We start from the raw sequence: 71,887 nt of genomic DNA, 5'->3' as shown, positions 1-71,887 counted from the left end.
CCCTTCCTATTCATATATCCATCATATATGCCTTTTAAATGTTGCAATTGTACTAGCCTCCACCACTTCCTCTGGCAGCTCATTCCATACACGTACCACCCTCTACATGAAAAAGTTGCCCCTTAGGTCTCTTTTATATCTTGTCCATCTCACCCGAAACCTATGCCCTCTAGGATATTTATCCTATCCATGACCCTGTGATTTTATAAGCCTCTATAAAGGTCACGCCTCAGTCTCTGACGCTCCAGGGAAAACAGCCCCAGCCTATTCAACCTCTCCCTGTAGCTCAAATCCTCCAACCCTGGCAACATCTTTATAAATCTTTTCTGAACCCTTTCAGGTTTCACAACATCCTTCCAATAGGAAGGAGACCAGAATTGCATGCAATATTCCAAAACTGGCCTAATCAAAGTCCTGTACAGCTACAATATTACCTTCCAACTTCTGTACTCAATACTCTGTCCAATAAAGGAAAGCATACCAAACGCCTTCTTCACTATCCTATCGACCTATGACGAGGTAGAACCTGCACGCCAAGGTCTCTTTGTTCAGCAACACTCCCTAGGGCCTTACCATTAAGTGTATAAGTCCTGCTAAGATTTGCTTTCCCAAAATGCAGCACCTCGCATTTATCTGAATTAAACTCCATCCACTCCTCAGCCATTGGCCCATCTGATCAAGATCCCATCGTAATCTGAGGTAACTTTCTTCGCTGTCCACTACACCTCCAATTTTGGTGCCATCTGCAAACTTACTAACTGTACCTCTTATGCTCACATCCAAATCATTTATATAAATGATGAAAAGTAGTGGACCCAGCTCTGATCCTTGTGGCACTCCACTGGTCACAGCCTCCAGTCTGAAAATTAACCCTCCACCACCTCCCTCTGTCTTCTACTTTTGAGCCAGTTCTGTATCCAAATGGCTAGTTCTCCCTGTATTCCATGACATCTAACCCTGCTAACCAGTCTCCCACTGTTGAATGCCTTACTGAAGTCCATATAAATCACGTCTACTGCTCTGTCCTCCTCAATCCTCTTTGTCAATTTTTTGAGTTATGATTTCCCACGCACAAAGCCATGTTGACTATCCCTAATCAGTCCTTGCCTTTCCAAATACCTGTATATCCTGTCCCTCAGGATTCCCTCCAGCAACTTGCCCACCACGACGTCAGGCTCACCGGTCTATAGTTCCACGGCTTGTCCTTACCACCTTTCTTAAATAATGGCACCAAATTAGCCAACCTCCAGTCTTCCGGCACCTCACCTATGACTATCGATACAATTATCTCAGCAAGAGGCCCAGCAATCATTTCCCTAGCTTCCCACAGAGTTCTAGAGTACACCTGATCAGATCCTGGGGATTTATCAACTTTTATGCGTTTCAAGATATCCAGCACTTCCTCCCCTATAATATGCACATTTTTCAAGATGTCACCACCTATTTCCCTGCATTCTGTATCTTCCATTTACTTTTCCCACAGTAAACGCTGATGCAAAATACTCATTTAGTAACTCCCCCCACCTCCTACGGCTCCACACAAAGGCTGCCTTGTTGATCTTTGAGGGGCCCTATTCTCTCCCTAGTTGCTTTTTGTCCTTAATGGATTTGTAAAAACCCTTTGGATTCTTCTTAATTCTATTTGCCAAAGCTATTTTCCCCTCTTGATATCCATCTTGTGTATATTCCTACTGTCTTTATATTCTCAGGATTCATTTGATCTATCCTGTCTATACCTGACATATGCTTCCTTCTTTTTCTTAACCAAATGCTCAATTTCTTTAGTCATCCAACGTTCCCTACACCTACCAGCCCTTCCTTTTACCTTAACAGGAATAAACGGTCTCTGGATTCTCATTATCTCATTTTTGAAGGCTTCCCATTTTCCAGCCGTCCCTTTACCTGCAAACATCTGCCCCCAAACAGCTTTTGAAAGTTCTTGCCTCTTACCATCAAAATTAGCCTTCCTCCAATTTCGAACTTCAACTTTTAGATCATTTCTATCCTTTTCCATCAGTATTTTAAAACTAATAGAATTATGGTCTCTGGCCCCCCTGACACCTCAGTCACCTGCCCTGCCTTATTTCCCAAGAGTAGGACAAGTTTTGCACCTTCTCTAGTAGGTATACTGAGTCAGAAAATTTTCTTGTATACACTTAAATTCCTCTCCAACTAAACCCTTAACATTATGGTATTCCCAGTCTATGTTTGGAAAGTTAAAGTTAAAATTCCTACCATAACCACCCTATTATTCTTACAGATAACCGAGATCTCCTTACAAATTTGTTTCTCAATTTTCCTCTGACTAAAGTGATCAACCCTTTCTTATTTCTCAGTTTCACCCAAATAACTTCCATGGATGTATTTCTGGGAATATCCTCCCTCAGTACAGCTGTAATGCTGTCCCTATCAAAAACACCACTCCCTCTCCTCTCTTGCTCCCTCCTGTCCTTCCTGTAGCATTTGTATCCTGAAACATTAAGCTGCCAGTCCTGTCCATCCCTGAGCCACATTTCTGTAATTGCTGTGATATCCCAGTCCCATGTGCCTACCCATGCGCTGAGTTCATTTGCCTTCCCTATTCGTCCTCTTCCATTGAAATAAATGCAGTTTAATTTATCAGTCCTACTTTGGTCTCCGCTTTGTCCCTGCCTGTCCTGACTGTTTGACTCACTACTGTACCCAACTGTACCAGTCTCAGATTGATCTCTTTCCTCACAATCTCCCTGGGTCCCATCCCTCCATCTTATTAGTTTAAATTCTCTAGAGCAGCTCTAGGAAATCTTCCTGCCAGTATATTAGTCCCCTTCCAATGTAGATTCAATTCATCCTTCTTGTACAGGTCACTTCTACCCCAGAAGAGTTTCCAATGATCCAAAAATATGAAACCTTCTCCCATATACCAGCATCTCAGCCATGGCTTCATCAGTCTATCCTCTAATTCTTACCCTCACTAGCTTATAGCACCAGGAGTAATCCAGATATTACTACTCTCGAGGACCCCCTTTTTAAATTCCTGCCTAACTCTCTATATTCTCCCTTCAGAATCTCATCCTTTTCCTTTCCTATGTCATTGGAACCAATGTGTACAATGACCTCCTGCTGGGCCCTATCCCTCTTGAGAACATTCTGCACCCTCTCGGAGACATCCTTGATCCTGGCACCAGGGAAGCAACACACCATTCTGATTTTTCACTGCTGGCCATGGAAAAGTCTGTCTGTGCCTCGAGCTAGAGAGTCCCCTAACACAATCAATCAATCTCTTGGAACCCGATGTACCCCTCATTGCAATAGATCCAGTCTCAATACCAGAAACTTGGCTGTTTGTGCTACATTCCCCTGAGAATCCATCACTCCCTAAATTTTCCAAAACGGCATACAATACTCTTAAATTGTTTAAATTATGATAAATTACCTATAATACTTACTACTCTGTAAATTTAAAATTATGGTGAAATAAAACCACTAACATTTTAAATTATCAAGTCATGTAAATTTGATGTGGCTTTATAGAGCTTGAAGATTTGAGGTTCAACTGCAAACTATGTAAGCATCTAGCTCATATTTGATAGTCTTGTTATAAACTTCAGACCATTGCTATCTAGGTGTATGTCATAACAATAAGGTGCTTAGACCACCTAAGGGAATGAATGACTCCAATATACCTAGAAAGGTATCTTCTAGGCCTGATCTATAACAAACACTACACAAACTAGGTGGCACAATCATTTGCTCATCTACTGTCATGACTAGTTTTGTCAGATCATTGGCATTGTTTATTTTGTCTTGGGCTTTCTACATTCCAACATCTACTAGAAAATTTTATTCTAAAGTTTCCTTACCAGTCTTTCCTGACGACTTTAATGTGGCTCTTTCCATAAATTGGCTGCAATCTGAGGGTGCTTCCAGAAGATTCAGTACTGTGAACATCATCAGAGCCATCCCAAATCTCTTTCCCAACCAAGAGCTGGTTTCTTTTCCAAAATCCTATTTTAGGATTTGCTGTGGCATTACTCTTGATGGGAATATTCCGGCAGGATTTCTGAGCTTCGTAGGTGAATTTCTCAGAACTGATGACTGAGGTTGAGGAGCTCCTTGAGTCACACATGGAGGTCTGGGGGAGGTTAACACTGGTATCTTTGAATGTTATAGACAGCCCAGCATAAATGATGTGAATTAGTTCTTCCCAGAGCTTGAAGACATGGTTGGAGTGCTTGTCTTGGAGTTGGAGGTAAAAAGTGCTTCGATTAGCCAGGACCAGCTTCAAACATCTATTGACCTTTTCGTGGACACTCAATCGCACCAGTTTCATGGGAAGCATCCTTTCAAAGAAAACAAATAACAAGGAGCTCTTTCCAAAATCATCCTTCTGAAACCTTTTCACTTCAATTTACTTTATTTTTGTTTTGTCAATTCAAACAGAAGGGCAGATTCCATATTGTAGTTGGACACTGTAGTTGGAAATCTTAGGAGAGATGATGAGGTAAATCAACAGTTCAGATATATTATTGGGCTGTACCATGTGGATGTATGGAGTTTTTGGGCTACCCAAGACATTTTGCTGAACGGCACGTTAACCAGCCCAGACTATGTCTGCTGAGAACAAAAAATGTTCCTGTGCTGAACAGTCTGTCTGTATGGGATTACCTGTACATGTACATGCCTTTCTGTTCTTTATTCAGTTGTGGAAGTAAAATACTCTGCAGAATTGAGCTATATAAATGATCAAGCTTCCATATTTAGAGAAAAATGAAAAACAAATTGGAAACTTTGTTTTCTGTGTCTAGATGCTACGCCAAGATTTCAGTGACTATGCATACTTCTTATGTCAAACTAATGTGGCTGCTATCTATTATTTAAAATATTTTTGTCCCAAGGTTGCAGAGCAGAGTCAATAGTATGTTCAAGGGGCACACTGAAGTTTGAAAGATTGTTTTCCCGTATTTGTTAGACTCTGATATATTTGCCAAGGATGTACATCAGTTTGGTGTCATTCATTCCCTCAATTTTAATGGAAGAGTAACCCATTGGAAACTGAGATGAAAATCTGGAAACCTGTCTCCAAAAGGTCAAGTCAGAAATCAATTCAAACGTGTCAAAAACTGCGGTTTGTAGATTCTTGTTAGGTCGTGGTATTAAAAGTTACAGACCAAGGTGAGTGAATGGATTTGAGATACAGATCAGCCATGATCTAATTAAACAGCATTACATTCAGAAACTGAATGCCTATTCCTGTTCTTATATTTCTTTCCATTGATAAATTAATTTCCATGTTCGTATAAACAAACAAGAGCATCCAGTGCCCATGTTGGCAATGGTAATTTCTATGTTCCAGTCATAGTAAAACACATATCAACAGTGTCGCACTTAAACTTTTCAGGAAAAATTAGTGATTAGCAGAAAGAATCTGACTGCTTTGTCCCACTTTGTAGCCTTATTCTTTGTTGAGAATTAGATCCACAACCTTGATAATCCATATAGCTCAGTTCTACTCTCAGTAATCCAGTCACTAATTAGAATCATAGAGCATGGAAACAGAGCTTTTGGCCCAATTCACATTTGAGAGCTGGCTATTAGTTTGGGAATAATATACATATCACTGTCACCTCGTTATCTTCATGCATCCTTCTTCTCCCTCTTTTCCTTTGGATTCACTATCTCTGCTGGCAATGATCAAGATATTTGGGAGGGGTAAGAATGGGACGGAGGCTGTTATTCCCAGAGTCAAGAGAGTTGGGATATTGTGGATGTCCACCAGATTTCCTCGTCTGGTCACCTGGATTTGAACCAAATTTTAAATTGTCAAAGTGCCATCATTCTATCAGATCTTTACCTTCTACCTTCCTTTCCTAGGGCTTTACTTCCAGTATCAAGTGGTAAATATTTAATGGGGCCATTTACACAATCCATTCCATATTTGCCCTGGGACAGAGTTTTAATCTTTACTTAACGAATGCTGTACCTTGATTGATAGAATAGCATTGATGTAGCTTTACTTCATTTCAACCCAGTGCTGTATTTGTTTAGGAAGTGTTTGACTAGAAAGTTTTACTCCATGTAAAACAGTTAGTCTGGACCTTGATTTTGGGAGTATGGAGGGACAGATTTGTTAAATTGGCTGATTGTTTGATACTGGCCGAAGGTGGAATGAAAGACATTCAATTTTCTTTAAGAAGAAAGAACTTGTATTTATATCAGACACAATAAATCCAATAAAGTACTTTAAAGCTATGGCAAATGTAGAAAATATTATACCAAAATTAGCAGAATGATAAAAACTATTCTTTTTAGTTGTGTAGCTTTTAGTAAGGAGATAAATATCAACAATACAACCCCTTCCCCATTCGCATTCAGAATAGTGTGATGTTTTATGTTCTCCAAAGAGAACAGATAGGATCTCAGCTTGATTCTCACCTCAAAGAATAGGACCTCTAACTCCCTTTACATTGCACTGAGAATCTGTCTAAACTTTGCACTCAAGATGGATTTGAAGACAATCTTTTGATTGAGAGATGAAAGTCCTACCTGCTGATCCTGTGCTGAACCTATTTAGTGTCCAAGAACAAAATACAATGAATGCTGAAATCTGAAATGAAAACATAACGTTTTGAAATACTCAGCAGATTTTACAGTATCAGGCCTGTAAGAAAGGAAGTGGAGGGAGAAACAGAGTTAACCTTCTAGTTTGATGGCTTTTCATCAATGACCTTTCACATGTTTCATGTAAACAGTTTCACTTTACAAATTCTTGTCTGAATGTTTGTACCTGAATAAAATCACTTTCAAAGACGGCAGACTGAGCAAAAAGATTGTATTCCCGGGATCGCAGGAGCCTGTGTAAAGATCCACCTTCCACCCCAAGCTGTGCAGGGCTGGGTCTTGTAGATCCAGGGCCAGAATCAATGGCTTGTGTTATACCCATGAAGAAATCGTCTCTGTGTTGTGTCGATTGATTCATCATGACTACTTTCCTCTCCCTGTGATTCTCAGGCCAATTGTCTTTCCAAGTTACTACACTTCTGTCGTGCACCTGTTGAACTGTTTCTGCACAAAGGATTCCATTTTAACTCTGCTGTCACTTCTGTAATTGACAGCTGAGGCTTGCAATTGCAAGGATTGCAGACACTAGGAATCAAAGCCCTTGTGATTAGATCAAGCTAAATCCAACTGGGACCAATTGTATATCAGTTAAAGCCATGTGACATCCAGAATGACTTAATTAATGAGACAACAGCAGATGGAGATGTCATAATAGTTGTCAGGGGGTGCATCACTTTTACAGTGAGATCACAGACCTGATGCAGAGTGAAAAGGCAGTGTTTGGTAACGCTAGAACTTTGAGGTGACTGAACATATGCACTCACGTTGTAATATGCAGAAGAACCTTTCCAAGCCCTGTACTTTGTTGCGTCATGTGCCGAAGTCTACACTGCACATGTGCACAGACAGGGATGTACTTGAAATAGGAATTGAATGGGACTGCAGGGGAGAGAATGGATAAGGCTGGAGGCGGGGAGAGAATGGACAAGGCTGTGGGGAGGGGAGAGAATGGACAAAGCTGGGTGGGGGCGAAGTGAATGAACAAGGCTGGGGTGGGTGAGGGGAAAGAATGGACAAGGCTGGGGGGGCAGGAGAGAATGGACAAGGCTGGGGTGGGGGGGCACAGCGAATGGACAAGGTGAGGGAAGACAATGGACAAGACTGGGAGGGGAGGGGAGGGGAGGGGAGAGATGTACACGGCTGGGGTAGAGGAGGGGAGCGAATAGATAATGTTGGGTGGGGGAGGGGAGAGAAAGGACAAGGCTGGGGAGGGAGGAAGGAGAATGGACAAAGCTGGGGAGGCCGTGAGAATGGACAAGGCTGGGGATTGGTGGGGTGGAGGGAGAGAATGGACAAGGTTTGGGGGGGGAAGAATGGCTCCCACTCGTTCTGTCTCTCTCTTCACCCCCCAGCCCAATGTCTGCACAGGAAAGGCACAGGCTTGAAACTGGAATCAAATGGGGCCAAAAGGAAAAAGCAATGTTGGGGGCACTGGGAGATAAAGAGAACATGCTGGAGGAATGGCTGGAGAGAGAGAGAGAATAGATGGGACTGGGGGGATGATTGGGTCCACAAGGTGGGAAGAAAGTGCCCCATCTGATCTACTCCTAATGTATTTTCCCCATCAGATCTCTTCCATCCTGCCCAGTCTTTAAGAATAAAAATAGTTAAAACTATATATTCAAAAGTACAATTAGAGTCTGAAAGTGTATTCAAACTAAAAAAGCTGCAGACATGTTTCCAAAGCTTAAGACCTGCATGTTGACACTTTTCAATAAATCTCATTCACTGGCGCATGTGTAAGCATCACCCTGTAGCAAGCTGCGTATATACTGAAAAATAGAGCTTACTTTATTGTTGTGACGATGTGGCAGTGACAGCACCAAGTGTTCTCAATAAGACACAATGTAACATGTGCTCCAGCTACTGAGGTAGTTAGTTGCCTGGAAACAACAAAACAGATTCCAATTCAGCCAATCAGTTTAAATTATATACCGAAAATGTATCAAATTCCAATCAGCCTTGTCCATTCTCTTCCCTCACCCCCTGCTTTGTCTATTTGTTCCCCTCCCCCACCCCTGCCTTGTCCATTTTAACCTCTTCCCCCATCCCAGCCTTGTCCATTCTCGCCCTCACCCCCTGCCTTGTCCATTTTCTCTCCTCCCCACCCCAGCCCTGTCCATTCTCTCCCTCACCCCCTGCCTTGTCCATTTTCTCTCCTCCCCACCCCAGCCCTGTCCATTCTCTCCCTCACCCTGCCTTGTCCATTTTCTCCCCTCCCTCTCCCCAGCCTTCTCCATTCTCTCTCAGCTTAATCCATTCACTCCCCTCCCCCACCCCAGCCTTGTCAAGTTTGAATTGAGTATATTGACAATCTTAAAAACCAATGACACAATCCGATGCTTTGGGGTATAAGACCAGGGAAAATTGAACATTTGGGAGGACAACTGCCACTAGACCAACAGCTATAGACTGTTAGTCAGAACTCTCTGAGAGGTACCTGTCTAGAGAAGGAGTTTGCACAGAAAAAAACACAACACTGACCTGGAGAGCCAATTTACTGACAAAGGAAAAGAAAAGATTCAGCTGCTGGCTGGTTTCAAAATTTGAATCTTTCTGTAAATCTTAATTGGGAGTATTTTCGGACTAGTATTACAGAAGGGAAGGTAAAGATAGGTTAGGTAAAAGAGGTGTAATTAGTTGTGAGTTAATTCTTCTCTAATATACTTCAAGAAATAAAGTTGTTAATTTTTACTTTAAATAGTTCTTGGCCTCTCGAACTTTCACAGATTACTGCACGGGATAAATCTTTTCTGTTTTGCTGGTTTAAATTAAGCAGGAAGATTTACCCGGTGTCGTAACAGATTTGGGGGTTTGGGTTCTGTAATTTGAACTGGTTGAGACAGATTTGAATAGATTTGGGGTACAAAAATTCCCAGCAGATTTAAACACTTGCAGGTTAATGTCCTAGATCTTTAAATAAAACGTAGGTGAGACAATTTGTTTAATTTCGGTGACTTGTGGTTGATTAAATTAAAAGTGAGAGAAATAGCTCTAAAAATTGCTGAAAAGGTTGTGGGATTTGAAGATTATTCTCAAATTTGCCAAGAAAGTTTAGAAGGAAAGAAAAAGGCCATGCTTTTAAAATTAGCGAATAAGTTAGATTTGGGCTTAACCAAGGACAAAAGTAAAGCTGAAAAGGACTTACTCAGACACTTAGGTGTATCCGAGAAACAGGCAAGTGCAGTAGAGGTAGAAAAACTTAAATTACAATTGAGAAAAATGGAGTCAGAAAATAAACAAAGAGAGAGAGAGAGGAAAAAGAGAGAGAGAGAAAGTTCTTGGCTGAGCAAAGAGAAAGAGAAAAGAAAGGGAGAAACAAAGGGAGAGAGAAACGAGAGGAAGAGAGAGGGAATTTGAATTTGAGAAGTTGCGACTTAGTCAGCAAAGTCAAGTTAACAAGATGGAAATTAAAACAGAAGGTCGTGAGATCCAAGATGGTGGCGTTCTGAGTGGTCTGCTGTGCTGGGCTCCGTGTCATATCCCCAGGCAAAGTGGACCTTTACCACCACCACCCCCCACCTCACCAACCATCCCCAGGAGAAAAAAAGTGCTTACTTAAACTTGTTGATCATCTGGAGCTGCTGAAATTGTCTGTGACAGCTTTAAGGCCAGAATGAAATCGAATAAAGGAGTACTGCAGATAGGGCACTCCCCTACTACATCGGGGATGCCTGCAGCCAGTGCTTAAATTCTGGGGCGGCCCCTTTGGATCTAATAGTTCAGCAGCATATACTCTCTGAGTTTGCCAAACTCCGAGAGTGGATTCAAGTGGCAGTAGAAGCATGAGCATGAAATCCAGCTACTGGACTGAAGAATGGAGGCAGTGGAGGAGGGGACCGCAGCATCGGAGATCGTGATGGAGGTCTCGGGAGGAAGGATCTGAACGCTGGAAGACCAAGTTCGGGTCCTTTAGGAAGAAGTCCTGGAAAACAAAAATAGAAGAAAAAAACGTACGGCTCAAGGGTCTTCCAGAACATAAGGAAGGTGACGACCTTGTTGGCTTCCTGGAGGTGTGGCTCCCGTAGTTCCTGGGGCTGGATTTGGAGTCGGAAGTGTGGAGTGAGCCCACCAGATCGCAAAGCGCAGGTCCAGGTCAGACCCGTGCCCTCACACGGTCCTACTGCAGCTCTTGATTTGATGAACTTAAGGAACCTGAACATTCAATACTCCTTAGGTACTTGGCTGTGTTGCGTTGGGGGGACGATAGTAACTTTGACTCCACAGAAAAGATGAAAGACTTTGTGAATTCTTTGAATTAAAGGATTTGAGTCAGGATGGGGGGGGTAGGCATTGTTGCGGACAATGGTATGGGTTATTTTTTATTGCCCCTTCTTTTCTCTTCTCTCTCCCCTTTTTTTGTGGTTATTGACTTTATACGTACTGCCTTGATGTAAAACCGGTTTTATTTTATGTATCAGTCACTTCAGTATTATCTAGGGTCCCTTTTTTTTACTGCTGTCCTTTTGATTTTGTATTGGGGGGTGGCTAGATCTGTGGTTAAGATGAGTGGAGGGGGAGGTGGGCATCCATTGTTAACTTTCAGAATGTAAATAACAGGTTTTCCTCATTTGTGAATTGGCTGGGGCTTGGATACAGCCTCAGCTAGAGGGAGTTAAGATGGTAGCAAGGATTGGGAGGAGTGCCTCCTACGGGCAAGGAGGAAGATCTCTAGTGAATTGGGAGTTATTTGAGTGTTTGCTTCATTTAAATATAGTGATTAGTTTTTTAGTTGTAGTAGTTTTTATAGAAGTAGTTTTTAGACTTTATAGAGTTAATGTCTTTATCGCTCATCATACCTCAGATAAACTTCCTCCTCTTGGGAAACCACAGGCTACCCTGGATGATCATGGCTCGTGATTTTGCTCAGGTGGTGGATCTGGAATATAAAAGGGAGCCATTCCCCCTTAAAAGAAAGAAGTGGTTTTCTAAGGAAGGAAAGGGTGGGCATCGCCCTAATGCAAGAGATGCATTTAACTAATAAGGAATATCTGAAATTGCAGCAGGGGGATTATGACAGGATATTCTTCTCCTCCTTTAGCTCTAAGAGTAGAGGAGTGGCTATACTGGTAAGAAGGAACCTCCCTTTCCAGGTAACGGAGCAAATTAAAGATGAACATGGACAGTTTATCATTCTTAAAGCTCTAATACATGGAGAAGAGTATGGTGTCTTGAATGTATATTGTCCCCTGGTGCACCCTCTTAAATTTCTAATTGATGCAGTGGCTAAATTAGTGAATCTTGGGGTGCGCCACATGATCATAGGAGGGGATTTTAATCGCCTAATAGATCCCGAGATTGACAGGGTGCCAAGAGGCCTGGCAGGTATGCCTGCGCAGTCTAAGCACTTGGTGGATATCTGTGAAGAGTTGAGACTAGTGGATGTGTGGAGGCATCTCCACCCTAATGGAATAGACTTTACTTTCTACTCCAACCCACACAAGTGCATTACGCGAACTGACATGTTTTTTATGCCAACTGACGGTTTGGACAGTATATTAGCGTGTAAAATTGGGGAAACAGTCATCACGGATCATGCGCCAGTGTATTTAGAATACAAGGGTAGTGGATGGATGCATGGTACTGGTGCAAGGACCCATTTCTGTTAGGGGATAGCAAATCTGTTGAGTACATCAGAAGAGAGTTCAGAGCCGCCTTGGATATCAACTCAGGTATGGCCAGTAATCCGGCAATACTTTGGGAGGTCACTAAGGCATAATTACGAGGTCTGATCATTTTGTATCCTGACTAGAAGGAGGCAGAAGGAAGAACAGATGCTGGAGGCCCGGCTGAAGATAGCTGAGAAAACATAGTATAATAGGTCGTCATTGGTTAAGCTGCAGCAAGTAGCTAAAAAAGAGGTCTCCTTTGCTAAGCAGGGACTGTTTGAATTTGGAGATAAGCCAAGTAGATATCTGGCATACTTGACTAGGAGGGAAAATGCTTCCCAATCTATTATGTCTGTTAGGGAGAAGGCTGGCATGATTATCCATGAGTTGAAGAAGGTCAGTGTTAGACTTAGGGAATACTTCGCAGAGTTATATTGGTCAGAAAGGTTGGGGCTGGCAGGGTGGGATCGGATGGGTTTGGAGTGGGCGAGGGGGTGGGGGTGGACGGGGTTGGGGGGCAAGGGGAGCGGGTTGGGAGCATACGGGATTGGAGGGCGGGGGAGTGGAGTGGGAGCAGATGGCGTTGGGGGCAGGCGGGGGGGCGGGGTGCGAGTGGACAGGCTTGGAGGGAGGGGGAACGGGGTGGGAGAAAACAGGGTTGGGGGCAGGCAGGGTGGGAGTGGACAGGGTTGGGGACGGGGTGTGCGCGCTGTGCTGCTGCCTAGTCTACTGAACGGAGAGCAGACTTCACAGAAAACTCCAAGCCCCAGAGGAAATCAATTAAACGAATAATCAATTATCCGAACGAAACAGTGCCTGCTCATCTCGTTTGGATAATCGAGGTTCCTCTGTGTTTGGTGTCACAGGCACAGTAGTTAATACTGCTGCCTCACTTGGGTTCAATTCCCACCTTGGGCAACTGTCTGTGTGGAATTTGCACATTCTCCCCGTGTCTGCATGGGTTTCCTCCGGGTGCTCCGGTTTCCTCCCACAGTCCAAAAATGTGCAGGTTAGGTGAATTGGCCATGCTAAATTGCCCGTAGTGTTAGGTGAAGGGGTAAATGTAGGGTAATGGGTCTGGGTGGGTTGCTCTTCGGAGGGTCGGTGTGGACTTGTTGGGCCGAAATGCCTGTTTCCACACTGTAAGTAATCTAATCTAATTTTTTTTTTCGATAGTAAGTAAAATTTTAAAAAAGTCACTAAATTGCAGCTTTCGCAGAGTGAGGGAGCGACGGATCTTCCAGATTTGAAGAGATATCTAATAAGCGCCATGTTAGCATATGTTGTTGACTGGGTACGGAGGGGAATTCGGAGTCGATTTGGTTGACGTTGAAGCCTTGCAGTTGAGATGCCCACTAGTTAATTTATTATTTATGGATAAGTAGAGATCCATGGCCGAGCAGTGTAAGAATCCAGTCATTTTAAATATGGTGAAAGCCTGGAGGATAATGAGGCAAGACGAGGGCAATTGGACTAAGACTTCGCCATTTACTCAGCTGATGGGAGCCCAAGGATTTAAACCTGGGGCAATGGACTCCGGCTTTAAGTTATGGGAAAATAAAGGAATCTCATGCCTGGGATATTTGTTCAAGGGGTGGTCTTGATGTCAATTAGTCAGTTAAGCCAGAAATATGGATTGTCTAATCGGGACCTTTTCAGATAAGCAATTATATACAGAGGAAGACCACGCTCCTGGCTCAGTGGTACAATCAGACATGGAGAAAAGAGTACTCTAGTGTATGAGTGCTCTTTCAGTCAATACTTTATATCATTTACACAAAGGACATGCCTTAGGAGACGTGGAGGGACTCTGTAGGACGTGAAATCGAGAGCTAGGAAAGGATATTTCATCAGAGATATGGGAAGATATAAGGAAAATTTCAGTATGTAACAGAACACAGATCTGCAATTGAAGATCTTACACAGGGCTCATATGGCACCAGAGAGGCTAGCTAAATTTAACAGAGAAACGTCATCAGGGTGTCCCAAATGTAACATTAGGATAGGTACTCTCACACACTGCTACGGGTATTGTTGTAAGATCCATAGATACTGGAGTGCTATAGTAAGAGAGCTAAAGGACATCCTGAGGATTGAAATTAACATGGATCCGGTATTTCTTCATTTGGGGTTGCCAAATTTGCCCTCTCTGGGGGAACACAGGAAAAGATTGTGTAACATCCTTACCCATTGTGTGAGGAAGAACACTCTAGTGAATTGGATGACAGAAAAACCACCAGGTCTTATGGGGTGGTGTAGGCTGGGGATGGAGCATCTCCACCAAGACTACCTCACAAATATAGCGCACCACAAAACGGAGAGTTTGACAAGGCGTGGCGGCCCTTTTAAAATTATATTGATGCAGACTTATCAACAATACTAATTAGGGCTGTGGTACAATAGCTGGTGCTCCTAGGAATAGGAGCCTCAGTGGGGGTGTGATGAGTGAAATAGAATAAAGTAGTGAGATATAATTTAATTTTAAGTTAATTGAATTTAGTTTAAGTTAGTATTTATTTAATATGTTTGTAGTTTAGTTTAAGTAGATATGTTAGTTCTGGTAGAATAGTAGGCCATTCATTACTAATAGTATTGCATTATGACTTTGTTGACCTGCCTCTACGTTTCTGTTTTTTTATTTTTTTTTGTATATAGATGTTTTGTAAAAGATTTTAAAAGGTCTGTCATAAAAATATTTATTAAAAAAGAGAGAAGGTGGTGATATATATATGTCAAAACTCTGCTCCATTTTGATGAGAAAGGTGTTGAAGACTTCTTTATTTCATTTGAAAAATTGGCAGATGGAGTGGTGCAAGGATTTATGGGTAATGCTAGTTCAGACCAAACTGGTAGGCAGAGTTAGTGAGGTATTTGTCACACTGTCAGATGAGGTGTCAAGAGACTATGAAAAGGTTAAACAGGCTATTTTAAGTGCTTATGAATTGGTACCAGAAGTGTACAGACAGCGGTTCAGAAACACAAAGAAAGAACCAGGTCAGACTTATGTTGAGTTTGAAAGAACTAAACATAGTCATTTTGATCGATGGGTGTGTGCTTTGAAAATAGATTGGACATTTGAGGCTCTAAGAGAGATTATTCTGCTGGAGGAGTTTAAAAACTCACTTCCAGAGATGGTAAGAATTCACATGGAGGAACAGAGAATTAAGGAAGTGAAAAGGGCAGCAGAATTAGCAGATGAATACATGCTGGTGTATAAGACAAGCTTCCGGCCAGAATTTCATCCTGTGATGGATAGAAGTTGGGAGAAAAGGAGATCCTACACTACTAAACCAAGAGTAGAGAGCACTGGTAAGAATTTACCACAGGATAAAAAAGAAGTCCAAGAGGGTGGAAAGGAGGTGGAAGGTCTCAGGTGTTTCCACTGTGGTAAAGTTGGACACAAAGTCACAGTGCTGGTTGTTAAAGAAAGGCACTGTGGGAAAAGTTGTGGTAAAAGAAGCTAAGGCGGTGTCATTAGTGAAGTTAGTAAAGGAGACCCCAAGAAGACCCGAGGAGCTACAGCAGAGTGCACAGCCGAAGCAGGGGCTGGGTATGGAGTTAGTACCTGATCTCTACAAAGAATTCACCTCTGTGGGTTAAGTTTACTCAGAAAGAACAGGGGGAGAAGGACAAGAAGTTATAATTTTGAGAGGTACAAGATCTAACCAGTCACTGAGTGTAAGAGATGAGCAAATATGCACTCTTTCTCATACGTTACCAGAGAGTGTGGTAAAATGTGAGATAAATGGACAGAAATTTAGTGTTCCCCGATGTAAGATCAGGTTGGAGTGCCAACTCAAGACTGGGGAAGTTACAGTGGCAGTGATTGACAGAGTGTCAGTTCCAGGAATTCATAGAGTCATAGAGAGGTACAGCATGGAAACAGACCCTTCAGTCCAACCTGTCCATGCTGACAAGATATCCCAACCCAATCTAGTCCCACCTGCCATATCCCTCAACCCTTCCTATTCATATACCTATCCAAATGCCTCTTAAATGTTGCAATTGTACCAGCCTCCACCACATCCTCTGGCAGCTCATTCCATACATGTACCACGCTCTGAGTTAAAAAGTTGCACCTTAGGTCGCTTTTATATCTTTCCCCTCTCACCCTAAACCTATGCCCTCTAGTTCTGGATTCCCCGACCCCAGGGAAAAGACTTTGCCTATTTATCCTATCCATGCCCCTCATAATTTTGTAAACCTCTATAAGGTCACCCCTCAGCCTTCAACGCTCCAGGGAAAACAGCCCTGCCTGTCCAGCCTCTCCCTATAGTTCAAATCCTCCAACCCTGGCAACATCCTAGTAAATCTTTTCTGAACCCTTTCAGGTTTCACAACATCTTTCCGATAGGAAGGAGACCAGAATTGCACGCAATATTCAAACAGTGGCCTAACCAATGTCCTGTACAGCCGCAACATGACCTCCCAACTCCTGTACTCAATACTCTGACCAATAAAGAAATGCATACCAAACGCCTTCTTCACTATCCTATCTACTTGCCAAACCACTTTCAAGGAGCTATGAACCTGCACTCCAAGGTCTCTTTGTTCAGCAAAACTCCCTAGGACCTTACCATTAAGTGTATAAGTCCTGCTAAGATTTGCTTTCCCAAAATGCAGCACCTCACATTTATCTGAATTAAACTCCATCTGCCACTTCTCAGCCCATTGGCCCATCTGGTCCAGATCCTGTTGTAATCTGAGGTAACCCTCTTCGCTGTCCAATACACCTCCAATTTTGGTGTCATCTGCAAACTTACTAACTGTACCTCTTATACTTGCATCCAAATCATTTATGTAAATGACAAAAAGTAGAGGACCCAGCACTGATCTTTGTGGCACTCTACTGGTCACAGGCCTCCAGTCTGAAAAACAAGCCTCCACCACCACCCTCTGTCTTCTACCTTTGAGCCAGTTCTGTATCCAAATGGTTAGTTTTCCCTGTATTTAATGAGATGTAACCTTGCTCACCACTCTCCCATGGGGAATCTTGTCAAATGCCTTACTGAAGTCCATAAGGAGAGAGAGATAAGAAGGGATTTCTATGCTGGACAGACTTCGTTTAGAAAAGATGAGGCTTAGGTGCTTAAAAGTATCCACAACACTCTTCCAAAGTCAATTCTTGTTTCATTCAGGACCTGAATAGATTAATAGATGAAAACAGTTTTCCAAAGTATGCAGTAGACAAGTCTCTGTCTCTCTCTCTCTCCTGAAGAAAATAAGAAGCAAATTTAATATGAAGAAATGTGAGATAAGTCAGGGCACTGAAAGGAAATGCCCATCCTGACAGCTAGCCTTGGTGAAATCTGCTGGTTGTATATCAAAGACCAACTAAATTACATCCACCATTGTGACTAGTTTGGGAATTATTTGGCAGCATGTAAGGTGGAAGTGACTCCCCTTGTTGTGGAAAAGCTCAAGGAAAACTAAGAAACTGAGGAGTTAAGACAGAAATATCTTGGTATTTTCCCAGACTGTGTGGTAACCAGATTCCATTATCATAAGTCACAGCACGAAGTGAGAAGTAAAGAGAAAGATGAAGGAGTTGAGGTTCAGTTAGTGGATACCCTGTTTGACATAATGATGGAGGAAAAACCTGAATAGGCAGAGGATCAGACTGAAGTGTTCACCCTTGAAAGGCTAATGGACTTGCAACAGCAAGACAAGACAATAAAAGATATACGTGTGGATGCCTACTCTGTAAAGGAGGCAAAGAATATTCCGCAGGGTTATTATCTGAAAGATAGAATTCTAAGGTGGAAATGGAGACCATAGCAGGTTAGTGCAGAAGAGAAATGGCTGAAGTGCACCAGATTGTGTTGCCGGTAGTGTACAGACAGGAGGTACCCAGAGGAACGGAAGACTCAGGCTCAGGTACAAAAACATTTTTATTGCCTGGAATGCACAAGGATGTGATTAACTTTGCTGTATGTATCATACATGCCAAATGGTATGTAAGCGACAGGTGGTAATAAAACCAGCACCTTTGTTGCCAACTCCTGCATATGAAGAACCTTTCATGTGGGTTATAATTGATTGTGTAGGTGCCCTCCCAAGACCTAAAAGTGGAAACCAGTACTTGTTAACCATAATGGATGAGCCTACCAGATTTCCAGAGGCAATTCCATTACAGAGAATCAAAGCAATAAAGGTAGAAGAGGAGTTAGTAGCTTTCTCCACAAGTATGGGCTACCCAGAGAGATTCAGTTGGACTAAGGGTCAGATTTTACTGCTAGGCTGTTTAAGGACATTATGGATAGCTTCGGTATACAGAATTTTAAATCCAGTGTGTATCATCCTGAATCCCAGGGACCTTTAGAAAGGTGGCATCAGATCTTTAAGACCATGTTGAGAGCATACTGTCAGGATTACCCGAATGATTGGGATAAAGGTACCCCATTCGTATTGTTTGCCATTAGAGATGCCCCAAATGAATCTACTCAGTTTACTCCCTTTGAGTTAATATTTGGTCATGAAGTGAGAGGCCCTTTGAAATTAAAGAAAAATTGACAGGACCGAAGTTGGAGATCTCACACTTAGATTATGTATCAGAGGTGAGGGAGAGACTAAATCAAGTAGGTGAGTTAGCTAAACAGCACTTAAAGAGGGCACAGTATAGAATGAAACAAGTGGCATAGAAAAGCTCTGAGACTTGAACGTCTTCCTGAGGAGATAACGTGTTTGTACTGTTACCAGTGACAGGAGATCCCTTCAAAGCCAGGTTTAGTGGTCCTTATCAAATTGAGAAGAAGTTGAGTCAGGGGAACTATTTAGTAAAGATGCCAGATAGAAAATAAAGATTTCATGTATGTCATGTAAACATGTTAAAACCGTAATACACTTGAGAGAAAGGACTAGAGAAACAGGTGTTAGTTACTGACTCGCAGAGTGAGGAATCAAATCCAGATGGTGTGGATTTTGGGTGCCTCAAAATAGAGTAAAAATGAAGAAGTCCTTGAGGAGTGGGATAGGTTAGTAAGCTATCTATCTCAGGAGCACAGAGAGGAGTTGAAAAATGTGTTACTGTATTATAAGGACATATGTAAGAATCAGATGGGGAGGGCTAATGCTATTGTACATGAAGTAGACATAGGGAATACTGCTCCAATAAAACAACACTCCAATCAGCTTAATACTTTCAAAGCCAGATAGGTCCAGATGGAGGTGAGGTCATGCTCAACGAGGACATCATTGAACCAAGCCAGAGCGAGTGGAGTTCACCTATCGTCTTAGTTCCCAAACCAGACAGGACTCAATGATTCCACACAGATTATTGGAAGGTCAAAGCCGTTACAAAGTCGGACTCCCATCCAATTCCTAGATTGGAGGACTGCATTGAGAAACTCAGACAAGCCAGTGACATCACCAAAAGTTGAACTTAATGCGTGGTTACTGGCGGGTGCCTTTATCAGAGTCGGCGAAAGAAATTTCTGCATTTGTAGCCCCAAATGGGCTACATCAGTTTAAAGTGATGCCCTTTGGAATGATGAACACACCTGCCACATTTCAAAGACTCACGAACAGATTTCTGGTTGGGTTAACAAACTCTGCACTCTATTTGGACGATGTAGTAATCTTTCGTAAATCCTGGAAAGTTGGCAGAGCTCTTTGAACGACTACGAGAAGAAAAACTGGTGATAAACTTAAATAAAATGAAATTTGCAAAACCAGAGGTGACGTTCTTGGGATATAACATAACATCAGTCATGGAGGGTTGACCTCACGGAACGCAAAGACAAAGGCCATTGAGAAATTTCCACGGTGAACCTTGAAGAAAGTGATGCTTCGATTCTTAGGATTCTATTGGAAGTTTGTTCCAAACATCAGCAGTGTCGTGGCAACGTTAACTGATTTGCTGAAGAAGAACACAAAGTTTCGGTGGACCGAACCATACCAGGAGACAGTGAGGTCTGCAGATGCTGGAGATCAGAGTTGAGACTGTGTTGCTGGAAAAGCAAGAATCAGGATGAAGGGCTCCGGCCCGAAACGTCGATTTTCCTGCACTCTGATGCTGCCTGACCTGCTGTGCTTTTCCAGCAACACACTCTCAACTCAGAACCATGCCAGGAGGCATTTGACCATTTGAAATCAAGATTAACCACCAAACCAGTTTTAGCTACACCAAAGTTTTCAAAACCTCTTAAAGTTGCCATCGATACTAGTGACATTGGAGTTGGAGCTGTACTCCTACAGGAAGATGAGGATGGGATTGAACTGCCAGTCGGATACTTTTTGAAGAAGCTCAACATCTACCAGAGGAAATACTCCACAATTAAATGGAACTATTCAGTTTGGTACTGGCCTTACAACATTTTAATGTGTATGTCACGAACAATGTGTCAGAGACAGTTGTGTACACTGAACACAATCCACTTACATCCTTAGAACGTTTTAAAGATAAGAATATGAGACTATTTCGTTGGAGTCTTATATTACAGACTTTTTAAAACTCATACATGTTGCGGGTCGGAAGAATGTAATTGCAGATGCGTTATCGTGGATTTAACGGATAGATTTTAGATGAGATTTGTCTTTATTTAACGTTATAGATATATACAGGTATATGGGAAGAAGTTAAGTTGAACTTATATTAAAGTTATCTGTATGTTAGGGTAATGTATTTAAAAGGTAGAGGAAAAAAAATGAAGCCATCTTTTCATTATAATGATTCATTTTTTCTTAAGGGGGAAGTGTTATGAAGGTGTTATGGGTGTACTATACCTTTAAGAGAGTAAAAGCTAGCAGTGACAGCACCAAGTGTTCTTAATAAGACACAATGTAACATGTGCTCCAGCTACTGGGGTAGCTAGTTGCCTGGAAACGACAAAACAGATTCAAATTCAGCCAATCAGTTTAAATTATATCCTGGAAAAAAAAATACCAAATTTCAATCTAGTTTGAATTGGGTATATTGATAATCTTAAAAGCCGACGACACAATCCGATGCTTTGGATTAGAAGACCGGGGAAAATTGAACAGTTGGGAAGAGAACTGCCACCAGACCAACAGCTAGAGTCTGCTAGTTAGAACTCTCTGAGAAGTACCTGTCTAGAGAAGGAGTTTGCACAGAGAAAAATATCAATACTGACCTGGAGAGCAAACCTACCGACGAAGATAAGGAGAAGATTCGGCCGCTGGCTGGTTTCAAAATTTGAATTTTCCTGTAAATCTTAATTGGGAGTTTTATTGGACTAGTATTATAGAAGGGAAGGTAAAGATAGGTTAGAGAAAGGTGGTGTAAATAGTTGTGAGTTAATTATTCTGTTATATTTTAAGAAATAAAGTTGTTAATTTTTACTTTAAATAGTTCTTGGCCTCTCGAATTTTCTCAGATTACTGCACAGGATAAATCTTTTCTGTGTTGCTGCTTCAAATTAAGCAGGAGAGTTTACCCCATGTATAACATTATATTATTGTCTTGTTTATCCTAATCCATTCTTTGGCTGATTTTTGCATTTTACATTCATTAATTTTCCTAGGATCACATGTTGCACTCAATTCCATCTCTTTGGCATTTTGGTTTCTGAGTCACTGTATTTCTTTCAAGTCCTGGCAGTGGGATGAAGAGAATTTTTTAAAAATCAGTTCTTCAAAACCACAATTTATTTGTATCTTACATAAATTGTATTTTCTCGTCTCACTAGTTCCACAATCTCAAATAGAGCTCTTTTGTGACAGCTGCATTCTAAAAGAGGAAGAGAAAAAAACATCCATTTATATAATATCTTTTATGTACTTGTCAATCCAAAGCATTTTAGAGCCAATTAATTAGTTTATAAAATGCACTGTTGTAAAAAGATTTGGCAGATATGTAAGTATAGCAATGTTCTAGAAACAGCAAGAACAAATAATGTGTTGTCATGTTGTTTGAGAGGAATATGAGCCAAAAAACAGGGGAGAACACATTTCAACTTCTCTGAATACTGTAATGGAATCTTTTAGCTGACAGGGCAAATGATGTTGAGATTTAATGTCTTGTCCAAACTCACCACTAACTTCTTCGATACTCAATTTGGAGTGTTAACTTGGGTGATGTGTTCAAGCTTCTGAAGTAGGATTTGAAAATTAAACCTTTTGATATTGATACAGTGACCCATTGATCCAAAACTATCACAACAAAGGTGCATAATAAAAGATTTCTTTTCCCTTTTGCGTTTCTTTGTCTCCCTGCAAATTTTGATCAAAGAAAAGTAAGTCTAAAGGGAGTGCTTATTGTTCTGTGTGTGCTTCTAGTAAGTGTGCACATTTCCTGTTAAACTTCAGTATTTCCTGTGAGACATTCAACAGGTGATATACTATTGAAAATCTTGCATGCATGGTTTGAGCTGTAACTCTTTAGGAAACATTTATGCCTCTGTACTGAATTTTCTCAGGTCCTGAATACAGTAATATGGGCAATAATGAAGTAGTTGGGAAAATACAGTGAGCATGGGAAAATTAGATTCTTGATACTCAGAATAATAAGTCTGATTTTGCACATAAGGTGGAGGTGCCAGTGTTGGATTAGGGTGGACAAAGTTTAAAAATCACATGACAGCAGGTTATAGTCCAACTGTTTTATTTGGAAGTACAAGCTTGCAGAGCACTGCTCCTTCATCCGGTAGCTAATGACTAACTACCTGATGATGGAGCAGCGCTCTGAAAGCTTGTACTTCCAAATTAAACAGTTGGACAACAACCTGGTGTTGTGTGATTTTTAACTTTACACGTAAGGTTTAACAAATTGATGAGAATCTCGCTAGTGAGTGGTCTATTTGCATGTATTAATACCTTACTAACACCAAATCTCACCTCATTGACATGCAAGTTGCTATTTTTCCAGGCAGTAGAGTGGAACTATACAGCGACAATTTCTTGCACAAAATTCTGAGCAGATCCCTAGCTGTTGCAACTTGCCAGGATCTTCTCGAGGTAGCCATCTTGGGCAACATTTTAGGGGACGCTCCCTAGGTAGTGACTGTCTGCACGTTCCATCCAGGGAAGCTGGCGTCGCACAAACATCAGTTTCACCACATGAAATTGACTCATCTCCAACTCACTTATAATAAAGTTCACCACTTTAAGACTGCATATTGGAGATCAGCAACTTTTTATTGGAGATCACCCTTTTTATTGGGTGAGATTGAGTACTGCAGATGCTGGAGATTAGAGTCAAGAGTGTGGTGCTGGAAAAGCACAGAAGGTCAAGCAGCATCCGAGAAGCAGGAATGTCCAGTGCAATAGGTGGATGGAGGTGGGGGTAATGGTGATATGTCGGAGGGGAGGGGGGTGCAGATAGGTAGGAATGAAGATGGGACAAGTCATGAGGATGGTGCTGAGCTGGAAGGTCGGAACTGGGGTAAGGTGGGGGAGGGGAAATGAGGAAACTGGTGAAATCCACATTGATGCCATGGGTTTGGAGGGTCCTGAAGCGAAAGATGAGGCGTTCTTCCTCCAGACATCGGGTGGTAAGGGAGTGGGGATGGAGGAGAACGCCTCATCTTCCGCCTCAGGACCGTCCAACTGCATGGCTTCAACCCCATTCCTCATTTCCCCTCCCCCACCTTATCCCAGTTCCAACCTTCCAGCTCAGCACCATTCTCATGACTTGTCCCATCTGTTTATCTTCTTTCTGCACTTATCCGCACCTACCCACCTACCTGCACCACCCTCCCCTCTGACCTATTATTTTCACCCCACCTCCATCCACCTATTGCACTCTCAGCTACCGTCCCCCCCAGCCCCACTCCCCTCTCATTTATCTCTACACCCCCCAGGCTCCCAGCCTCATTCCTGATGAAGGGCTTTTATCCAAAATGTCAATTTTCCTGCTCCTCTGATGCTGTTGACTGCTGTGCTTTTCTAGCACTACACTCTCAACACGTTTTATTACTACTGCCAGCCTGTTCTTTCATGCTCACTCATTCTGCGTCTCTTTGGAGATGACAGCATCTCTTTCCATTTTGTGAATTGGCATCTCATTCAGAACTTAAGAATTCAAAGTATTTGCTTTGTCTTTTAGTATGGGCACAAAGGTAAGTCTTCTGTCAAATTTGCCAGCAAGGGTCCGTCAGGGAGCAGATGTGTTGGTATCATTTACATCAATGCCAGTCCTGCAGCATATGATAACATAAGAAAAATGAGCAGGAATAGGCCATCTAACCCGTTGAGCCTACTCAGAAATACAGTAAGATCATATCTGATCATTTTGTGGACTCAGCTCCACTTACCTGTGCCCTCACCATAACTCTTAATTCCTTCACTGTTCAAAAATCTATCTATCTTTACCTTAAAAACATGCAATGAGATAGCCTCAACTGCTTTACTGGGCAGAGATTTCCACAGATGCACAATACTTTGGGGAAGAAGTTCCTCCTCAACTCAGTGCTAAATCTGCTCCCCCTTATTTTGAGGCTGTGCCCCTAGTTCTAGTTTCACACACCAGTGGAAACAACCTCCCTGCTTCTATTTTAACTATTCCCTTCATAATTTTATGTTTCCAATAGATCACCCCTCATTCTTCTAAATTCCAATGAGTATAGTCCCAGTCTACTCAATCTCTTCTCATAAGCCAACCCTCTCAATTCTGGAATCAACCTAGTGAGCCTCCTCTACACCCCTTCCAGTGAAAGTGAGTACATCTTTTCTCAAGTAATACATAAACAGCTTACATGGTAAGCACACTGAATGTGCTTCAACCAATGGTAATGTCTCAAAGTCTAAGGGTAGTCCTTCAATGAAATCAAGATGGAATGTTGTCCATCAAAGGGGCTTTGTCCATCAAAGCAGGAGCCACTGCTGCAGTGGGAGTTTGGGAAGTCAGTTGTTGGAATTGGAGGCAGCATGTAAGCTTGGGAGATAATTGAGCAGTGGAGTGCACAGAGGTACTGTGGGAGAGATGGTCATTGTTGAGCACCATCGACCCAGCTTTGATGGGAGGCATAACTAAGCTATAGGCCCAGGGGTTCATGTGGGGAGGTGAAGAGTTAAATAAAAGAATTGAGTGAGAACTTGGGGAGGGTCAAACCCACTGGGATTGAAAGGGTCTACAAGGCAGAAAGGAACAAGAATGTTTAATGACGTCAGCTAGATTGACAGGCTGAGCCTGCAGAAGACTCTGAGTCACCATCCATCCTGATTCAAGTTGCAAATATGCAATGGAAGTGAAAAATGGCTGCCACCCCACCTGAATTGGACAGAGTGATTTTCCTTTCTCTCTAAGGGAGCAGCCGTACTTGTGATTGATGTGTGGCCGTTCAAGAGACAATTGCATTTATTTTTGTTGTGACCACCAACTGATCACATTACTTAGGAGATGCTTTGTTTCTGACATTGCCCATATAGGCTTATTGGAATCGTTACCAATGAACCCAGGAAAATAAGTTGTTGCAGTCTCTATGTCCTCTGCATACAAGTGACCACAGAAATTGAAGACAGATACATATAGCTGGAAGTCCAGCACCAGAAACAACCTCCAGTGGATGTGGAGCAACCTCTTACTGCTGAGCCTCCACAAAAAAAGTGCCCTCATGATGCAGCGAAAGTGCAGGAAATCGTCTTCGATGGAATATCCTCCAGCTGAGAGTGGGGTACCACCACCGCTAAATTACAATATCCCAGGACACCACGACAAAGCTGTGCATTTGCTTCAGCATTTGAGGTGCAGGCTACTATACTATGTACAGAGGTAGAGGCCAGAACACCATGTCATGTACATGCAACACAACATTTTTTCCTACTGGGGTCAATGAGTGCCATAAGATGCCTCCATGAGGTTCCCATGCTTGTTTAGATGTGGCAGTTTGTTGCATTGCAATCCACTCTTCCACTGCTATGTCTGGCTGCAAAGATAGATCCACAGTTGAGATGAAGAAACCTCCCCTTTGGTGGAGCCTGTTCATCTTGGAGTTTTAGGCAGGCCACCATGGGTGCATTTGTGGCTAGAGGGTCCTGTCATGCTGTGTGCGTCCTGGCCAGCTGCAGGTTCACCTTTCTTGGTTTGAACTTCCCTGGGGTTGAATGTTGCAGCCTTGCAGACAGGGTGGAGGGCAAGGATGAGGTTCCTCTGCAGTGTCCTGAAAGGAGATTTCCTGGGGGTCCAAAAGTGATTCCTGCTCTTGCATGCCTCATGACAACATGGATTGCAGGGCTGAATGCATATCTAGCAAACGTTGATCTTGTTGGACTTTTTATAGCAACTACAAATCTATCCGTGGAGACAGCTGGATACACAGATGCCAAACCAGCAATGTGCAAATGGCTTTGTTGGACTACACCAACGTTTCATCCAGCACAGTGGTCTGCAATTAAACATTAACTTTACAAGTGACCATGTAACCACTTGATTGTGATTAAAATCAATCTGGTTTATAAATATACTTTAGAGAATGTAATTTACCATCCTTACCCGGTCTGGCCACATGTAACTCCTGACCCACAGCAATGTGGTTGACTCTTAACTGCTCTCTGGGCAAGTAGGAATAGACAATAAATGCTGACATAGCCAGTGACATCCAAATCCCATGAACGAGAAATAAGAAAGGGATGATCACCTTATTGGGATTGTATTATAGACCCCCCTAACAGTCAGAGGGAAATTGAGAAATGTGAGAAACAGAACTCACTCACAAATCAATCAGCCTGAGACAAAGCCTTGGAAACAAGAACAATTTATTACAGTCTTGCCACAACTGGACACATCTGTAATCAAGCAGAAACACACGTGAAAACAGAGCACGTAAGCAATCTTATTCATTTACAAGTTGCGGAATCACGCCTCCCTTTTCCCATCCTATCATAAGCCGATTACCTTACTTGTTTTTTTCTCTCTAGTTATTTTCTTATCTGGCCATCCTGCTGTCCTTGTATGTCTGTATTCTTTGTTCCTTGTTTGTTACAGCTTGTTCTTTTATCCAGTTTCTCCTGTCATATTATAAGCTTTATTGTGAAATGAAAGTTATTTCCGAGCTTAAAACTATTTTCTTTAAAAGACCCTCTATATTCATTAAAGTCTTAGCCTTAAGTATGCTACATGCTACAAGAATTCCGCGACCGTTTGTATAATGTTCCCCTTCCCCTCCCCCCACACTACACCCCCTCACCCATCTGCAAAAACAACATTTCTAATCTCCCACAATTCCCCCTTTTTCTTTTTCTCTAACTGTTGTTTCTGCACTTATTAAGTCTCCTTTAAGTCACTTTCTTATGTTCTGCCCTCTTACACCTTTTGGCGATGAGGTTCACAATCTTACATTTACATTTGTGTTGTTCATCCCTCAAACTCTAGAAGCATCCTTTGACTCTCTCTTTGTTGCATATCACCTGCTGATTGTAAAAGCATCTGATGATTTATTTGGGTTCCTTCCCCAAGGGATGTCATCAGTCGGCTCATTACCCATTTTAGGACATTGAACCCTACCACCAGACCCATTAATATCAATAATCCATAGATAGCTAGATTGACTAACCACCTTCCCCAACCAGTCAATCCCCAATTCCCCCATTCCCATCCTTTTTCGTTCCGGTACTGATTACCGGCTTCCCTTATCTTGGCGATTTTGTCTCGCACACGTTTGGAGATATCAGTAATGTTAGAGGAGACCTCAGGTATGTACGTACAACATTCCTCTCCAATTAGTGCACAGGTACCACCCTTCTCTGCTAGAATATAATCCAGAGCCATCCTGTTCTGAAGGATCGTTAGCCTAGTGGCAATCATTTCAGTCGTTATGGCTGCTACTTGGGATTGGATTTCGGTCAACGCATCAGCAGTATTGTTGGCCAACTCTTCCAGGGAAGCCGCCAACTTTTGTATTTCTACTCCTGCTCGAGCGGTCCCATACATAGTTATCAAACTCCAGAGGAGGTGATCTCCTTCGGTTACTTTCCGGATTACTCACCTTCCTCCCCTGTTTATTCCGAGGTATTTTTGGGGCTCTCTTTAACAGCCTCAAGTGGGGAATTATATAGGCGAGGTAGCAGCAGCCACTCCAGCCTTTTTGGCTTTGAGGTAGTGTCTGAACTGAATGGTCCCAGCACCCATTTCCTTTACAGGCACCACTCCAAACGTACTTCTTGCCGGGGATAAATGGGTAGGCCTTTAAGCCACCCACCCAATATGTCCCATTCAATATTTAGGGAATGGTTGTGGGAATAGCTTGGTTGGTGTAGACACAAGATGATTTTCCTAATCGGAAGGGTGCAGTATCATTCTGATTACAGAAACAAGTGGTATTTACTGCTCCTTTCGGGGGGGGAAACTCTAAGGCCATCGATAGCACCCATAGTTTTCAGGGTTGGTCGAGGGAACCACCCACAAAGTTATAATTACCCCTTTCAAATCTCCAAGTTGTACCATTTGAGCCCGAGTCAAATTGTTGTACATCGTCCACTTCTTTCGTAAGTGGTATTACCGTGAGAGGAATTCCGGATTCCCCATGGCATGGGATCTCCGCACATACCCAACAGTCGGTATGCCCCTTTAGCTTAGCATAATTCTGACATAAAACGGTAAAATGATTTTTTTTTCCACCCCCCCCCCTTAGCAGCTAGAGCCAATATTATCGTGACAATATAAAGCTGACCATTCATTTCAGCTCACAACCCTATCTGTCTATTCCCTAACTCTTTAATTACCAGGGAGGAGTGAGTCCATGCAACACTTACAATTGTTTTGGGATACAGTTTTTTTTAACCAATTCTTAATAGTCTCTTATCTCAGTCCATTCTTTTTGCTCAGCTTGATTTTCAAGGGGTTGTCTGTAGGATGTGCTTGCCACTCTGTCAAAGGGGAAGGAGCGTCCACCGGGCCCTTAACAAGAGTGTGATAACTCCACCCTTTTTCAGCAGTTTGGATGGCTGTTTCAGTAGTCAGGAGGGTTAGGAACGGTTCCCCCCAACTTGGGTGCAGTTTGGTATCTTTCCAGGTCTTTATCAGGACCCAATCACCCGGCTGTATTCGATGTATGGCGAACTCAAGTGGAGATGTCTGGGTCAACAGACCCTTCTTCCTAAGGACAGACAAAGAAGAGCCAAGAGCCACAATATAGTTCTTTAAAAACTTATCATTGAACTCTACAGTTGGTAATTCCCCTCTTCCACCCAAGAAAGGTAATCCAAACATCATCTCATAAGGAGAGCGGCCTATATCACATCAAGGCACAGTCCTAATGTGTAGCAATGCGATAGGTAAACATTTTGTCCATGGTAATCGAGTCTCTAGGACTAACTTAGACAATTGCTTCTTTAAGGTTTGATTCATTCGTTCCACCCGTCCAGAGGAAGGCGGGTGCCAAGGAGTGTGGAATTCCCAAGAGATCTCTAATCCCATTACTTCTTGTAGGATCTTAGAGGTAAAATGGCTACCTTGGTCTGAATCTATACTTTCCACCACTCCATATCGAGGAATTATATGTTCTAAAAGAATTTTCACTACTCCCTTCGAGGTAGCTGAGGACATTGGAAATGCCTCCACCCACCCAGTTAGGTGATCCATTAGGACTAATAAGTACTTTTGTTTCCCTACTGAGGTAATTCTGTGTAATCTGCCTGTATTCTTTGAAAAGGTCTTACCCCAGGGTTTCTTCCACCTCTTGGCCCCCCTCTCGTTACTTTCTTATTAATCTTTTGGCAAGTCTGGCATCCTGCTCATACCTGCTTGGCTAATGTATATATCCTTTTACATCCGTACTTCCTTAACACTATGTCACACATAGCTTGGGAGCCCCAATGACTGCCTTGATGCAAAGTGGTTAGGATGTTTTTCATGACTGGTTTACTTAATAACTCCCTTCCATCCGGGAGGATCCATCTTCCTTGGGTTGTCTTAGCCATCGTTACAGTTACTGCACTATCCTCCATCCCAATTTTTAAGCCCAGCAATATAATCAAATCCCTACGTAATAGATTACTTCCAGGAATATATAGTAATTGTCCTATCACTTCCTCATCATTTCTTCTAATTAGGGTTAGTTCAAAAATAGGCACCAAGAATTCTTCGCCTTTTACTCCGGAAACCTTAAGATACTCCTTAGTCAATTTAACGCCGGTAGGTCTAAAACTTAGGGATGACCGTGCCGCTCCCGTGTCCACCAAAAATACTGCCTTCTCCCCTTCAGGTCCCACCTTTAAATTTATCAAGGGTTCCTGGTGGGTCTCAGGAGGAAGGAACCCCTGACTCCCCTAATCTTCATCTAAGGTCATTAGGGAAACGGCTTCCCTTTCTCGTGCTAATCCCGGGCATTCCCGTCTAAAATGCCCCACTTTCCCGCAATGGTAACACCCTGCCTGTTGCCTCCTTTCCCGGGTATCTGACCCTTGTCTTTCGTGTCCTCCCCTACCCTTCCTGTTATCCCCTGATCCCAGTCTCCTTTTTGTTATTTCTTCTACTGCCTCCACCATCATTTTGGCTTTCTGTTTCTGCTTCTCGTCTTCCCTTTTCACATACACTTTCTGTGCCTCACGTAACAGTTCTTCCATCTGTCTTTCACTCTATCCATCTAATTTCTGTAATTTCTTTTGTATGTCCGGCCATGATTTAGTTACAAACTGGACCTTTAAGAGTCCCTGTGCTATCTGATTATCGGGATCCATTCCCGAATACTTCCTTGTGGCCTCCTTGAGCCTTTTAAGAAATGCAGAAGGGGTTTCATCCTTCTCTTGTCGTACTTCAAAGGCCTTAACAAAGTTTTGTGATCTAGGTACCGCCTCTTTAATTCCTAATATTACCATTTCTCGTAAATCCCGCATTGATTCCCTATCTTCTCTGTCATTATTTTCCCAATGAGGGTCAACATTTGGGAATTGCTGTTCTGCTGGGGCCCCTTCTTCCCCAACTGGGTGCTTCTTTTGCCATTCCTATAAAGCCACTCTCCTAATCATATCTCGTTCTGCTCCTGAAAATAACATTCCTAAAATTGCCATCAGTTCTCCCCAGGTATATAAATTAGGCCCTAGGAATTGCTCTAATTGTTCAGCTAGTCCAACTGGATCCTCTATTAAACTTTTCATTTCCTTTTTAAAGACCCAAACTTCACTGCTAGTTAAGGGAGCGTTTACATATCCGATTGTACCTTCCCCAATCGGAACCTCTCGTAAGGGACATATTTTTATATTTTCCATTATCTCTGCCCCTCCTTTACGTGTGGTGGCTCGAGTGATTCTGCTCTCCCCCCCCCCCAGGTTTTGTATCTTTTAGTACAGAGTCCGTACCCCTTTTCTGTGTCTGGATTTGGTTCTACTTCGGGAGCTGTAGGCTCGTTCCGGGGAGTAGAATATGGGGGCGGCAAACACGTTAAGGGATCCCATTGTGGCTTCCCTTTTTCATTCTTTTTTTCCCTGATTCCTCCGTATTCATGGGATATAATTTTACTCCCGCGCTCCCTATCCAACAAGCCGCATATTCTGACTCTTCTTGACTGTATGTTTCTTTCCGATTGACGTATATATTTAGATCTTGGCATAGCCAATCTTCATCGGACCCGTTTTTGGGCCAAAAATAAACCAGGCGCCTTAATACTTTCTCTGGTCCAAACGAAACAACAATAGTTTATCATTTTAGCCTTATCTTTCTCCCGCGTCCGGGAGTTGTGTTCCCAATTACCCAACATTTTCCCCAAAGGACTGTCAGACGGAATATATTCCCCTGTAACATTATTTACAGATCGATCGTTACACAGGCAACTCCCCGTGCCTCCCATTGCTGCTAATTTAATTAATCTTAACGAGGTCCAGTGTCACCTTCTTTCACACCCCCTTCAGGGTCCTGACTAGACACCTTACTCGTCCGATTAATCTGACCAATTATATGCTTTTTGAGACTTCAACTGTTCTCCATAAATCACTTTTATGTAAGGAAAAAGAGATTAGTTAGAAACTGATAGTAAGGCAGTCATGATCTGTAAAAAGAATAGGAGTTAACATTTTATTTCATAATCTGTAAAATCCTCAACCTTAAAAGAAATCATGTTAAAATTTCCATAGTAGAAATCAGATTCAAAACAGTCCCGGATTTCAAGCTCCAGGGAACAAAGCACAAACATTTAATCACCAACAAACAAATGTGCATTCAAACTGAATCACAAAGGGTTAAACTTTCTACTTGCTGTATTAGCTTCCCGCAACGACTCCTATAGCTTTTGAATATTTTTCTGGATGTCTAGCCATAAGTTAGTTACGAAGTGCACCCTCAGTAGCCCTTCAGCTACTAGCCCTTCTGACACGGGCTGTTTTCCATGGACATATGCTTAATTTTATATATCGCCAATTCCCCGTACTTTCGTACGCCCGACCACCAAGGCAATACTTAAAGGTCTCTTTTTTTACCTTGGTCTGTGCACAGAGTTACCTGGTCATTTTGGTGTGCCCCGTCCTGCGGCAATTACTGCAGCAAATACCGCTGCCCCCGGTCACCCGGATATATCCTTTAAGTCCTTTCCCTAACCGGGTCTTGTGCACAAGAGTTGCCCGACCGAACCCACCGCGTCTGCCCGCCTTGTTTCCAGGGTCTCCCAGTCCGAATTGTACTCGCCCAAAACATGAACGACAAGCAAGGGAGTCGGAGATCACCGAAATCGGCGAGGTGCACCTCCCCCGTCGTCCCAAGAGTGTCGAGCAGTCGGAGTTTTGGATCCCGAACGAGGCCCCCAAATTGTGAGAAACAGAACTCACTCACAAATCAATCAGCCTGAGACAAAGCCTTAGAAACAAGAACAATTTATTACAGTCTTGCCAGAACTGGACGCTTCTGTAATCAAGCAGAAATGCATGCGAAAACAGAGCACGTAAGCAATCTTATTCATTTACAAGTTGCGGAATCACGCCTCCCTTTTCCCATCCTATCATAAGCCGATTACTTCACTTGTGTTTTTCTCTGTATTATTTTCTTATCTGGCCATCCTGCTGTCCTTGTATGTCTGTATTCTTTGTTCCTTGTTTGTTACAGCTTGTTCTTTTATCCAGTTTCTCCTGTCATACTATAAGCTTTATTGTGAAATGAAAGTTATTTCCGAGCTTAAAACTATTTTCTTTAAAAGACCCTCTATATTCATTAAAGTCTTAGCCTTAAGTATGCTACATGCTACAAGAATTCCGCAACCGTTTGTATAATATTCCCCTTCCCCTCCCCCCACACTACACCCCCTCACCCATCTGCAAAAACAACATTTCTAATCTCCCACAAGAAATAAACTTGTAAAGAGATCTCTGCTATCTGTAAGAATAATAGGATGGTTATGGTAGGGAATTTTAACTTTCCAAACATAGTCTGGGACTGCCATAGTGTTAAAGGTTTCGATGGAGAGGAATTTATTAAGTGCGTACAAGACAGTTTTCTGATTCAGTATGTGGATGTACCTACTAGAAAAGGTGCAAAACTTGACCTACTCTTGGGAAATAAGGCAGGGCAGGTGACTATACATCTCTATGACTCTATAAATAACCCTCCATCAAACTCCCCAAAATTGACACATCCAAAATTTGGGAAAATTGAATTCGAAGTTAGAAGATCATAAATTCAAGACCAATCTCATTTTTTGAGTACATAATCTGGATTGACACCTCAGTGCAGCACAGAAGGGGCATTATCAAAGGTGCCTCCTATCCGATGGGCTATTAAAAAGGCTTAGCTAAAGTGGTCATTAACAAGACTAGGTGAATCATATTCAAAAGAGATTTTCCAACTGACAACTTTTCTTTGAGCTATATTTGTACCTTGATACTAGTGGAGAGGAAAGTATATGTTTTTTTTTACTGATACGCTTGAGTTTTCTGTAACCAGAAGGAATTGATTTAATACTGCCAATACTGCATTTCTTTAATTACCTGTCAAAGGTAGCCAACAGATAATAGCCTTTCCAGTGACACCTATATCCCAAATCATAGATTATTGAAACGTTAAAAATCAATGAAAGGAAGTTATATGATATGCCAATATAAGTGTAAATAATATAATCTTATTAGTAATAATTAATGCAAAATCATCTGTCAAAGAATGATAAAAAAAATTATTTCTAAGATCTACTGGGTACAGTATATGTGGTTCCCAGGACGTTTGTCTCCAGCCGGACTGTTTACGGTAGCTACTCTGCTCCAATCGGAGCGGATAAACTGTAACACATTAAAGATGGCCGATACCGTGGGAGAAGTGCTGCCGATGGTCAGCGGTCGTTTGACGACTGTGTTTGTACGAAATCTGCCCAAGTCTGCGGTTGGTGAGCAACTGGAGAAGATTTACAGCGAGGTGGGCCCGATCAAACACTGCTTTGTGGTGAATGAGAAAGGTGAGGGGGAACACGTGGTGAAGGAACAGCAAGCCGGTACAGTACTGACAGGTCCAGCCTCCTTTTCCTGGTGATTTAGCTGAAATCTTCATAATTTCCAGAGTCAATGGAGAGGTGAACTCGGGCTTTGCCAGTCGTATGGAAAAGATTTATAGAAACATAAAATGGCCACAATACAGAAGAAGACCATTAGGTTGATGGTATTTGTGCCAATTCTAAACAAGGAAAAACTGGGCTAGCTCCATTTCCCTTCACCCTGCAACTGTTTTCAGGTGAAAGTGAGGACTGCAGATGCTGGACATCAAAGTCGAAAAGTGTGGCGCTGGAAAAGCACAGCAGAGTCCTGTTGAAGAGCATATGCCCTAAACGTCGACTCTCCTGCTCCTCGGATGCTGCCTGACTTGCTGTGCTTTCCCAGCGCGACACTTCCCGACTTTTCAAGTGCTTATCTAATTCCCTTATGAAAACCACAATTAAATTTGCCTCGGCCACACATCTGAAGAGTCCATTCAGGTTCTGATAAGTCAGCAGTTGTTCCTCATAATGTATCTTTCACCAGTTGTCCTGAATTGCTATCTCCCAGTCCACAAATGGGAACAGTTTCTCTGTTTTTCTGTAACCTGTTTATATACCTCATAATGTTGAACAGCTCTTCTACTTTGGTTGTGTCAACTTTGTTCTTCTGAAAAGTGGTTTACAATGTGATCATGGACAGATAAACTGTTTTGTGTCTGATGATCATTGAGGAGTGGCCAGGACAGTTGAGTTAACACTTATGCTCTTCAAATTGTCAAAAGTCACTTGACACTGAGTTATAGTCCAACAGGTTTATTTGAAATCACAAGCTTTCATAGGACTGCCCTTTCAACACCAAATTAAAGCGCAGCGCTCCTAAAGCTTGTGATTTCAAATAAACCTGTTGGACTATAAACTGGTGTGTGTCTTTTGACCCTTCCACCCCACTATAGTTCCCTGGCTTGTCCTTACTCCGCCATTCAATCAGCCATGATTGAATGGCGGAGTGGACTCGATGGGCCGAATGGCCTTACTTCCACTCCTATGTCTTATGGTCTTATGGTCTACTATCCTCCTTAAACAGTGGCACCATGTTAGCCAACCTCCAGACTTCCTTTTTAAAATATTTGTAGAAATTCTTACCTTGTGTTTTTTTATATTTCAGGCAAGTTTCTTTCTGTATTCTAATTTTTCCTTCCTTATTAATTTTTTTTAGTAATTGTTTTGCTGGTTTTTATATTATGTCAATCTCCTGATCCATGGGTGGTGGGTCTGTTGCTTGGAATACATCTATTCTGAAATATCAAGTTAAACATCTGCTACAGCATCTCTCTTAATCTATCCTTTAATCTGATTTTTCTCATTTAATTTTAGCCAGTTCTGTTTTTATGCCCTCCTATTTAAGTTTTAAAACATTTGCTGTCCCTAAACACGAAGTAAATGAAAAGACTTCAAACATTTAATACAGATGTGTTTGTCCTCAATCAAATTGATTGGCAGCATTTCCCACATGCTGCAATGTGATACCTCGTCTGTCCTGCCATTGTTAATTACTTAAATAAATATATTTGAATAAAATAATGATGCATTTGTATATTTTGTCAAACTTGCCACAAGTTGCAATACGAATTTGAACCTTGAGAATAGAATAAAGCATAGTCACTTAGCAGAATATCATCAAGTAACTAGCTTCTTATGTAGCAGAGTAATAAGCAATTCCTCGAGACTGAAGAAGCAAAAACAAAGGAGCACCTAACTCCCTCAATTACACATCACCCAACATAAGTGAAACATTACGTAGAAGTTACATCAAGAAGAAATGGGCCACCTTGTTGTACCACACAGACTTGTACCTGTATTAGTTTCCCTTTTGACTAGCTTGTTCTTAATTTTCAATGCAAAGGGTAATGCACTTGACCTATAACAAACCCTCTTCGTGCTACTGCTGAAAGATTAGATTAGATTCCCTACAGCGTGGAAACAGGCCCTCCAGCCAGAAGGATGGTAAGGACAAGCCAGGGAACCATCGAACTGTGAGCCCGACGTCGGTGGTGTGCAAGTTGTTGGAGGGAATCCTGAGGGATAGGATGTACATGTATTTGGAAAGGCAAGGACTGATTATGGATAGTCAACATGGCTTTGTGCATGGGGAATCATGTCTCACAAACTTGATTGAATTTTTTGAAGAAGTAACAAAGAGGGTTGATGAGGGCAGAGCAGTAGATGTGATCTGTATGGACTTCAGTAATGCGTTCGGCAAGGTTCCCCATGAGAGACTGATTGATTAGCAAGGTTAGATCTCATGGAATACAGGGAGAACTAGCCATTTGGATACAGAACTAGCTCAAAGGTAGAAGACAGAGGGTGGTAGTGGAGGGTTGTTTTTCAGACTGGAGGCCTGTGACCAGTGGAGTGCCACAAGGATCGGTGCTGGGTCCTCTACTTTTTGTCATTTACACAAATGATTTGGATGTGAGCATAAGAGGCACAGTTAGTAAGTTTGCAGATGACAGCAAAATTGGAGGTGTAGTGGACAGCGAAGAGGGTTACCTCAGATTACAACAGGATCTGGACCAGATGGGCCAATGGGCTGAGAAGTGGCAGATGGTGTTTAATTCAGATAAATGCGAGGTGCTGCATTTTGGGAAAGCAAATCTTAGCAGGACTTATACACTTAATGGTAAGGTACTAGGGAGTTTTGCTGAACAAAGAGACCTTGGAGTGCAGGTTCATAGCTCCTTGAAAGTGGAGTCGCAGGTAGATAGGGTAGTGAAGAAGGCGTTTGGTATGCTTTCCTTTATTGGACACAGTATTGAGTACAGGAGTTGGAAGGTCATGTTGCAGCTGTACAGGACATTGGTTAGGCCACTATTTGAATATTGCGTGCAATTCTGGTCTCCTTCCTATTGAAACTTAAAAGTGTTCAGAAAAGATTTACATGGATGTTGCTAGGGTTGGAGGATTGGAGCTATAGGGAGAGCTGAACAGGCTGGGGCTGTTTTCCCTGGAGCGTCGGAGGCTGAGGGATGACCTTATAGAGGTTTACAAAATTATGAGGGGCATGGATAGGATAAATGGGCAAAGTCTTTTCCCTGGGGTTGGGGAGTCCAGAACTAGAGAGCATAGGTTTAGGGTGAGAGGGGAAAGACATAAAAGAGACCTAACGGGCAACTTTTTCACGCAGAGGGTGGTATGTGTATGGAATGGCTGCCAGAGGAAGTGGTAGAGGCTGGTACAGTTGCAACATTTTAAGAGGCATTTGGATGGGTATATGAATAGGAAGGGTTTGGAGGGATATGTGCCAGGTGCTGGCAGGTGGGACGAGATTGGGTTAGGATATCTGGTCAGCATGGACGGGTTGGACTGAAGGGTCTGTTTCCATGCTGTACATCTCTATGACTCTAAGCTGGAAAGATGGAATTAAAATTACTTTCCTGCAATTTTAAGCAGAAAGTTATTGATGGTAGAATAGTGGACTTCCAATGCACTGTTATTGGATGTGACCATTACCCAGTGCTGTGTAGCAGTGTTGTCCTTCGTTTTGGTTCAGTTCAGTGAAGAACAGTGATTTGATTCCTTTTTCCTTTTCCCCCAGGGAGTCATACTTGTCGTGGTTTTGGGTATGTGACCTTCTCACTTCCGGCAGATGCGCAGAAAGCTTTGAAAGAAGTGAAATTCTATGATGGCCAGAAACTCTCTGTTTCTCTCGCCAAGAAGAAGCTTTTGGGAAAGAAAGCTGGTGAGTGTTCCAGTATGTTTACACATAGAGCCCTGCTCTTTGCAGACAGAGTGAATATGTACACACACTGCGCCTGTTTTAAATTAACAATATAGGTGACACCATTCTCGGGTACATTCCTCAGGTCGATGACTCTGATGGTCAAGGCAATCTGTCTGATTTAAATTTAACCAAAGACTGTCAATTAACAGTCAGTCGTCATTTAACTTAAGCATTCTCCATAGTCATGCATATATCAATCAGAGTCCCATTGCCAACCAATCAACACTTTCTTCTCATAGAGTGTAAAATGTTGTTTCCCTTTACATTGGTGTTCTTGCAACTGTCCCAATGAGTGGAAGAAAAAAAATCATCACCGTGTCTTTTTTTCAGCAATATTCAAGTTTTGTGTTACCAAATGACCATTTTACATTTCCTTTGCAGCCCCCAAGGAAGCTTCTAAAGCCAATACAAAACAACAAACACAGAAGAAATTGCAGAGGAAAGCAAGGCTGATAGTTCGAAACCTGAGTTTTAAGGTACTTAGTCAACATTCATTCAATTTAATTTCATGCTACTTTCACAATTATTTTGGGAGCCAGTTTGTCCTGCATTTGAGGGGTTGTCACTCATTCTCTGAATCTATCCAATAGTAATTAGAGAGGCAAGGGATGATTTTCACTATGTATGACACTCTTTACTTTAGTGTAATTATTTTAAAAGGAATGTCAGCTCATCAAATACCTTTCTTGCTTTGTTTAATAATTTCTGTATCCTCAATATTGGTTGTTATATTGATTGGAGAGCTCTGGAATGCCTCGCACATCTCTTTGGCCACATACACTGTAGTGGAATGTTAAAAGTTCTTGTTTCCCAAAGTTATTTTAAAAAAAACTCCTTGAAGACTCTGTGCCGTGATCTTTCAGTGTTGTGCATGGAAGTTTGTCTCTGAAATTGAATCCTGCAATAAACACCTCTGGTGTCACCTATGAGTCAGTTTTCATAGTAAATTTACATTGTGAACCTGCCTATGATTTTGAGAAGTGGTGACATTAAATACATAGAAACTAAGAGCAGACATAGGGCTATCGAATCTGTTCTGTTATTCCATATGATCATGGTTGATCCTCTATTTCAATGCCATATTCTCACTTTCTCCTCATACTCTTAATGCCTTTAAAATCTAAAACAATTATTTATTTCTCTCTTGAATATACTTAGTGACTTGATCTCTACAGCCTTCTTTGTTAGAGAATTCTACAGGTTCACAACCCTTTGAGTAAGAACTGTTTATCCGGATGAAGGGCTTAGGCTTGAAACGTTGATTGTCCTGCTCCTCAGATGCTGCCTTATCTGCTGTGCTTTTCCAGCATCCCACACTCGACCTTATATGACTGCAGCAAGACATGCCTGCATCTAAATTCAAATCTCTGTTTTATTTTCTTTCAGTGAAGGCCAATGTCATATTTGACTTCCAATAGCTTGCTGAACTTGCCTGTTTACTTTCATTGCTGAAAATGTGTTGCTGGAAAAGCACAGCATGTCAGGCAGCATCCAAGGAGCAGGAGAATCGACGTTTCGGGCATGAGCCCTTCTCCTGAAGAAGGGCTCATGCCCGAAACGTTGATTCTCCTGCTCCTTGGATGCTGCCTGACCTGCTGCGCTTTTCCAGCAACACATTTTCAGCTCTGATCTCCAGCATCTGCAGTTCTCACTTTCTCCTGTCTACTTTCATTGACTGGTGTGCAAGGATATCCAGATCCCTTTGTACATCCACGTTTCCCAATCTAACACAGTTTAACTAATACTCTCCCTTTCTCTTTTTCACACTGTAAGTCTGTAATGTAATAAAGTAAAATGAAATGTTAGATTTAAAATAAATAAACTCGTTGATCCAAAGTCTATTGATGGGTGTATTGAATCAAACATTCAGTGAATGCATGAGAATTGGGGGATACATTCCACTGATTAGACACACAGCTGTTCTAAAGGATTAATGTTGGCAAATAGCATCTCAGCTCTAGCGTATTGCTGCAAGACTGCCTTGTGATATTGTCCTGGAACCAAACATCTTGAGGTGCTTTGTCAATGACCTTCCTTCCATCATAAACCATGAAGTGGGGATGCTCACAGCTCATTGTGCAATGTTTAGTCTCATTCGTATCTCCTGTAATAACAAAGCTATCTGTGATGACGTGCACACAAACTTGGACAGCATTAGGTTTGGACTGATAAGTGGCAGGTAGCAAGCAGGAATGACTCTCTCCAACGAGAGAGAATCTAACCATCTCCCTTGACATTCAATGACATTATCATTGCTGAATCCCTCACCATTAACATCCTCAGGGTTATAATTGACCAGAAACTTCATTGGGCAAGACACTATACTGTGACTTTATGATGGTTAAGAGACTCGGAATTCTGTAACAAATAACTCACTTAAGCTCTATGACATCCACAAGGCACAAGTCAAGGATATGATAAATTACTCTCCAGTTGCCTAGATTAGTGCATCTCCAATAACAATTAAGCTTCGATACCATTCAGGTGTTTGATTGGCATCTTAACATTCATTCTCTCCACAGCAGTGAGTATCACATACTAGATACACTGCAGCATCTCTCTATGCTTCCTTCATCAGCACCTTCCAAGCATGCACCATCTAGAATAACAAGGTCGGCTAGCTCATAGGAACACTATCACCTGTAGGTTTCCCTCCCAAGTGGTACATCATCTTTCACTGTTGTTGGATCACCATCTTGGAATTCCACCCTACAGCATAAGGGTTGGAGAAAATCAAGAAGGTGACTTGTCACTGCCATCACTAGGGAAATTAGGAAGGTGCAATGAATACTAGTGATTTCAGTAATTCCTTAAAAGAATATATTTTGAAAATGTTGAAACAGCTTAACTGATCATGCAGTATCTGAACTGTAAAGTAATATTTGGGTTGAATTAGCTGTGAGCTAGTTTGCACTTTCCTTCACTCCTTGTGATCCCATCCAGTGGGACTTTGCTCTGCTTTCTGTGACTTCTGGAAACAGGACAGGGTGGTCTTTGTAATGTGAAGGGTTTGAAGTTGGAAGCTCAGTTCAGTTAAATTGGTCTGCAACATTGCGAATGACTGCAACACTGACCATACATCGTATATGTATGGGGAAGTGAATAAAATCAATGGCAAGTTACTGGCGTTTTTGGCAGGCACTAAATGATGGTTTTAAGTGATGGTTTCAGTCGTGTTAATGTTTGAGTGAAAGTCCTTTCACCTAGGCGGTGATGTCCAGCAGGACAGGGGCAGTGGACAGCTGAAGAGAAGTCATGGAGGAAACTAGTGTGGTCTACCTCGCTAAAGACTGAGAGGATGAGCAGAGGTGATGCTCTGATCACAGTCACAGAAGTTACCATTTATTGTATTTGTTTAAGTCTGTTTGAGTGCTGAACCTGAGGTTCAAATATAGTTGTGGCAAACGTGATGGGGAAAGGCATGAATTTAAGAGGTTGAAGGATTTTGGAGAGGAAAGTGAGGTCAGAGATGGGATAGTAACGTAAATAGAAGCAAGAATCAGTCTTATGGTAATTTACAAGAACAAAGGAATTGAGAATGAGATCTTTAGAGGAGTGTGTTGATTTTCAGATTATTTCAGAAGGAATTATTTCAATATTGTTATTGAAACGATCATCTCAATATCTCCACAACCTCTGTCCAAATATTTCCCTCTTTTCAAATGTGGCCCAATACCTTTGGAACTGTAACTAATGGTTACTTTTCTTTTCAGTGTTCAGAAGATGACCTGAAGGCACTTTTCTCGCAATATGGGACTGTACTGGAGGTTCACATCCCTCGGAAAGAAGGTTGGTGATAAGAGGGAGAACCATCTGATTCAGGAAGCTTGTTACTGGTCTCATAACCTCACAGCGAGACATCTAATCCAGTCTGGACTGGACTATTTGTCTGGGCTTGCAGTGTTCCAGTCAGTTACAACATGTACAGACACGGAAACTACGAGAAACTTAGAGAAGTTATAGAATAAAGGGTGAAATCATAATCAAATGAATAATTCTATGAGAAACAAAAGGAAGGGAAAATTGGAAAGGATTCTAATGATGTGTGAAATTTCAGGGATTTCCAGCAGACTTGCTTCGGTTCTATCATTGCCCCACCTTTGCACTCAAAACTGACTCAATGGTGAAGCATATGGGTGTCTCCATATCATGTTAGTGGCACTGTCTCCTGTATCAGTGGTTGAAGTGTAAATCTTATGTGAATTCTCTCTACATTCCAAATGTATGATTTTGTTTATACTGCACAGAGATCAGGTAATTTCTGTTCATTAAAGCAATGCCATATTTGATGGGATGTTTCAAATTCAAGCATCACATTTCTGAATGGCCTGTGTATTTTTTTTTCTCAGATGGGAAAATGCGAGGATTTGCATTCGTTCAACTGAAGAACCTTCTGGAAGCTGGGAAAGCCTTGAAGGGAATGAACCTGAAGAAAATTAAGGGTAATGAAAGAATTTAACAGCTACTTTGTGGAGTAGAGGTAGGGATTGGGAGGTGTGATATGTGGTGGTATGGCAAGCTTCACAAATGGGAGGTTATGCCTCAAGGGAGGAAAGGCTGAAAGGAGCAGCCATACTAAGCCGATTGTATCTGATATCCTTTTTTGTTCAGGTCGTCCTGTAGCAGTGGACTGGGCAGTGGCCAAGGACAAGTACAACGCAGCAGTGAATCTCGAGAGTGCAGGTAACTGGAAAAGCCAAGTTATTGAAACCTTCAGATTTTCCAATCAGTGACCTTGCGTAAGGAGCGATTGCCCTTGAATTTTTGCTTCTTTGCTGATTTCCTTGCAGTTTGTTGCCCATCTATACTAAAAAGCTTCCATTTATATAAGCATTTTTTAATAGTAACATTTCCAGGTACTTTAAGAGGACAGTTGTCAAAAAAAACCACTAAATCACATTACCTAGAAATTAGGTCAGAAACTTTGACACAAGGACAGGTTTTAAAGAATATGTTTAAAGAGGGCAGGAGGTGGAGAGGTTTCGGGAGAAAATTGCAGAATGTAAGGCTCAGGGATCTGAAGGAATGAATACCAGTGGTACAGTGAAGAAAACTGGGGATGAGCAAGCAACAGAAATATGAGGGTAGAGATCCAAGGAAGTTATAGGGAGAGGTATGGTGAAAGCAAGAATGAAATTTTAAAAACTTGAGCTTATACCTGATCTGGAGCCGGTGCTGATAATCAAGCAAAGGACGTGATGGGTAAGTGGCATTTGGTACAGAGTTAGGATGTCACTTTCTGTGAATGTATGTCCCTGTTGGAATTTACAACAATATAATAATTAATGGCAGGAGCTGAGGATAAGGATGATCTTCAGGCTGCAGATAAAAACAACGAAAGTCAGGAAGAAGCAGATAGTAAGGACCATGTGGATGAAGCAGAAAAAGAACCTGCGAAGGAATTGAATGTAATGCTGCAGCGGAATGTGGTGTCCAAAAAGAGGTAATGGAGCATAATGTCAATCCTCTCTCCATAGATTGATGCTGTGAGCTGCTTGAGAGTGGTTTCGGCCAGGTGCATCTGGAAGTCAGTAAGTTGCAGTCCCTTCAGAAGGCACTGACCTATGACATAGATCATCTCACCTGGTTCTAACACACAGGCACTGAGCAACAGAAAGCTTGTCATCTGTAGAGGGGAGCATCACAGCTATATGCCCCCTATTGGAGTTCCACACTCTCATTCCAGGATGCATTGAACATTAGAGATAGTGGAGGTCCTTATTTACTCCTCTCTCCTCCACCAGCATGAGTTCTGCCAGCAATGTGATATGACTGCTGCATATACTTATAGGATTCAATAAGATCACTTCTCTAATGGTATAGACCTAACTCGCTTAACCTTTCCTCATTACCTTTCCCCATCATTGCAGGAATCGGTTATCTGAACCTTCTCTGGACAGCTTCAAACACAATTCTGTCCTTTTCTCAAGTAAGGAATCAAAAGCTGTACATAGTACTCCACATGTGGGCTCACTAAGTACACCTGTAGCAACACTTCTCTGCTTTTATACTGATTCCTTTTGCAATAAACGTCAGAAGTACAATTGCCTTCCTGATAACATGTGGTATCTGCAAACTGAGTTTCTGTGATTCAAGCACTTCAATCCCTTGCATTTACCTTCCTAATTTGTTGATCTACTAAAAGCCTTAAACTTAGTAAATAATTTGTTAGTGTAGTGCTAGAGAAAATATTTTTGTTTGTGGAAACCCACAGCAGACATACAGGAATCAAATTGAATGAAAATAAACAGATGGCTGCCATTTGATCCATCATGCCTTTTTGGAGCAATCCAATCAATTGTCTTTATCTATTCTTTCTGGAACTCACTACCACAAGAAGCAAAGGAGTGATGGGGCAAATAATGTATTTGCATTCAAAGAAAGCTAGATATGTGCATGATAGAAAGTAACTGGACAATGTACTGATAAGAGTTGGGTAAAATATGATGGGAAGAAACTTAGAATCAACACTAATTTAGATTGTTTGAGATGAATGCCCTGTTTCTGTGCTGTAAACGCTATAAAACAGAGTCCAGAATTCTAGGTAAATTGAGATAGGCTTCATGGACCTGAATTGTACATAATTTAACTATATAAGATTAATCGTTGATCTAACTAGAATCTAGTCTCTTTATATTCCTTGTCTGATCAAATCTCTGATGTTAGACTTCAATGCAGGACCTTCGAATCCAGGGTGAGCAATGAATGATATTACGCTATAACGATTCTTGATGCTTATTCTTGGATCATCTGATCTACAGGACTATTAGATGGATCTACTTCACCTATAGTCTTCAAAATGCAAGCAGGCCTTTATGCCTCACTATTGAGTGTCATTGTTTAGGTCCTGTACGAGCCATTGGTTTGCTTGGATTGAAATTAATTAATTTGTTTCCTTCTCATTCTCATCTGTGATGCTGATCTCGGGCAGATTCCAAATTTATGTCTGTGATGCTCAGAGTTAAATCTGACTTGAATACCTTTGTATTTCAGATCAACAACGAAGGAGGAGGAGGTTGTGATTGAATCTTCAGAAGATGAAACTGATGATGAAGATGTGTCAGATGAAGAATTGTCAAACGAGGAAGTATCAGAGGATGATGAGCAGGGTGAGCAATGAGTCAAAACTCCATGCAAAACACTTCTAAATATTGGAGGAATTTGGTACCTTTACAGATAGTTAGAACATAGAAGAATACAGCGCAGTACAGGCCCTTCGGCCCTCGATGTTGCGCCGATCCAAGCCCACCTAACCTACACTAGCCCACTATCCTCCATGTGCCTATCCAATGCCCGCTTAAATGCCCATAATGAGGGAGAGTCCACCACTGCTACTGGCAGGGCATTCCATGAACTCACGACTCGCTGAGTAAAGAACCTACCCCTAACATCTGTCCTATACCTACCCCCCCTTAATTTAAAGCTATGCCCCCTTGTAATAGCTGACTCCATACGAGGAAAAAGATTCTCACTGTCGACCCTATCTAAACCCCTAATCATCTTATACACCTCTATCAAGTCACCCCTAAACCTTCTTTTCTCCAATGAAAACAACCCCAAGTGCCTCAGCCTTTCCTCATACGATCTTTCTACCATACCAGGCAACATCCTGGTAAACCTCCTCTGCACCCGTTCCAGTGCCTCCACATCCTTCCTATAGTATGGCGACCAAAACTGCACACAATACTCCAGATGTGGCCGCACCAGAGTCTTATACAACTGCAACATGACCTCAGTACTCCGGAACTCAATTCCTCTACCAATAAAAGCCAGTACGCCATATGCCTTCTTCACCGCACTATTTACCTGGGTGGCAACTTTCAAAGATTTGTGTACATGGACACCAAGATCCCTCTGCTCATCCACACTACCAAGTATCCGACCGTTAGCCCAGTACCCCATCTTTTTATTACTCTTACCAAAGTGAATCACCTCACACTTAGCTACATTGAACTCCATTTGCCACCTTTCTGCCCAGTTCTGCAGCTTATCTATATTAGTTGAGGGCAGGCAGATTGCTTTGAGCTTGTACTCTAAGGGACATGTGATTATCAGACAGTTCCATCTTTTTCCTTCAGATGAAAAGCCTACGAAACAAACGTTCAGAAAGCCCAGTCTCCCAGTGGATGTTCATGAAGGACGGACAGTCTTCATCAGGTCAGATCAGAAATGTTTCTTATGGAAGTTATGTGGGAAGGTGGGCAATCTAAACATAGCAGTATGCTATTGAACTCTAGCTCGCTGCTGGTGGAATGCAGCAAAGCGAACATCCAAACAGCTTTTCTGCACTTTCCTGGTCAATAACAGAGTACAAAGAATGAAACTGATTTCCAAGGAACATTTATGCAGTTAAATGTCTCTTTTGATTTCTGGGCTGAAAGAGTGGTGAGGAATATTGGTACATCCAGTTCCCTGGGCAGTGAATGGACTCTGAAGCAAAGGGTGTCATTTAAGCTGATGCTATTCCTCCAACCTGGGTCTCAGGAGGGCAAACTTCCCTTCTTCGAACTTTGGTCCCTTGTGATAGGTGTGTAAAATTCAGATATTGTTTGTTAGGTGTGTGAAATAACTGCATAGAGGCCAATATCCTAACACCAAATCGCCCTATATTTATACGTGCATAGTACACTAGCTGTAACCAGCCAGCTCTGATTCAGTCCCTGAAGGCAGGAGATTCTTGAATCCCCTGTTTATTTTTTTTCTTTTTCTTTCTTTTCTTTTATAAATTTTTTTTTTTAAAACCCCCACACTACCGCCTAACTGCGGTAGTGCTTATTTTTTCCCCCAGCACCCATGTTGTGTGTGTGCAGGTGTGGGACACAGTGAAAGACACAAGGTGCACAAATCTTTATTCGGTTTCCACCACCAGGAAGAAAGGAAACACCCGAGTGGCCAGTGACAAGCAGTGCCCTTCACATCAAAGGGCAATGCTGTGTGATCAGAGAGTGAAGGGGCGGGCAGGGATTAAATCAAAATAGAGTTGGAGGGGAAAATAATGCACTCCACTTCCTGCGGCGCCCACCTCTCCCTGAACAACTCCAGGGTGTTGGTGGAGACCACGTGCTCCTTCGCCAAGGACACCCGGGCTCTAACGTAACCACGGAAGAGGGGCAGGCAGTCAGCCCTAACAACCTCCTCCACGGCCCGCTGCCTGGACCTGTTTATGGCCAGTTTGGCCTGGCCCAGGGACAGACCCACGAGGAGGTCTTCAGACCTGCCCTCCCTCCTCCGTACCGGGTGCCCGAAGATCAGGAGCGTGGAACTGAAGTGCGACCAAAGGTAGAGGAGGAGATTTTTAAGAAAATCAAAAAGGGAGTGCAAACGCCCACACCCAATATATACATGGACCACGGACTCCACAGCGCCACAGAACAAGCAGTTGGGCTGGGAGTCCGTAAACCACCGCAGTTGCAGGGGACCTCTGCGTGCATCACCCTCCACCCCAGAACCCCGAAAGAAAGGGGGAGGACTCCCATGTAGAGAGCCCTCCACTGGGGATCCCCACCGCCCGGTGGCAAATGGGCACGCCAAGGCGTGTCCGGACGGTGGATGAGGGAGAAGAGGTGGATGGTGTGCAACAGCAGTCGATACAGGGCCCATCTTTTTATGTCCTTAAAAGGGACAAAATTAAAATTCCGGAGACGGCTCAGGTTGTGGGGCACAGGCTCCCGGGGGATAAGCCTACTGCTGAAAATGTGTTGCTGGAAAAGCGCAGCAGGTGAGGCAGCATCCAAGAAGCAGGAGAATCGACGTTTCAGGCGTGAGCCCTTCTTCAGGAATGAGGAGAGTGTGCCAAGCAGGCTAAGATAAAAGGTAGGGAAGAGGGACTTGGAGGAGGGGCATTGGAAATGTGATAGGTGGAAGGAGGTTAATGTGAGGGTGATAGGCCGGAGTGGGGGTGGGGGCGAAGAGGTCAGGAAGAAGATTGCAGGTTAGGAAGGTGGTGCTGGATTCGAGAGTTGGGACTTAGACAAGGGGGGGGATGGGAAATGAGGAAACTGGAGAAATCTCCAATCACCACCAGGACAGGACCCCACTGGTCCTCACCTACCACCCCACCAACCTCCATATACATCATATCATCCGTCGTCATTTCCGCCACCTCCAAACGGACCCCACCACCAGGGATTACTTATTGTGGAAACAGGCCCTTCGGCCCAACTAGTCCACACCGACCCGCCGAAGCGCAACCCACCCATACCCCTGCATTTACCCTTTACCTAACACTACGGGCAATTTAGCATGGCCAATTCACCTGACCTGCACATCTTTGGACTGTGGGAGGAAACCCACGCAGACACGGGGAGAACGTGCAAACTCCACACAGTCAGTCGCCTGAGGTGGGAATTGAACCCGGGTCTCTGGCGCTGTGAGGCAGCAGTGCTAACCACTGTGCCACCGTACCGCCCTCTGGGACACCTGGACCATCCAACCCAACCACCCCGTGGCTCAACACTTCAACTCCCTCTCCCACTCCACCAAGGACATGCAGGTCATTGGATTCCTCCATCGCCAGACCATAGCAACACGACGGCTGGTGGAAGAGCGCCTCATCTTCTGCCTAGGAACCCTCCAACCACAAGGGATGAACTCAGATTTCTCCAGTTTCCTCATTTCCCATCCCCCCACCTTGTCTCAGTCCCAACCCTCGAACTCAACATCACCTTCCTAACCTGCAATCTTCTTCCTGACCTCTCCGCCCCCACCCCCACTCTGGCCTATCACCCTCACCTTAACCTCCTTCCACCTATCGCACTTCCAACGCCCCTCCCCCAAGTCCCTCCTCCCTACCTTTTATCTTAGCCTGCTTGGCACACTCTCCTCATTCCTGAAGAAGGGCTCATGCCCGAAACATCGATTCTCCTGCTCTTTGGATGCTGCCTGACCTGCTGCGCTTTTCCAGCAATACATTTTCAGCTCTGATCTCCAGTCCTTACTTTCTCCTAGAAGATGATAGCCTACTGCACCAGGTATTCCCAGGCGGTCTCCCATCCAAGTACTAACCAGGCCTGAGTCTGCTTAGCTTCCAAGATCAGACGAGATCAGGCGTTTTCAGACTAGTATGGCCGTAGGCAATCCCCTGTTTATATCTGTCAGCCAAGGTTCCCTGATTGGCCCTGGTTAACAACCTGAATCAAGGTTCTTATAGTTAATAATTCACTGTGTATTCTTTAGACTGAGCCCATGTCCCAAGCTCTGGTATTTCCTTATGGAGCAAGTTGGTCTCTCCTGTCCAGTTTTTTTTTGTTATGCATGCAGCTTATTCTTGAGGCTCCTGGGGAATGTGTCTAGTGCTCAATCCATCGTTCATTAGTAGAAACCTCAATCTTTCAAACTTCATATTCCTGTAGTGTCTGGTCATTTGATGTCTGTGTTGAGCTGTGCCTCCTCACTAGCACCATCCCTGGACGAAATTTCTTCTGTGCACATACATTAATTCAGGCTTTACCATTTATCTGTTGCCTCTATATACTTGCTTGATTTATCTTATGACTCTTTAATTTCTCCTCCAGGAACTTGTCCTTTGACACTGAGGAAGAACCTTTGGGGGAGATGTTGGAACAGTTTGGAGACCTGAAATACATTTGTGTAGTCAGGCACCATGACACAGAACACTCCAAGGGTGAGTCAAATGACCAAAAACTGCATAGCTTCTTTCTTAAAAGAAAATGCAGTGTAGTGGGTAGAAGTAGATGTCCGATTCATAAGGTATTCGTAGTTGGTGTAAAGAATGCATAACCCAGCTTTAGTTGCTGCCCTGCAATGTGTTAGTTGATTGCAGGTGGTAAGGGAAGGTGAAGTAATGTTATTATTGGCCTCAGTGAATCTGGATTAAGGAAAAGAAAATCATTCAGCCTGATTGATCACTTCAATCCTGCTAAATTAGGGTGTACAACATCAAAATGAAATGGCCTGCTCAGATTCTACATGAGGAATGTGCACTTGAATGCGCACAATGTTCTGGATGTTCGTATAACTAATACCTGAAAAAAACAGCATCTGTTGCAGTGCAGCGATCTCTCCTATCTCATTGGAGTGACAGTTTAGCTATTTGCTAAATTCTCTGCAGTGGGACTTAAACCCACGATCTTTCATTTCAGTGGAATGCACCCTATCTACTGGACTTTGATTAGTACTATGCAGAGAAAATTTAGTCCTGTCAAGGTAGGATACTGCAAGTATTAGGCTGGTTATCCCTAGTTTTGGATTTTGCCAATGATGGCCAATAACTATACAATAGGAAGATAAGTTGATGGCCATATGCAGAGCATAACTGGTACTGAGTGTCCATTAGCTGTGTGTATGGTTCCCTAGTCAAGGGAGGGAAATGAATATGTGCTGTTTGACTGTTTTATGTCTTATACCTTCTCGATTCCCGTTCTTTACAGGTTGTGCCTTTGCCCAGTTTATGACAAAAGAGTCAGCGCAGAAGTGTGTGGAGGCAGCAGAGAGCCAGTGTGAGGTGAGGAACTCATGCTTTTAGACAAAGTATTGTATGCTCATTAGTCCAACCAGTAAAATTAAGACTCAATACACATCTCTGATTTTATTTCATTCCCTCCCATAATTTTAAAATTAGGGATTGCCAACACACCCAACTTCCCTCCCTCTATTCATTGCAAAGTTTTAAAATGAATGTTTTGATCTTTTGCTCTCTACTTCTTGACTTATAGCATCTATTTTTTACATGTTGATGATATCCTGTGCTGCGTTGATGATATACTCTAGTTTTCATTAGAAGTTGAAGAGAGTTGGCCCATTTACTATTCCTGTATCAATCCCATTGAGCAACTGTTCTACTAAGCCGGTTTGTTGATCAGTCAAGTGGTCGAGATTGCTGGAGGGACGTACTTGTGCACAACTTACTTAAGATTTTTAAAATATGGCATTTTTATTATTGCTTGAATTTTGGTTTTGTAACTCTTTTTTACAGTAATGGAGTAACTTATCTTAGTTGCCTGCACTACTTCCTCCCCTCAACCTATCTACCAGCTATAGTTCAGTGTTGTATCATGGCCTCCTGCTCCTATCCCTATCAGTCCTTTTTTTTCTCGCTCTCACTCTCTCTCTTCCTGTCCCCCATTGCTCCCCCAATCCTACGTAATTTCTATTTTTTCAACTATGCCTTACTATCTGTAGGTCATTTATGAAGTTCATCACAACCCATGCAACCTGGAGTGCCGCCTAAACTCCCGATCTGTTCACGACCACTTTTCCCACCACAAGAAAACCTTTCCTTTTTGCTCATCCATTTGGGTAATTTCCTGTTCACTGATCATTTCCTGATCATTCCTGTTCACTGTCTGGATTCTTCCTATTGTCAACAATTTGAGGCTCTAGACTCTTATCACTGTTGGCATTCCATGGTTTTGCACATGGAAGTCTTGACAAAAAACATTTGTCTTTTAGAATGGAGGACTCCAGTTGGATGGGAGGAAACTGATTGTGACCTTGGCAGTTAGTCGTGAAGAGGCCAAGAAATTCTCCCAGAAGTCGTCGAGAAAACCACCTGGAACACGGAACCTGTACCTGGCTCGAGAAGGCTGTAAGTATTTTGGGGAAAGATTTTGAGTGGATTCCTATTCCTTGTGCAGTGTGTAAATTATCATGTAAATGTTGGTCTGTGACTAGGTGGGAAGCAGAGTCAGATAGCCATGGCACAAGTCCTACTTTAGAGACCTGAGCACACAATTATGACTGACATTCCTAATGCAGATTGAGCGACGATATCTTTTGAATGAGACATTAAACTACAGCTCCTTCTGCCCTTTCCAATGATGTCGTCGATGATCCTCAGCACAACTTTAGAACATGTGCAGTAGGGTTCTTCCCAGTGTCCCAGTCAAACAACATTAATAAAACATTATCATTTGGCTCTTATCTCCTTATGGGAGCTTGCTGTAGCTGCTACATTTCCAACATTTTAAAAACGTACTTAATTGGTTGTGAAATGCTTTGAGATATTCTAAGGTTAGGAAAAGTGCTAAATTGATTTGAGTCCTTTCTTTCTTAAATGACAAACTTTTTCCAGATTTTGGTTGCCTTTTATGTATCATACAAATCCACATGGATAGTGCTGTAAGCAATTGAAGGTAAAGTGGAATATATGCACAGTGCAATATTAGAATATGGAGTGCTTGTCCGCAAGGAGTTGTTGATGACTGTTCGAGAAATGTGAAAGAAAAATTCAAAACCTTTAACGAGGTAGGATTAGAGATCTTCTTCAATATAGGACATTCTACATGTGACAGTTCTAGTTATGCCTCTGTCTCTCCAGCAATGGGACTGAACTTTAGAGGTTTACCCTTTATCATTCCTTTCAGTGATTCGAGCTGGGATGAAATCGGCAGAGGGCATGAGTGCCACAGACATCACTAAGAGAACACGAGTGAGTTATCTGTTCATCTTTCAGAATATAAATACAATGCATATCTCCATCTTCTCTAATACATTTACCTGTTCTCTGTTTTTCTCCTTTTTCTGATTTTTGCTGGAGGTTTGTAAAGAACAGTTTCATCTCTGGTTTTTAAGCAAGATGTATTGTTTAGAACAGGCCATATCAGCAATTTAACACTTATATAGTGCACCATTCCATCATGTGTCAATTTCTTTCAATAGATGAAGGATATCTTCTACTGTGGAAGTTTATAAGAGGTATGGTAAACAAATAAGACCAATTTATCCACTTTACATTGTGAGTTTGAAACAGCTTAAGCAAAGAAGCTGACAGGTTAGCAAGTTCAAGAGGATATTAGATAGATTTTTGCTGGTCAAAGGCCATTGTTATACTTGTGCACTGTACCCTGCCAGGCACTGTACTCCATCCTCTTAGCCACCAAAAACTATGCTTCTTCAGTGCAAAGCACACTGTGATAATAGATGATTCGGATCCCAGTTAATTACTGCCGTCTTGTATTTAGTTTGAGGAGCTGAAGCGCCAAAAGCTGAAGGATATGAATATCTTTGTCTCAAAAACAAGGCTGTGCGTACACAACATTCCAAAGTCGTTGACAGACCAGCAGCTCCGAAAGCTCTGTTTAGAGGCTGCAGGCACAAAGGATGCACGCTTAAAGGAGGTAAGACTGGTGCTGGAAGTGTAATCCGGGGGGGGGGGAGGGGGGTAGAGGTTCCATTAAATATAATAGGGCTACCCTATCTCTGCTCTAGGCAAAGAATATGATGGGATAAGCTGTGAACGCGCATCAACATCTCTCCACTGGGCTGTTTCTATCTGAGGAAGGTCTCTTTAAGTATTTTGTTAATGTTAGTGGATCTTTCAGTGACCTTACTTGCAGTATGAAACATATCTTATTTTGGTTATAGGTTTGTTCGCTAAGCTGGAAGGTTCGTTTTGAGATGTTTTGTTGTGGTACTAGGTAACATCATCAGTGAGTGTCCGGATGAAGCACTGGTGGAATGGCCTGCTTTCTATTTATGTGTTTAGGTTTCCTTGGGTTGGTGATATCATTCCTGTGGTGACATCATTTCCTGTCCTTTTTCTCAGGGGTGGTAAATGGGATCCAAGTCAATATGTTTGTCGATAGAGTTCCGGTTGGAATGCCATGCTTCTCGGAATTCTTATACTGTCTCTGTTTGGCTGGTCCCAGAATGAATGTGTTGTCCCTGTCGAAGTGGTGTCCTTCCTCATCTGTATGTAAGGATACAAGTGAGAGTGGGTCATGTCATTTTGTGGCTAAAAGACATGACCCACTCTCACTAGTATCCTTACATACAGATGAAGAAGGACACCACTTCGACAGGGATAACACATCCATCCGAGGACCAGCCAGAGACTCGCACAAGAATTCCTAGAAGCATGGCATTCCAACTGGAATTCTTATCAGCAAACGCATTGACTTGGATCCCATTTATCAACTACTGAGAAAAAGAACAGGAAATGATGTCACCACAGGAAATGAACAACACCAGCCCAAGGAAACCTAAACATATAAATAGAAAGCAGGCCCTACCAACTGTGCTTTATCACTGATGATGTTACCTAGGAGGGTGATAAAGCATCTGAAAATGAACCTTCCAACTCAGCAGGCAAACCTACATCCAGAACCTCAACCTGAGCTACAAATCTTCTCAAAATCTTCTCAAAACTTGCTAAGCATTGCAACCGTAGAATGTTCTATTCTTTCTTATATAATTGCTTATGTGATGGGCTAGACTATTATCTATTGCCCATCCCTAGTTGCCCAGAAAGCAATTAAGATTCAACCACATTGCTACGGGTCTGATGCCACATGTAGACCAGACCAGGTCAGAATGGCAGATTTTATTCCGTAAAGCACTTTATTGGACCAAATAGATTTTTACAACAATTGACAGCGGTTACACACTGTCAGCTAGCTTTTATTCCAGATTTAAGGAATTCAAATTTCACCACCTGCCATGGTCAATACAAACCTATTTCTCCAGAACATTACCCTGGGTTTCCAGATTGGTAGTCCAGTGACACTACACTACACGTGTATCCCCCTAGCTGCTGGAATGACAACAATATCTCTTTAAAAACCATCAAATTTAATTTGATTAACTAATCACAGAGGTTGATCATCCGGAGTGTATTGTTATTGTTTTGTGTGATTAGGAGGGTATTAAAAAGATTGATAGATTATTGTAAGTCAGAATCCAGAGACAGTTTCCAAAAATTCTAGCTTCTGTATAAATATTTTCTGGTTTTTGAGATACATTTATTTTGAAAGATGATCTGCATATGTAGGCAGTTGCATCAGTTTGCAATATATGTTACACCTTTGGGACCTCCTGAAATTGTTGATGTGTTGGTTTTAATTTTCCAAAACTCAGTAGATTATGGGAAGGTTCTGTTAGATTAAAAAACAGCTAATGTAGCTCCTTTATTCCAAATGTGAGGGAGACAGAAAGCAAGGAGCTACAAATTTATTAGCTTCACATCTCTCATAGGGAAAGGTTAAAAGATTTTATTAAAGTTGTTATAACGGGCCACTTGTGCAAGTTCGATGTAATCAGTCACAGCCAACCCTATTTTGTTGAAGGGACAATCATGTTTAATTTATTGCAGTTCTTTGAAGAAGTAATTTATGCTATATCTGTGTATATATAGGAAACCAGTGTATTGTATTTAGACTTCCAGAAGACATTTGATAAAGTGGCACATCAAAGATTATTATGGGAAATAAATGCTCATGGTTGTAGGAAGTTACATCTTAGCATGAATAGAAGATTAGCTTGCTAACAGAAAGCAGAGTCGATATTTTACAAGCTGGCAGGATATTACAAGTAGTGTGTACCATAGGGGTTGGTGCTGGGGTCCCAACTCTTCACAGTTTATATAAATGATTTGGATGAAGGGACAAGAGATAAGCTAAATTTGCTGTTGACACAAAGATGTGGAGGAAAGTGAGATGTGAAGAGGACATAAGGAGCCTATAGAGGGAGATAGACTGGTTAAGTGAATGGGCAAAGAGCTGGAAAATGGGTTACAATGAGGAAAAGTACGCAATTGTCTATTTTTGCAGAAAGAATAAAAAAAATTCTAAATTGTGAGATGATCTAGGTGTCCTCCTGCATGAATCACAAAAGGTTTGTATACAGATACAGCAAGTAATCCAGAAAGCTAATTGAATATTATAGTTTATTGCGAGAGGAATTGAATGCAAGAATAGGGTGTTAATGTTTCAATTACACTGTGCATTGTTATGCAGAGGGTTGTCTCTCAGAGGAAATGAGAAGTGGCAGTCAGATCTTGGCACTAAGAATGACTCTTATGTTAAGTCGAGTTTGTCAAGATTCCGGATGGTAACAAATATTAGGCAAAAACGTAATCAAAGCATTAGCTTTCAAGAAGCTTCTTATAAGAGAGGTTGAGAGAGGAATTCTAGAGTTCACAGCCTTGGCACCTGAAGGCATGGACGTCAGGGGTCTATTGATGGCAAACAGAATTGTAAAAGGCCAAAATTGGATGAATGCAGAGATGTTGATGGGTTACAGTAAATTACAGAGATGATGTGGCCAGAGGCCTGAGTGGCTTTAAAAACCTGGATGAATTTGGAAGTTAATGCATTGCTGATGTGTTACTGGACTGGGAGCTGGTTCAACGATTAGTTTGAGGGGTGGGGTTGATTGATAAATGGAACGTGGTGTAAATGAAGAATCAGGACAGGTATACCCATGCATTGAAATAGCTGCTGTCTATAGTTTGCTTACAACTGTCTTTCACGTCTTTTCTTCAGTGTCGGATCATGCGGGACTTGCAGACGGCAAAGGCAGAAAGAAGTGGGAGCTCTCTGGGCTATGGCTTTGTAGAGTTCACAGAGCATAGTCACTCCTTGACAGCCCTGCGCTGTCTGAATAATAACCCAGACATTTTTGGGCCAGAGAAGGTGAGTGAACTCAAGCATGGCATGCCAATGTAACAAATCTCAGTGCTTTGCAATGGATGGAAATGCTGGCCATTGTTTTTTGTTCGGTATCCTCTGTCTGCGCCAGCATGAAGTAGCTTTATGTTCAGGAACTTCACCCCCTCCTGCCAAACAATAACAAAATGCAGATTATATTCATATGATTTTGGATAATGTAGCTGGGCCTTCATCCTTGCAATGGTCTACTGAGATGACTGCAGCATCAGTATAGCAAGTCAAACTGCTGAAGGTTATCCAGCACAACAACAACTTGTTTCATTGTTTAGTATGCTCTGTACTGCTGACAAGGAACCTGAAACAAACAGGTGGAAAAAGAAATATGGAATGTAAATTATCTTTCACTTAAATTGTGCATTTACTTTACGATCTTCCCTTCTTTAATCCACCTCTCCCGAAGGCACAGGCTGTGAATTATAAAGTGGGAATCTGTTTCTATTGCACTTGTATTTATCACATATGCAACCCAGAATAATGGTGTGAAAGTCTTTCCCAACTGGTTGTGTGAAATAGACATGGGTAGTCATGTTCTGGATCTCAGACAAAAGATAATGAATATTGATGCTGGAGCAGTTCATTGGCCTTAGTTAGAAAGATACCATTAGGGAGCAATGTTGAGTCTAAGGTGCCATGTTTGGTCAGAGTAGAGTTTGCTTTACCTGACCTGGCACCTCACATTGAGTGTTTTTATTCCAGAACAGTGAAATTGCTCACTGTCAAGACGGCCAGATCTACTAGCAAAACATAGGAGTGGAGGAGAAAGGTCTCAAAAATGGGTATGCAGCACTTTGGTGTGCTGCTGGATGTTTTGGGTGCATGTAGATCCTTGGCCTGGATGATAGTGTGTAGAAATAATACAACACCTTGCAGAGGAGAAGAGAAATATTCTCTTGGCCCCGTTGAAATTTGCAAGAATTTTATTTGTGGAAGGTGCAGAAACCTGATTTCCCCTGGTGGTCCTGTGTTCTACACAATAAGCCAAGCTGCCATCTTGCTGCGTTTGATAATGTCAGACTGGGTATCTCTGGTTAAGAAGTGAATTCTCACTCTTAATCATATGCGGTGGCTCCTGGCCTCAATACCCCAAAATATCCTGTCAACATTCAACATCTTGGTAAAGATTTTTTGGTGGAGCATATAGGGAGAAACGGTAAAGAGGTTGCACACTTAAAACAATTCAGAAAAGATCTTGAAAGCTCATGAGAATGTTTTCCTACAATCAGTTGTTAAGAGCTCATATATACTAAATACAAGAGCAATAAAAACAGATACCCACTTTATAAATCAGAGCCTGTGCCTTCAGGAGAGGTGGATTAAAGAAGGGACGATCGAAAAGTAAATGCACAATTTAAGTGAAAGATAATTTTACTTTACCTCTTTCTTTTTCCACCTGTTTGTTTCTGGTTCCTTGTCAGCAGTACAGAGCATACTAAACAATGAAACAAGAAGTTGTGCTGGATAATCTTCAGCAGCTAGTCTTGCTATATTGATGCTGGAGTCACCTCAGCCATTATGGATGCTGGAGTTAATCAGTTCGTTGCAAGGACTGATTCTAGATGTGTGGCATTTAATATTGTACCTGCACAATATTTATTATGATTCTTGCGTTTTTCTCCCTCACCCCACCTTGTTCCTGAAACAGAGGCCGATCGTGGAATTCTCTTTGGAAGATCGGCGGAAACTGAAAATCAAAGAGATGCGCATGCAGCGCAGTCTGGTAAGGGTGTCTCTTACAGTGGCGCAATTTACCCATCAGTTGTGGACAGATCTAACACCAAAAAGGAGAAATAGTCTTGGAGGTTGGGATGTTATGTGGGAATATGCTCCCGCCGTTCACCGTAAGAACAAGTTGACAAATTGTTAGTCTTTGATGTGCCTAGAATTCTTCCAAGTTGTGTTGCCATTCTTCCAGAAAAAGTTGGAATGCAAAAGGAGGCCATTTGGCCCATTGTGTCTGTGCGGGTTGTCTTGAAGAAAGCTAAGCAAAGGCTATGGGCTTTGCCAAAAGTTCCAGCAATCTTAATGAAACCTTGTGCTCCAGAATTTGCCGCTCCCCTAACCAAGTTCTTCAGTGTAGTAAGAACGCTGTCATTAATCTGGCAATGTAAAACAAATTTGCCAGGCTATCTCCAATTTACAAAAGACAAATCCAACCCAGCCAAATACCATGGCAACAGTCTACTCTCGATCATCAATAAAGTTATGGAAGGTATCCCCAATAGTGCTATCACATGTCACCTGCTTGGAAATAACCTGCACGCTGACACCCAGTTTGGCTTTAACCAGAGCGACTTAGCTCCTGAACTCATTACAGGCATGATTTTAAACATGGAAGAGAGAGATGAATTCCAGACGTGAGGTGAGAGTGACAGCTCTTTACATCAAAGTTGCATTTGACTGAGTGTGGCAACAAGGAACCCTAGCAAAACTGGAATTGATGGGTATCAGGGAGCAAACTTTGTGCTGGTTGGAGTTACCCCTGACAGATGGAACAATGGTCTTGGTTGGTGGAGGTCAGTCATCTCAGCTGCAGGACATCTCTGCAAGAATTCCTCAGGGTAGTGTCCTTCGCATGACCATCTTCGTCAATTACCTTCCCCACTTCTGACCTTATGATGAACAGATGTTCACTGATGGTGAACATTGTGCAGTTATCATCCGCAACTCCTTAGATACTGAAGCAATCCATGTTCAAATACAGCAAAACCTGGACAATATCTGGGCTTGGGCTGACAAGTGGCAAGTCACATTCATGCCACACAAACGCCTGGCAATGACCATCTCTAACTTTGACATTCAGTGGTGTTACCATCACTGAATCATCCATTATCAATATCCTAGGGGTTACCATTGACCAGAAATTCAACTGGACTCACCACATAAATACAAGAGCAGGTCAGAGGCTAGGAATACTGAGGCAAGTACTCACCTAACTCCCCAAAGCCTGTCCACAATCTACACGTCACAAGTCAGGAGTTTGGTGGAATACACCCCCTTGTCTGGATGGGTGAAGCTCAACAACACAATGTGGCTTGATTGAAACAGCATTCATTTCCCCACCACCTACTCCCAGTAGCAGCTCTGTGTGCTATCTACAAGATGTGCAAATTTACAAATGACTCTCAGATAGTACCTTCCAAACCTATAACCACTTCCATCTAGAAGGACAAAAGCAGCAGATGGTGGGAACACCACCATCCTCAAGCCCCCCCCCCCACACAAAAAAATCCATTCGCCATCCTCACTTGGAAATATATTATGTTCTTTCATTTGCTGGGTCTGAATCCAGGAATTCGCTCCCTACGGGCATTGTGGGTCAGCCTGTAGCACATGGACAGCTGCAATTCATAAGGAAACTTACCAACATCTTCTCAAGGGCAAATAGAGACGGGCAATAAATGCTGGTCAGCCAACGGCACCCACGTCCCACAAGTGAGTTAAAAACTCACTCTGTTCTTAATCTCAAATCTATAAAAATGTTTCCTTTAAGAATATTCACCTAATTTTCTTTTGAAAGTTACTACTGAATTTGATTTAGAGCATCAATCCCTCTTCAGTTGTTTCCATGGGACAAATAATTGGTTTTTGGCAATAGAGTGTTTGAGATACACTGAGGATATGATGATATGTTATGTAAATGCAAGATATTTCTTTCTTAAAGTTCACAGTAATTTTTTTCCTGTCTCGGCCTTGAAGAAAAGTGCCAAGCGCTGGACTGCTGATGCCATATTGTACACATTAAATATGAACTCACTCTCTAAATATAAATGCTGTTGTATCTTGATGCAGCCAGTGGAAGGTGCTGTCACACTGCAATAACTCAGTTGGAGTTTCCAGCAGCTGCAGTATTAACTTAGTGGTGGAATGCAATTGTATAAGTCTTTTATGGTTTGTCTTTTGGCAGCAGAAGCAGCAGCATAAAGCGGGAGCAAGAAAACATGTGCAGACCGGGAAATGCAGTACACATTCAAGTATCCAAGAGCAGACCACCCTGCAAACTATTCCAAAGAGTGACAAACTGTGGTCTGGATTTTGTACCACACCTGAAGTTGAGGAGGTGGAGCTGGCCAATGGCAAGAAACGAAAGAAGGTGCTCCCTCTGCCTTCTCACCAAGGCCCTAAAATTCGGTATGAATTTATCATGCAATGGTGCTGTAGATCTTGTAACTCAAAAGGAAGCTATTTAGTTTGTTGTTCCGTGCTGAATCTTTAAAAGAACTTTCCAAATTGAGTTCCACAGCCCTGTAATTCTGGTGCCTTAATATATATGTCCAATTGCTTTGTAAAGTTCCTACCCGGTTGGGTAGAACATTCCAGATTTTAAGACTCCTCTCTATGGAGGCGAGTGGAAAATCCTCCTCATTTGATCTCTACTCATATTTTTGTCAATTATTTTTACAAATCTCTAGTTACCAAGCTCCTTGCTAGAGAAATGAGTTTCTGAGTACTTGCCACATCCAAAGTACTACCTGGTTTCCCATACACAATGCCATGTTGACTATCCCTAATCAGTCCTTGCCTTTCCAAGTACATGTAAATCCTGTCCCTCAGGATTCCCTCCAACAACTTGCCCACCATCGATGTCAGACTCACCTGTTTATAGTTCCCTGGCTTGTCCTTACCACGTCTTAAACAGTGGCACCATGTTAGTCAACCTCCAGTCTTCTGGCACCTCATTTGTGACTATCGATGATACAAATATTTCAGCCAAGGGCCCTGCAATCACTTCCCTAGCTTCCCACAGAGTTCTAGGATACACCCAATCAGGTCCTGGGGATTTATCCACCTTTATGCATTTCAAGACATCCATCACCATCACCTCTGTAATATGGACATTTTTCAAAATGTCACTATCTATTTTCCCTGCATTCTATATCTTCCATGTCCTTCTCCACAGTAAACACTGATGCAAAATACTGATTGAGTATCTCCCCCATCTCCTGTGGTTCTACACATAGACTGCCTTGCTGATCTTTGAGGGGTCCTATTCTCTCCCTAGTTACCTTTTTTGTTCTTAATGTATTTGTGGAATCCTTTTGGATTCTCCTTAACCCTATTTGCCAAAGCTATCTCATGTCCCCTTTTGCCCTCCTGATTTCCCTCTTAAGTATACTCCTACTGCCTTTATACTCTTCTTGGGATTCATTCAATTTCTCCTGTCTATACTTGACATTTGCTTCCTTTTTCTTAACCAAACCCTCAATTTCTTTTGTCATCCACCATTCCCTAAACCAACCAGCCTTTCTTTCACCCTAACAGGAATATACTGTTTCTGGACTCTCGTCTCATTTCTGAAGGCTTCCCATTTTCCAGCTTTCCCTTTACCTGCAAAAATCTGCCCCCAGTCGTCTTTTGAAAGTTCTTGCCTAATACTGTCAAAATTCGCCTTCCTCCAATTTAGAACTTCAACTTTTAGATCTGGTCTATCCTTTTCCATCACTATTTTAAAACTAATAGCTGGCCCCAGTGTGCTTCCCCACTGACACCTCAGTCACCTGCTCTGCTTTATTTCCCAAGAGTAGGTCAAGTTTTGCATCTTCTCTAGTAGATACCTCCACATACTGAATCAGAAAAATTTCTTGTCCACACTTAACAAACTCCTCTCCATCTAAACCCTTAACACTATGGCAGTCCCAGTCCAAGTTTGCAAAGTTAAAATCCCCTATCATAACCACCCTATTATTCTTGCAGATAATTGAAATCTCCTTACACGTTTGTGCATTGGGTTCTCTGGAAGCAAGGTTCTAGACTCTCATTGAAACTGGTGAGGCCCGGGGAAAGAAAATAGACCCAATGCCTCACCTACGCACATGATCACAGAATCTCTACAGTGTGGAAACAGGCCCTCCTGCCCAACACGTCCACACCAACCCTTTGAAGAGTATCCCACCAAAACCCATTCCCCAACCCTATTACTGTACATTTTACCCCTAACTAACATATCCCTGAACACTATAGACAATTTAGCGTGGCCAAATCACCTGACCTGCACATCTTTGGACAGTGAGAGGAAACCAGAACACCCGGAGGAAACCCACACAGACACGGGGAGAATGTGCAAACTCCATGCAGACAGTTGCCTGAGGCTGGAATCGAACCCGGATCCCTGGCGCTGTGAGGCAGCAATGCTAACCACTGAGCTGAATCCCAGTGTGTATCAGATTAATAATCTCGCCTACCGAAACACACACTAATGATTCAAGTATTCCAACTTTCTGCTTCACATCCTCTGCACCTGGCATAAACTTGTGCTCCTCTAAAATTCTTCTGTTTTTGTCTCAATGGCAACTAAGGACGGGCAATAAATGCAAATCCAGATAGCGTAACCCATATCCCACAAGTGAATAAAAGAATAGAAGATCTATTCACCCATCTCTGTATGTTTGTTCACTGACCTACACTACGTATTGGTCAAGAAATGCTTCAGTTATCAAAGCCCTTCAGTACTTTGCGTCTGTGTATATACGGGACAACCTCAGTTATCCGAATTTCAGATTATCCGAATAAGATCTCAAGTTTCCCATGCTTGGATAAGCTGTGTTATCCAAACGTTCAATTATCCCAACAAAATACTCCCCGCCTATGTCGTTCAGATAATAGAGATTACCCTGTACATGCATCCTTTTAAGATTCTCATTTATGCCTACAGCACTAAAACATTTGGTTCCATTGTGTGATTCTGTTCAATTATTTTAGATTATGCTCCAGTAAAGACTCTGGGATCTTTTACTGAAATCAAGGTGCTATAATGTTGTAATGTAAGTTGTAATATGAAAGAACGGTAATAGCTGGAGCATCTCTTTTGTGGTTAACCTGAATTGTTAGTGATATAGATTCCCTCTAGGGGCCAAGTGGTAGTACTGCAGCTAATAGCTCGGCTGATGGAATTATTCTGTGTAATTTTTTCCCTTCTAATTTGAACAGGAGCTTGTCAATGTTCCCCATTGTTGTTCTAGAATTTCTAAGTTTTGCACATTCCTCCTTGGATGTGTCTGTCTCTATCTCTCCCATTGAGCACAGAATGCTGCCGCAGACCCCAACTTTCTCTGAGCTGGATTGGCACATGGATCTATAAATAGTACAGAGTAGCTGAAAGGAATCTCGCACTTCATCAAAATTGGTGTATGTAGCAAGAGCTATCCCACATCTCTTTGATCCCTTCTGCTGGAAGTTATGGGCTGAAGTGGGTGGGAATGCCATTTTTCAACTGAAGTTCAGATCAAATCAGTTGGTAACACTGGTGACAATAAACCTTGTTGGTGACCATTGCTGGATATAAAAATAGTTGACCTCAGGGCAGACTTTGACTTCTGCCTGCTCCCTGTTCAGGAGCATGTGCTCCCATTACTGGTATTCACAGTGATTGTCTGTATTAACCTGAAATTTCTGAATCATTTCTTGTTCTAGAAAGCGGGATAAAGGGAAACAGCAGCAACTACAAACCAAGAAGGTGACAACGCAACCAAGCCGGGCTAAGAGAAAGAAGATTTCAGTCATGATGAAGCAGTCCCTTTCCAAAAAGCAGGTGAGGCACCATAAGAGTGAGGCTGTTTTGCGTTGGATGAAAGGTTGGGGTTGAGGCTGTGTAAAAAGGGAGAGAGATGGAAAAGTCCAGGGTTGGTTCAGGTCCTACGTTGAGTAAGTTCTATATGTTAGTTCTCTATGTTAGTTCTGTAATTGGCACACAATACCTTGAGATCAAGGAATCGGGAGCTAAATTACCCAGAGTTCATTACTCTGCATCATTCTAATTAGGAACCCATCTGGAAACTGCTCCATCTGTGGATGTTGGGTACACCACAGTCTGGTGAGGCTGTTACGACCTGTGCTATCAAACATTTTGCTGTTACTCTGTATGCAGTTACTCACTGAAGAGGATTCATTTTGATGAGCTTTAAGGATTAGGGAACCTTCAGGTATTATGAAATGTTACCATGGTTAGAGCTCTTTAGTAGATGATGGGGAGAAAGTAAGCGGGAGAGTAGGAGGGGAGCATAGGGAATCAGTTGAATTTTCAGTTGAGTGAGAGAATGATCTCTGGCTGGGGTCCTCACTGCTGCAAGAACACTATTGTAGTCATTGGTAGAAACCAACCCAGAAATTGGTGGCTTGTTTATGAAATATTTCTCGGGGCTTTCATATATTTTCAACTCTCATAAATAAAAACTTTTCTCTATTCAAAATTCTAAAGGGTGCAGAGACTAACAAACAGAACAAGGAAGAGAAGAGATTTAACTCCTTGGTCGAGCAGTACAAGAAGAAACTCCTGGGGTCAGTCACAGCCTCCTGCCCCATGAAGAAAAGCAAATGGTTTCAGGATTAGAGTGTGATCAAGGATTCTGCACCCTACCTCAGACTGACTGCAGGACTGGCGTGGGCCCCACCTCAGACTGACCGCAGGACTGGCGTGGGCCCCACCTCAGACTTGACTGCAGGACCGGCGTGGGCCCCACCTCAGACTGACCACAGGACTGGCCTGGGCCCCACCTCAGATTGACCACAGGACTGGCCTGGGCCCCAACTCAGACTGACCGCAGGACTGGCCTGGGCCCCACCTCAGACTGACCGCAGGACTGGCCTGGGCCCCACCTCAGACTGACCGCAGGACTGGCCTGGGTCCCACCTCAGACTGCAGGATCAGTCTTGACTGTCATGAGGCATGCATTGTGGACTCTGCGCATCTTGTATTGCCCAGCGTGGTATTCTGTGGATGTCATAACATGATCTGCATTATGGTGTTTGGCATTCTTATTGTTTTCAGGAAGAATACGGTTCAGTGTAAGGAAGGGCTGATGCTGTTTGAAGGAGATTTACCGGACACTGCAACTCGACATGGTGGTGGTGGAAGAGTGTGTCTAGAATGGTGATGGCCTGTATGTGAGAGTGGGTGTGTTTATGGATAGTGCATATGTTTGCAGTTGTAGGTGTTTGTGTGTTTTGTATTGTGTTTGCTGGTGATTTCTGCTGTCAAACCTTTGAGAGGGTCAGAGACCAACTACCCTACGTGTTGAGTTGGAAGTTCCTTCGAATTTAAACTTGTTGTGCAGCCAAAACCAACCCTTCAAAATGTTTTGTTCATTTTAAGTTTAACATGTGAATGTGGGAAAGGAATATTTGTAAATATATAAAAGTTTTCATCTGGTTTAATCACAGATCCATTGTAGCAGTAATATGTCAATTCTAGCTCTGTAGCTTTCATTGTTATCTTCTTGAGTGGCTTAGATGCACATTGTCAAATCCCTGAGCCTGATCTGAAGTTTAAATTCACCTTTCCCTTTCACTCTTGTTTTTCATATTTGTGAAATCTGTGTTCTGACTTAAATTTCTCAAACATTAAGTGCTGGGGGTAAAAGAAGAGCTCCTCAAGTTAACTTCACTATGAAGGAGACCATCAAATTGCATTTAACTTCATTTCAACTGAAAGCGGATTATTTTGTGTCTTATCTACAGATGCTATGCATCTGTCTGCAAGTCTTCGAAACTGTAGTCTGTCCGATGAGTGTATGGGTAGATTTGTAAACAGTGAATGCATTCTTCCCTAAATATTGTTACCATTGGGAGTACAAGGGCTGCATTTGCACTACACCTGTATGGTCACTGAGTGCTGGCTTAAATCTCCTACAACTCCCGGTTTGAATTTGTCAGTCACCAGAACGGAGCAGGGTGAGTCTCCCTGGAGATAGTTTGTGCCTCGACTCCAGATATACGTTTCACCAGCTCAGTTCTTTACAAATTTCATATTGTATCATTCCAGCACCAATTTCCTGCCTAAATGCAGAGTCTCATTCTTTGCAAAATATTTGTGTCTTGGTTAGTCAGCCTTTGTTTTAATCCAGAGATTACTCTCTCAAATAAAATAAGAAAAAGTTACTTTCTCCTTTTTCCTCCATCAAGCTCAGCACACACTGCTCACTTATGCACCCAGTTATTACAATGTCTTCCTGCTAATCTACTGTCCCAATTCCCCACCCTCCCAATTGACATCCCAACCTTTGCATTTTCCCTCTTTGACATATCTTGCCTGGTTACACCTACGTGATTTTTTTTTCTTGAGAGTTGATATTCAAAAGCACTCACTGTAATAGGTGAATTTTTAAACCATGTCCCAATTTGTAACTTGAAAAGGTTCTTGTTATTGTAAAGCTTGATGCTGGTTATGTCTCTGGGCTACACCAAAAAGTGCTTTTATTTATTTTTCCTGCTTCTTCCCTGGTGCCGAGTGGCTTAAATTGTCACTGTGTAATGATGTTACTCAGATTCTTTCCCATTCCCCTGCTAGACTTCCGTATAAATAAACAACTTAAAATGGAATAGGCCTAATCGTAAGCCTCTTAGTCACAGGCACACATTTGAATTGTGCTAATGTGACTTTCAAAGTTTAAATCTAGAGCACATAGAACGCATTTATAAGAACAAAGCACAGATGGAGAAGCATCCTGTTTAGTTCATTAGTTGCGTAGACTGTACAGTGAGTCCTTTTGTGTACTCCTATTCATTGCATACACTATGTACAGTACACTCCCTTGTATCCCAGTTTCCTGCACACTGTACAGTCTGCTCGAATTTGGATTCTGCCCCCAACCCAGTTCACTTTCTGCAAGGGTTCCCCCAGATTGAGCAAATTTAAGGCTTTACCTACACAATCCAAGTAATTCATTCTTGATCGATTGTTTCCTTTCCTCACCAGGTATTTCCCATGTCCTGGTTGCTCACAAGCCATCCTATTCCCTAACCAACCTCACAGATAATCCAGTTAGATCTATGAATGCTACAATTAAAGGGTAAAGAATTCTCCCAGTATCATAACTAACAATCCTCTGCCAAGTGCTACTACAGGAAACAAATTGAGTGATAATTCACTTTGTGATAATTGCAAGTAAAATAGCTACCATTTTGCCTACATATCTACACCATCCCTTTAAAAGGAGCAGTTCTATTGAAATACGTTGAGACATTTCTGATCTAGGCTAAAGTTTATCCCTCCCTCTATCCTTCCTAAACATTACTGGATATTTATACAACTAAGTACTCCTAAACTGTTAAAGGGCACAAGAAATGGACAGTATTAAAAACTGCATTTAAAATGAACTTTAAAAGTAACATGAAAGGTCATGTAATTGAGATAGATCAAACAAAATAATAATTCCTCTTGCATAGAGCAGAATCCCATCAAACACATTAAAGATGTGACATTAAAAAAAACTAAATATCTGGTTAAGATATCTTAGCAAAGTGAGGGTTGCAGATGCTGGAGAACAGAGTCAAAAAGTGTGGTGCTGGAAAGGCACAGCGGGTCAGGCAGCATCTGAGGAGCAGGAGAGTCAACATTTCAAGCATTAGCTCTTCATCTCTTCCTGATGAAGAGCTTGTGCTCAAAACACAACTCTCCTGCTCCTTTTGATGCTGCCTGACCGGCTGTGTTTTTCCAGCGCCACACTTTTTGACTCTGGTTAAGATACCTTGATGATTATTGGGGATTTAGGATGCATGGAACAGCAACGATCATGATTTTTCAACTGAAAAGTGGAAAATAATAGTAATATTTCCTTATTTTATTCCTTCCATTTTGACCGAGTAGCACTAAAGGGACAGTGATATAGTTCCATGCCAGGATGGTATGTGGCTTAGAGGGGTTGCAGGTATTGATGTTGTTATGTATCTGGTCCCCTTATAATTTCAGGCAGTAGAGGTCACAGGTTTTGAAGGTTCTTTTGGCACTCTGATTTGAGCCTCATAGGGTGTGGGAAAAAAAATCAAGAGATGAATTACTCGTCACAGAATTCAGAATGCCTGACCTGCTGTTACAGTCATGTGTGGTTGGTCCAGTTAGGTTTCTGATCAACGCCTGGTTAGGATATTGATGATGGGAAAACCAATGCTAGTAATGATATGGAGGCATGGTACATTGGGGAAACCGAGCAGAGGCTACGGCAACGGATGAATGGGCACCGCACAACATTCAACAGACAGGAGTGTTCCCTCCCAGTTGGAGAACACTTCAGTGGTCCGCGACATTCAACTTCAGACCTTCGGGTGACCATCCTCCAAGGCAGACTTCAGGACAGGCAGCAGCGAAAAGTGGCCGAGCAGAGACTGATAGCTAAGTTTGGTATCCATAGGGATGGCCTGAAATGGGACCTTGGGTTCATGTCACACTACAGGTGACCCCATTGCACTATATACACACACACACACACTCCTACTAAGTGCACACAGGCACTCTCTCACACAGACATTCACAACACACACATGAAGAAGGGCTTATGTCTGAAACATCGATTCTCCTGCTTCTCGGATGCTGCCTGGCCTGCTGAGCTTTTCCAGCACCACACTTTTCAACAACACACACATATACATACAAGTTTGTGGGGTGAATTTGTATTTGCAGAGTTACATTGTACTTTGCTCAAAAACCGCACGAATCCATGTAAGATTCTGTTAACTCATTTTTTAGATTAGAATCGGTCTAAATATTGTGGCACAGACAGCAGCACAGAGGGGTGCTAATACCCAACACATTGTCTGGGCTGACACCAATTGTTAAAATTCACTTGAGAATGTAACTTTTTAAAAAAGGTTTTGCGATTTACAAATGAAAGAAGTGAAACTATCATGGTGTTTCTAACAGATGAGAGACTTAACAAACAATCAAGGTATTTTTCAATGTATAATTTCAGTTACATCACACTGTAAACTTCTGCTATAAATTCTGTGTCTTACAATCTTATACTCCACAACCACCTGATGAAGGAGCAGCGCTCCGAAAGCTAGTGCTTCCAATTAAACCTGTTTGACTATAACCTGTAGTTATGTGATTTTTAAAAATGCTAGTAATGTAATTGAATGGCATGGGCAGGTGGTTAAACATGTTCTCTATTTGGGATGTTCGTTACCTGCCATTGTGTGGTGTAAATGTTAGAGCCATACAAAACATTACACCACAGAAAAAGACTATTCACCCCATTGTGTCTGAGCCAGTTGTAAAAGGGGAAACAAAACTAGTCACCTATTTTAATCCCACTTTCCAGTCCCTGATCCATGGCCTTTCAAGTTACAGAATTTCTGCCTTGACCACAAAAGCAGACAATAGATTCCAGCCATCCATCTCCCTCTCAGTGAAAACATGTTTCCTCAGAAACCACTGAATTCTTCTATCAATGTACCTTAAAACCCTTCCCCCAGTAATCCATCTCTCCACTAGGGGAAACTGACCTTTCCTGTCTTCTCTATCTAGGTCCCTCATAATTTTGTGCACTTTAATAAAGTCACGCTTGGCCGCCTCTGTTTGAAATAAAGCAACAATAGCCTATCCAAATCATCCTCATAGCTGTAATTTTCAGGTCCTGACAATAGTCTTGAAAATCACCTTTGTATACTATGGACATGAGAGGAAGTATATCCTTCCCGTAATGTGACCAGAACAGTAGAAACATATTTCAGTTGTGGCTTAACCAGGATTTTATATCATTCCAGTATCTTGACCTTGCTTTTGTGTTCTGTATTCAATCTGATCACAAAAAGCATGCCGTATAAAAGCATTAGAAATAGAAACACAACCCGGCCATTCAGCCCCTCAAGCCTCCTCTGCCATTTAATAGAATCATGGCTGACGTTCCTCATGTCCACTTTTCTGCCCTTTCCCTGAGCCTTCACTACTACTAAACTTTTTACAATATTTATTGTTTTTTGTTACTGTTGCAGGCTTTCTTTTTCTACTTTAACATACTACATACGCTTCTGGATAGACAAGAAGCTCTAGATTTGGCAGTACCAACTTTCTTTTTGTGGGAATATGGAAACTGCTTGTAGAATCTCTCTTTTGAATGCTTTCCACTGATTTCCTTCAAGTAGCTGTATCCAATCTGCATTTTGCCTTCAGCTGTGTAAAATTTGTGTTCCTCTGATTTAGAACTTTTAGTTTAACATTGAGTCCGGTGAATCTTCATCGGAACCAGACTTGAAGCATTAACTCTGCTTTCTTCCTACAGGTGCTGAATTTTTCCAGCAATTTCTTTTTTGTTTCAGATTTCCAGCACCTGCAGTTCTTTGCTTTACTTTGGAACTTTTGGCCATGTTCTGTCTTTGCTCTTTTCCATAATGATGCAAAATAACTTTTATAATCACGCTGTCCAAAATAGTCACCCACTGCTGCTTCATCAACATGCCCAGCTTCATTTTCTAAAACTAAATCTAGAATTACATCCCCTTACATTGGGTTTGCCATGTGCTAGCTAATTAAGTTTTATTGAATATCTTTCAAGGATTTTGTGCGCTTTGTGCTTCTCACATTGTTCAAATTCCAATTGATATAAGGGTGGTTGAAGTCCCCTGTTATTACTTGCCCTATCTTTATTGTGCTCAGAAATATGCCTACATATTTTCTCTCTGTCTCCCTTCCATTATTTGAGAATTCATAGTACACTTGTGGTAGTGTGGCTGACCTTTTTGGTGTATTTCTGATATCAATCCATATAGCCAAATTTTGTACAAAAACAGAAATTGCTGGAGAGTCTCAGCAGATCTGGCAGCATCTGTGGAGAGAAAGCAGAGTCAACATTTTGGGTTCAGTGATTAAGAGTCAGACCTGCTGAGTTTTTCCAACATTTTCTGTTTTTGTTTCAGATTTCCAGCATCGCAGGCCTTTGCTTTATTTTAGCCTAATTTAGTAAGTCATTTCTCACAGCTGTAATTTCCTGAACCAATAATGCTATTGCCCCACTTTTTTAAACTTTGCATCCAGGGATGTTGAGGTGCCAATTTTATCATCCTTTCAGCCAAGTATCAGGTATAGTCCTGATATCCAGCTGCCACATGTCCTCACCTCATCAGCTTTATTTATTATACACCTTGCCTTTTAACACTGCCAAATTCCTGTGCTGTACTTTTTTTAACCTTTGCTTTGACATCAGTTTTCCTTGAGCTCTTCTGTCACCTTCAATCAAATGCTGCCATGTTATCGACGGCAGTCATGTCTGAGATTTTGTTTGGCTGGCTGGTTTGTGATGCAGAGTAATGCTAACAGTACAGGTTCAATTCCTGTACCAGCTAATGTCCCACGAAGGCCTTGCTTTCTCAACCTTACCTCTCACCTGAAGCCTGGTAACCCTCCATCATCAGTTGACACTCCGTTAGTGAAAGAGAGTACCTATGTCCTTTGAGTATATGGCGAAATTCAATTGTAGCTTTGTCCATGTTAGGACTAAAGTAGCAATGAGC

General features: G+C 42.2%; 3 protein-coding genes and 1 non-coding gene across 5 annotated transcripts in view; 1 reads left to right on the top strand and 3 right to left on the bottom strand.

Moving 5' to 3' along the window:
• Window positions 1-6,961, bottom strand: part of LOC122561508 (Golgi-associated RAB2 interactor protein 1A-like) — a 20,246-nt gene extending 13,285 nt beyond the window's left edge. Inside the window, exons 1-3 of the mRNA XM_043713255.2 lie at window positions 6,767-6,961; window positions 5,607-5,776; window positions 3,843-4,322 (exon numbers count right to left, since the gene is read on the bottom strand). Coding sequence (XP_043569190.1) covers window positions 3,843-4,322; window positions 5,607-5,776; window positions 6,767-6,961 — 845 coding nt within the window. The remainder of the gene's footprint in view (window positions 1-3,842; window positions 4,323-5,606; window positions 5,777-6,766) is intronic.
• Window positions 6,962-27,398: 20,437 nt separating this feature from the next.
• Window positions 27,399-32,809, bottom strand: LOC148145829 (syncytin-1-like). Its single transcript, XM_087999767.1, has 2 exons — window positions 32,536-32,809; window positions 27,399-29,200 (listed from the first exon to the last, which is right to left on the bottom strand). The coding sequence occupies exon 2, from the start codon at window positions 28,033-28,035 to the stop codon at window positions 27,460-27,462; it is 576 nt and encodes a 191-aa protein (XP_087855893.1). The 5' UTR covers window positions 28,036-29,200; window positions 32,536-32,809; the 3' UTR covers window positions 27,399-27,459.
• A 1,487-nt stretch (window positions 32,810-34,296) lies between these two features.
• Window positions 34,297-65,823, top strand: rbm28 (RNA binding motif protein 28). Of its 2 annotated transcripts, none has more exons than XM_043713954.2 (19): window positions 34,297-34,468; window positions 38,079-38,222; window positions 38,646-38,740; window positions 41,978-42,053; window positions 42,614-42,706; window positions 42,876-42,947; window positions 43,557-43,707; window positions 45,258-45,373; window positions 46,343-46,421; window positions 49,778-49,887; window positions 50,654-50,727; window positions 51,675-51,810; window positions 52,589-52,653; window positions 53,186-53,341; window positions 56,486-56,635; window positions 58,314-58,388; window positions 60,576-60,799; window positions 64,079-64,196; window positions 64,863-65,823. In XM_043713954.2, the coding sequence occupies exons 1-19, from the start codon at window positions 34,312-34,314 to the stop codon at window positions 64,992-64,994; spliced, it is 2,223 nt and encodes a 740-aa protein (XP_043569889.2). In that variant the 5' UTR covers window positions 34,297-34,311; the 3' UTR covers window positions 64,995-65,823. The 2 variants fall into 2 exon arrangements, with proteins under 2 accessions (XP_043569889.2, XP_087855564.1); XM_087999438.1 differs by having other exon boundaries at window positions 34,312-34,468; window positions 60,579-60,799.
• Window positions 49,220-49,338, bottom strand: LOC122561894 (5S ribosomal RNA). The gene has a single exon (XR_006315140.1). It is a non-coding gene; the product is annotated as a 5S ribosomal RNA (ribosomal RNA).
• Window positions 65,824-71,887: the final 6,064 nt, after the last annotated feature.

This window comes from Chiloscyllium plagiosum, unplaced genomic scaffold (genome assembly GCF_037043375.1).
Source record: "Chiloscyllium plagiosum isolate Xiang-an unplaced genomic scaffold, Cpla_swu_hap1 HiC_scaffold_23, whole genome shotgun sequence".
In the NCBI taxonomy this organism is placed as follows: domain Eukaryota; kingdom Metazoa; phylum Chordata; class Chondrichthyes; order Orectolobiformes; family Hemiscylliidae; genus Chiloscyllium; species Chiloscyllium plagiosum.
This window is presented reverse-complemented; position numbering and strand designations above follow the sequence as displayed.

Excerpts from the sequence above, each read along its gene's own strand:
- LOC148145829 (XM_087999767.1), bottom strand. The coding sequence starts at position 28,035 with ATGTATGGGACCGCTCGAGCAGGAGTAGAAATACAAAAGTTGGCGGCT.
- rbm28 (XM_043713954.2), top strand. The coding sequence starts at position 34,312 with ATGGCCGATACCGTGGGAGAAGTGCTGCCGATGGTCAGCGGTCGTTTG. Across the intron at positions 45,374-46,342 it reads ATCAGAGGATGATGAGCAGG|ATGAAAAGCCTACGAAACAA; the intron begins GTGAGCAATGAG and ends TTTTTCCTTCAG. Across the intron at positions 52,654-53,185 it reads ACATCACTAAGAGAACACGA|TTTGAGGAGCTGAAGCGCCA; the intron begins GTGAGTTATCTG and ends TCTTGTATTTAG.